This window comes from Ruditapes philippinarum, unplaced genomic scaffold, assembly GCF_026571515.1.
Source record: "Ruditapes philippinarum isolate M1 unplaced genomic scaffold, ASM2657151v2 ctg98_1_1_1_1, whole genome shotgun sequence".
NCBI lineage: Eukaryota > Metazoa > Mollusca > Bivalvia > Venerida > Veneridae > Ruditapes > Ruditapes philippinarum.
Window position 1 is genome coordinate 1 of NW_026857110.1, and position 72,089 is coordinate 72,089.

The 72,089-nt window shown below is 31.8% G+C and overlaps 2 protein-coding genes across 2 annotated transcripts; both read left to right on the forward strand.

Annotated features, from left to right (window-relative positions):
• The first annotated feature begins 148 nt into the window (after window positions 1-148).
• LOC132748798 (uncharacterized) lies at window positions 149-27,255 on the forward strand. Its single transcript, XM_060738433.1, has 25 exons — window positions 149-241; window positions 3,219-3,439; window positions 5,400-5,607; window positions 6,538-6,631; window positions 7,128-7,258; window positions 9,092-9,352; window positions 10,629-10,802; window positions 11,455-11,676; window positions 12,091-12,262; window positions 14,624-16,161; window positions 16,416-16,723; window positions 17,283-17,405; window positions 17,927-18,080; window positions 18,623-18,717; window positions 19,007-19,088; window positions 19,315-19,391; window positions 20,269-20,490; window positions 20,745-20,960; window positions 21,314-21,389; window positions 21,722-21,942; window positions 22,386-22,599; window positions 23,172-23,369; window positions 23,981-24,126; window positions 24,997-25,165; window positions 25,696-27,255. Exons 1-25 carry the CDS (start codon window positions 208-210, stop codon window positions 25,992-25,994), a joined length of 5,655 nt encoding a protein of 1,884 aa, XP_060594416.1. The 5' UTR covers window positions 149-207; the 3' UTR covers window positions 25,995-27,255.
• A 32,275-nt stretch (window positions 27,256-59,530) lies between these two features.
• On the forward strand, window positions 59,531-66,689 carry LOC132748806 (metal cation symporter ZIP8-like). The gene is made up of 8 exons (XM_060738446.1): window positions 59,531-59,797; window positions 62,815-62,989; window positions 63,202-63,371; window positions 64,069-64,197; window positions 64,457-64,645; window positions 65,091-65,298; window positions 65,651-65,838; window positions 66,348-66,689. The coding sequence occupies exons 1-8, from the start codon at window positions 59,531-59,533 to the stop codon at window positions 66,513-66,515; spliced, it is 1,494 nt and encodes a 497-aa protein (XP_060594429.1). The 3' UTR covers window positions 66,516-66,689.
• The last annotated feature ends 5,400 nt before the right edge of the window (window positions 66,690-72,089 follow it).

The window sequence follows — 72,089 nt, forward strand, 5'->3', positions numbered from 1 at the left end:
TTTTTTATTTAAAGTGTGCAGCCGTAAACATATTGCATAAAACATCATTGACTTTTAACCGGAAGTTATTATCTTGAACACACAACACTTTTCTTCTTAAAGATACGGACAAAACACATTCTCATAATCGATATTCATTTCTTTACAGTGTATTAAAGAAAAGGAAATTTACAATAATAACCAAAGCGTTCCTCTAATGTATCGAGTATGGGAGCAGGAGCAGGAAAACCATCTGAAAAAGGTATGTGCATTTACTTATAATTGCCATACAGCTTAATTTAAATGATAACACCAAAATTAATTAGGCATGTCATGTTTGACTTACATATTTTGTAACTAGAAGAGAGATAAATGGTTGGTAGCATAGCATTAAGTGTGCAAATTTGCTTATGACATCATGCCTGCCTTCTTGAAAACTGCATGAAGTTGGCGAAATTGCGCTTAAACATTTATTTGTATGCTTTTTATACAGTGTCACATACACTATTTTAATCATAGTAAATGGCTATCTAGCAGCTATTGAATAATCTGAATATCAATACAAAACGGTGTAATTGATATAATACTATAAAAAGAAGTATGCACCTAACAATCACTCGGAGCACACCGACGTTATACGACGTCAAACAACATGCTCAACGTCCAGACAACAGTTCACCTGCTCAAAGAAGACGCCACGTAATACATTTATGATATCAATGAATCCATTTGTTAAAGATGTAAATGTACCATGCATTATCATAAACAGCCAAAACATTCTATGCAAGTTTCGAATCTATATGATAGCCTTGAAGAAAGTGCTTTACCTAGAGGCCGTTCCCCCCTTTTTATTGTCTTTGTAAGACGTTCAACTCATTCCTTAATCTGTCATGCCATTTGCACACACAGGTTTATACACATTTTGATAAAGTTTTGGATTATTTTTTATTTTTTTTTATTCAAGTAAATTCAAGAAGGTCATAGACCTATGAGGACCATACTTACAAATAATTTACATGTTAACATTAAACGCATACATGTATAAAGAAGTTTTGTACGTTGTAGATTTTTAACATTGTTATTATTCATCTGAAGTAATTGTTAGCGAAAGATTTATGATAAAATAAATTTACTAAATGTGCATCAGTTGTTTAAGTTTTTAAACCAATGTTACTAATAAAGATACCTGGACATAATTATAAATTTAAATCATAACTTTGATGTTTGAATACATGTTAAATGAGAATCAAAATGAAATCAAAGTTTTATGTTATTTGTGACTTTGATATGGTTTTTATCAAAATACATAAATATCCAACAGGTAACACATCCGCTCTTAAAGGTTTTCGACCATCGTCGAGAGATCTTTTTTACTAAGATAAAAAAAACCAAACTGTTAACCACTATAATTCAAGACCTAATATTGCGCGTTTTTAAATGAGTATATAAAAGTACAGTTTATAACTTTACATGTCATAAGATGACTTAATATATTGATAAATGCATAAGGGAAGTTGTTGCAAATATGATAACAGAGATCAACACGGAAAGGCGACGTTCACAGAACGCAGCCCCGTTACATTTTCAGTTTTGAGGTTTCTTAGATATCTTCATTTGCACAACACCTGCAAAATTGCAATTTTCCCGAATTGTTAGGATTTAAACAACAGCGTGAAATTGAAAAAAATAAAAGTTGTACTAATTTCTTGTAATTTGTACGAGGTATAATCAAAAAGTTCCTGCCCCGATATACTTCTAGCCACTAAACTGACATTTACACACAATCCATCGATACCGATATCTTATTGAAGATTACTGACCGAGTAACTCGCAATTTTACACAGATTAAGTAACATAAAATACACTTTGATCGGTAGAGGGGTGTGTCATTTAGACCAAATGGAGAAAGTTGAAATCAGAGCCTTCATTAAGTACCTCTGTAAGAAAGGAATGTCTCCCAAGGAAATCCATGAAGACTTCATTTAAACACTTGGGAAGGAGTCCCCTTCCTATAGCACTGTGAAAAATGGGCTGTTGAATTTAAGAGGGACAGGAAGAGCATTGGAGATGATGGGAGGCATGGTCGGCCAAAAGAGGCAACCAACGTTAAAATGCCGAAGCCGTGCACAGTACGGTCATGTGCGACAGTAGGCGAGACCTGCATTGCTAGGGAAGTAGGTATAAGCTTTGGCTCAGTTCAGGCATGATGTCAATGGCATGTAAAAGGTTTCCGTTAGATGGGTCCCAAGACAGTTGACTGACGACCAGAAACGGACCAGGCTTGACATTTCAAAAAAGCCTTTGTCTCAATACGAGGATGAACCAGATTTGATCTACCGGATCGTAAATCAGGTCGAAATATGGGTTCAACACTTCGATCCTGAATAAAAAAAAACACAACAGAAAATGCAGTGAAAGCACCCTGGCTCACCCTTCCGAAGAAATTAATGAGGGTGCCATCGGCAGGGAAGATTATGGCTTCAATTTTTGGAATAGTCAGGGGATAATTATGATTGATTATCTTGGACAAGATCATTCCATAAACGGTACGTAATATACAGACGAAGTGAGACGTCTGCGTTAAGAAATCGCGCATAAAAGGAGGAGCAAACTGACTCAAGGCATTTTGCTCTTGTACCTCAATGCGCCAACTCACACATCCCAAGTTGCGATGGCTGCTGTAACTGACTGCGGCTTTGAAATACTTACCCATCCCCAATATACTCCGGACTTGGCCCCCTCTAACTTCTACCTGTTTCCGAAACTGAAAACCAAGCTTCGTTGTCATGGAAGTGGTCAATGACAACTTTGAGGACCAAAAATGAGAGTCCTTTTTTTAAAGGGTTAAACAAGTTGGAGCACAGGTGGGCAAAGTGCATTGATGTAGTTGTATAGAAAAATAAAACCATTAGTTGGGTTCTCCGACTACCGGAAGTACACCGGGTCGAGAACGTTTTGATCAATCCTCGTACATTGAATTGTGTAAAAATGTGTTATTTATATCAAATGTATAATGGTGCTTTAAACTGGTACTTTAGTTTTCTAACATTTGTATATATTCTTACACTTAGAGTGCTTCATGTGCATTTTAGTCTTTAACCCGAAAATCTACTAGATCACACAACATTCAAATGACAAGAAATAAATGACAACAAGATACCTTTAGTCTAAAAATAATTCGGAAAATGAAATGGATGAATTATTATACATAAACATTTGCGCAAGTCCTTCTATTTCAGTTGACCTAGAATGTGATCCATCAGACACAAGGATAAGTGTACTTGGAAACTCGGCAAATAAAACAAGTAACGAGTTTACAGTACCTACAAACACGTTGGTATCTGGGAGCAGAATTATATTCACGAAAAAGACGAAGATTAAGATAAAATTTAAAGGAGGCGGCGTTTTACGTATCGGGTTAACCAGTATTAATCCGTCAGACAACGAAAACATTCTTGAGGTTCGTAAAGTTTATTCTAAAAGTAGCTCAAAATTCATTTTATATGAATATAATTCTGCAATTTGTACATGAATTCTAATTATAATTTTGAAAATTTCATCGCATATTTTATTCAACGTTTAAGTGTTCCGCCATTAGTTAAAGAAATACATAAGAGGTATTCTTTAAATATTGTTGCGGTACAAGAACATGGCTGTATAACTTTTAATTGGGCTGAACGTAACTGCTGTTAATCCAATTGATGGATCCTTACTCTGACCTTTCATTTGAATAACAATAAATTTATCCACACACATGTGCTCTTTTGTTAACAAATATGTTGTGGTTAAATTCTTATTGTATCCACTAATCTGATGATTAGAATTGGACAGGTCAGGGATCTATGCATATGCCATCGAGTAGGGTGAGGCCCCTACATGTGGTTTGAACAAATGTTTATGTCTCTTTTATGAAGTAGTATATGGTGTAGTTTATATGTATTGATCTTGAATAATGGAAATCACTAAAATGGTATGTAATAATACTTTTTTAATATGTCAACAAATAAAACATAAACGTTTTCCTATAGTACAACACTCAGCACAACAGTTACTACAATGTATGTCCTGCGTAAGGAATTTCAGGTATTTTTTGGTAGCAACTGTCTCACCTTTCTACAACACAGTCACCTATGCCAAGTTCTACTTCTCTTGCGTACTCTAACCTCTCCCCCCCAATTATCTCGGATCTTGCCATGCCCCAGATTAACGTGACTGCATAGAATCTTCTGTATAAAGTCTTACGGGCACATGTATTTCTTTGGTTAGGTGATTGATTCTGTGCAAATATGAAGTTTCAAGGAAGTATTGCAGAAATATTTTAATATAATGATCAAGGTTAAAGTTTTTGGACACACATAATGATACAAAGACAAAAGCAATATACCCCAGGATCATTTGGTGTTTGTAGCCATAGAATGAGTTTTGCAGCTAGAACCACAATTTAATGAAATTGAAAAAAACCTAAATACTACATATAATCCGCATTTTATATCACAAATTACGAAGAAAATGTGCATAATTCAGGCAATTCTTGCACAATATGAATCAGGCGAGTGCATAAATATCTTTAAAATAATGTATGTTTCAATTTGATATTCTCAACAATTTTACAACATGTATATTTATATATTTATGAAGGTTAGGAATCAATTTTCATTTTGATGTTAGCAAGCATATAAAATTATATTTGTTACTGTTAAAAGTTTAAGAGGTAATATTGTCATGTATATAGTTATCATTAGACTAGATAACCTTTAAAGATCTTCATAGCTGATAATCTTAGAAATTTACTTTTGCACGAAGTAATTAACATCCCCATTTTGCATAATTTATCCGGTGCTTGATTGATTGTGGTATTTTTAGCTATATCACCAAAGCGTCAAAATCATCATTACCATAAGGGGAAATCGATTGCAAATAATATTTTATCAAAAGTATTTCGGTAAGTTATTATCATGGGCAATTAACACGGCAAAATAGCTTAGTGGTAAAGGGTAGCATTCACACACAGAAAGCTGTGTAGTTCGAGTCCACTTAGTTTATATTTCTTTGTTTAATCTTGCAATGCCTTTCTACTATTTTCGCTTCAAAATGGCTGTAAATCTTTTCATGGGTGCACTGTCACGGCTAGTAAAACCGAACTAACAAGCCAACAAAAATAAATAGATTAAACAGCAAGGATATTCAAGACTTAATATAGTACGTTCAATTTCTGGACAATGTATGCAAAATGAGCTGGTTAATATTTTCAGACCATAAAAGATGACCTAACGTAATTCATACCTGAAATTGATCAACACATATAAGATGGTGTATAACGGCTACTTTTTGTAACAATTTTTCAAGAATTCATAAGAGGTTATTGTATATCATTCTCCCTTTTTTATAACAAAAATAACGGTATTGCTTTTTATATTCAGGGTTCTGTATTTGAGAAGGAGGAAGGCTTTAGCTCAGGGAAACAGGAAGCAGTTCGCATCTTGTACAAAACTGAATATTCTTCGTTTCGCTATGGACCAGAGGGCGATGAAATTGAGAATGACTGTGAAAATATCGCGGCAAACCTTTGGTTGTATGTAATCCATGTCTATGGGACTCCAGATGTAGAAGCAGATCTAATAGAGGAAGGTAATCATGACATTATTTATATACAAGCGTAAATAAATTGTTTTGTACAGAAATCTCTTTAACCCTCAAACACATTAAAATGGATTCATAGTGGCTAACTGTCATAAACTGGCGCCCTATTTTGCATTTGTATGCCCTTTATGGAAAGGCCTGTGGACACATGTAAATATACACTGAACAAAAGTTCTAACCTATCACCCTGAGTTTTCGCTTATACATGAAAACGAATAATACTAATAGATCCGACTTTAATTTTATTTCGAAGAGAATAACCACATTGAGAATAATAAAATTATAACATTTTCTATTTAAATAATACTTTATCGATATTTTTAATGAAATATTTTTCTGACCAGCCACTCACCTCTTTGATTGAGGCTCCAGCATTCAACATTCCAACTGCTACGGCACGATCCTGCATCGACATTCGTGCCATGTTTTATGTTTTTTCACTTATAAAGTTAACAAGGATTTATGCAATGTAAAATTTAATACTCACCACGCTCTGCACGAACATTTCGTGCCAAAATGTGTAAACCGCGCCCTGTCTCCCGCGCGAGTACATGAAACCGTATTAAATTATTTTTCTTTCCACAAATCGGTAGAAAATGACACAAAAATCACCTCTGCAAAATTTTATAAGGATCTATTGACCCGTTATAAAATAATCAAAATTTAAAAAGTGATCGGTTAGAACTTTTGTTAAGTGTATATTAAACATTGATCAGTTGAATAAATGAAATGCTTACTCATATTACAAATCATGATTTTTTGTTGTTACCATTATTACTAGATACATTAGAATTATGATGGTCCAAAAAACTATAATGTTGAGATGCGACGGTGTAACGCTGCTTTCATTTTGTCTAGGGTTTTAATTTGATCAGAACCATGGCAAAGAATTTTAATTAGTATGTGTTTTATTAACAGAGGACAGATATGAAAAGATATTACTGTGTTCTGCCAGAAGTGGCCATGGAAGTAGTGCATCAATAGCATCAAATACAGCAAGATGCAGATTCAGGTAATGAATCGTTGTTAAACAATGTTTTGATCTTTCTTCATCTCTGGTGATATAATATATCTAGAATTCATAATTAAAAGAATTCTTATTAAGCCAAAATTATATAAGCTTATTCACATATACATGAAATAGTTAATGTTATATTATTGTTTCTATGCCGGTACAATAAAAAGCATCAACTAACATTTATTTATATGATAATTTTGTAGTTTCATTTGTATACCACGGTATATAAACGCAATCACCTAGATGATGATGTATCATGTTAAATTTATCTTACCATAATGTGTTTCTTTTATACATGACACTCATGAATCAAACTTGAGTATTCAGTTTTTTCCCCTTAAAACAAGCGTGCCTTTCGTGCATTTTTACGGGCACCTAAGTAGTACAGACTAAATTAGTGTTTACTTTAACATTCTTGCAAACAGTGAACGAAATGTTATTGCAAGATCTGAGGAAAGAAGTGAAAAAAATGGTTCTGTTCCTTTTTCAGTAAACCTGTTGTACCTGGTGATGTCTACCATTGCCACTGGGATATGAAACTGTTAAACGAAAATATAGCAGAGAAGCCACCATCTCATGGTTTTATGAGCCTGAAACTTGTATCGAGAAATATAAATAAAGGTCACTTGTTTGTCTGTTTGTTATTTTGGTTGGTATGATTTTTGGAGATATATTGGTATAAGGTCCACCTAACAGGTTTACCTGGATAACTTTCCAGCAATTGTCAAATCTTCCGCAAGTGACCGACTACTCATCCCTTACAATTGTCACAATGGAATCTTTGTTGGTCATGTATTTGGAGGAATAAGTACCGAGTATGTAAGAAAGAATTAGACCAACATATCTGAGATATCTTGTATGCCAGTCACAACGACTACATATCGAATTATGAGGTTTTTGTCAATAAGATTTAAAATAAGAGAATTTTCATCATAGGGTTAGATAGTCGAAAACTCAGAATTTTCTCAGAGCAAGAATCAATAGCACTTGCATAAGTTTTCACTTTTCAGCATTCATCAAGAGCAGTTTTAAATTAAACAAATGATGGTTAATTCTGTATTTTATCATTTCATAATTTATTGACTTTTGAAAGATTTGCATATGTTAATGTTGATTTATATTGTAGACTACGGAAGCGTATCAGGGCCTACAGTTGGTGAGATGTTTTGCGCTAAGTCGACTTATTTTTATTTGCATTGATAAGATGTTTTTGCATTTCTCAATAAAATTTACTGACAAAGATGAGAAGCTTTTAGGCATTGCAACTGAATTTTCTCGATATGCTTAAAGCTTTTGTCTCTTCGACAAAAATCCTGTTGAAACTTCTTGATTTCACGACTTTGCTGAAATATTTAGTAAGACGTAAAGACGTTACTCGCATTGACAAATAGCTCACGTAATTCAACAAAGTTTTTTTGCAATGATTAAAAACTTCTACGTATTACGTATTAATCATTACGTCTTCATGGAATGTTTTATGTATTACGTATTAATCATAACGTCTTCATGAAGTGTTATTGGTCAAAACGAGAAGAAACAAGTTGACATGACGTAAAACTTTAAGATAAGTGGAGGCCCTGATAAGCTTCCGTAGTAGACATATATTCTTTTCAATAAATAGCTTAATGCTGGACAAAACGATTTACTTGAGAAGCTTAAATAGTTACATAATTTATGTTATTAATCTTAAAGCGACAAAATTTTTAATATGCCAATGCAAACACTAGTATGTGTATAAATATTTTTAATGAAAAAAAAAAAACTTTTATAGACCTACACGTTTGCATTATTTGTAGAATATCAGATATTAAATATTTCATAAAATTCAGCTCTTAATTTTCCAGTAAATTGATATAACCATTTTTTATCCCCCGCCGAAAAAGCGGCGGGGGATATAGAAATAGTCTTCGTACGTGCGTCCGTCCTTCCGTCCGACATTTTTGTTCGGAGCATATCTCGAAAAGTATTTGAGGTATCAACTTAAAACTTCATCGGTGGATGGAAACTTCTTAGGTGGATAGACCTCATTGAGGAGGAGTGCAGTGCATAAGAATGATAACTCTACCCTGCATAATTTTTGAGTTATTGCCCTTGGTTATTTTTCAAAATTAATTATTTTCCAGAGCATAACTCAAAAAGCCTTTGAGATATCAGCATAAAACTTCATAGGTGCATAGATCTCACTCAGAAGGTGTGCAGTGCACAAGAATGATAACTCTACCTTTCATAATTTTTGAGTTATTGCCCTTTGTTATTTTTCATACTTAATTTTTACCTGAGTGGAGCATAACTCAAATGTGTTTGAGGTGTCAACATGAATTGTCATAGGTGGATGGATCTCATTGAGGAGGAGTGCAGTGCACAGTGCATTCGGCGGGGGATGGCCATGTTGACATGGCTCTTGTTTTTATTTTGACCATCAACCCAACTATCAATTCTCCTGGTCTTTTTAAGGTTCACCTGATGAGGAAGATGTAATATGGGAGCGGAGCAGCGCCGTCCAAGAATATCCGTTCAGTTCAGTGATCGCCTTCCGGTTAAGTTTGCACGAGCGACAAGTATCACATAATTTGTTTGTTAGTTCTGTTGGAAACACGACAAAAGATGTCTTCTCGGTTGAAGGAAAACTTGATCCAGACATATTGTATTTTGAAATTGAATTTAGCAGCGGTGAAATTCAGGTTACACATGGGAGAAGATTGATAATAGCGCAAGGTACATTTTTATGCTATAATTAGTATTTTTGTGTCGTGTCTTTGAAATATAACGTTTTTTTTATTTTAGGTTTTAAACCGTACGTTAGGCTTCAATGCGAAGATAATATAAATCGATACCTTTGATCAACAACTGATTAACTCCTATTAGATTTAGAAAGACTGAACCCGTTACTGCATCTCAGAAAGGTCACGACAGTTTACAACCGTTTATAAATTTTTTTGCCCATATGTCCTTAGAAAACTTACAGCACGAATTAAAGATGTTTTACAATATCTTTCTTTAACGAAAATTAAAATTTATTTCACAAAAATTCAGAACCTATATATAACGAACTTATAAATGTCATTATTATCATATTAAAGTCCCTGTTATTAATGTATAGCATTAATCATGGCTAAATTCTAACACTCCTCGTGATTTTGTCACTATAGACAAAGAAGAAAAAAACAGTGTTAAACTGCCTATAAACACTGGTAAGGGAATACTTGTATATGCGGCTGTTATGTTTTCTCCCTCGATTATATAGTTTACAGAGCCTTTTAAAGCAACAATAAAAATCATTTTTATTTATATTGTCAGTTCTCATAATGTTTTCCTTGGAAACAATACTGAAATAATATCTCACATACACTAACGCCACATATTTGATACATATACAAAACGGCACCAATCCATATGGAACGTAATGACGTCATCTTAAGTACACAACTCATTTATAAACGCTCTAGAATGACGTCATTTCAAACATGCAAGAATGATTAAACAAACACTGATGTAAACACTATACAATCCAGTCTAAGACATAAGTTTTTATTGTTGAAAATTTGATAAAATAACATTTTTTTCCTATAATTTCCTTTGTTTAATAATTTCTATATATTAGAAACAGTACGGTGCAAAATCGAACAGCGTTATAAGAAAATCGGCACCCCGGAAGTAATCTCCGCTTGAAAAATTACATCAGTGATCTTCCTAATTTTATTTTGTTAGAATTAAAATAATATCCGTCTGAGCGGTGTTTATCGGCTATCTAACACCGGTTTTGTCGCTTTGACAACGCCTTCGTGGTCAATTCCTACGCATCAAAACTCCAAACCGGTGTTAAATAGCCGATGAACACCGCTTAGACCGATATTATTTCGTTATTAGATCAGGATTCCTGTAATGCCTTATGATCATACCAATTGAAATATGAACGATTTTGAGGTTTTGTGATACATTTAATTTCTAATAAAAAGAGAATTATCATCATGAATTGTTTTATTTTTTAAAGAACTAGGAAGCACTATTCTAATAAGTGGTTATCAATTTGACGACGAAGAGGCAACCATAGATGAAGCGATTACTGAAATCAGATCAAAAATAGATTTCAAACCTAGGCGGCTTCAGTATGGAAACAGTCCATCAAGTTTCGTCCTGGAATTCAATGAAAAAATAACAGATCAAAGTAATTGCAACTTATAGTCTAATAAAATACAGAAATAAAGATTTTGCAAATATTTAAAACTCTAATGTATTTTTAAATTGCTTAAATGTTTTTGTATTCACATTAGTTTAACTCTTTAAGCGTTTTCTTTATTTGTATAAAAAATCAAGGTTTTACCGGATTTTCATGATAATACTTTAATATATTTAGGAAATAGTGCACTATTGCATATGGTTCATGCGGCGCAGTAATTTAATGACGAAAGCTGCAGGTTTAAGTGATTAAATCACATTTTAATTCTAAGACATGACCACAGAAATATTATTGTACTACAGTCACAATTTTCTGAAAAAAAATATTGTTCATAAATAGAGCGGTATTTTATCGGAAAAAAGACGAAAAATAATAACTATTAACAAGTGTCAAACGATATATGTTTGACGCATGTATACAGTGATAGAACTATCAGATATGTTCCTTGGAAATGTGCTATGTTCAGCAACGAAACTGCGTATTTAACGGGGGTGGAGGAAGCAATAAGAACGTCGAGTGCATTGTTGTGAAATAACACAAGCTTAAGACTGTCTTTATTTATAATGTTTCTATAGGAAAATCCCGAATAGTGTTTGTTAGAAGATGCAATCTGAAATTATCTATTTTAATGAACTTTCAGGTCTAAAAGATATTCAAATTAATTTGAGGTGTAAAGTTCAGAGAATATATGAAACAAAAAGTGTCCAAGTCCTTTTAAATGGCGCCGACAATAAAAACGATGTGAAATATTTCTTAGAAGCTCATTTTACCAGGCCAAAAGCTGGTGGTGGATCTATTAAAAGTATAGAGTTTGAAAAAAACATTCCGGGTTGTTGGGTGATCAATTTCGAAAAGAGTGAAAGTAAGTATTGTAAAACATTTAATGCCTTTGCTTACAGAATATCATAAAATATTGTTTAGTTATTAATTCGGTTTTAATCGAAGCTTACTATCAAGATCTCTTAACATAATAACTGATCAAAGGACAGGATTTCCATTTCTGAAGGCACTTGGAAATGAATTAATTGTGCTATGTCAAAACATGTTTCACAATTTACATGATTTAGTGTTGTTTTTTCAAAGTCCTTCAGGTTTGATGAAAAACATAATTATATAAAAAAATATTTACCTCTGTTCAATTATTAACATAATTTTAATTAAATGCTAAAGGGTCTCAATACTCTTTCTTTACTTTAAGCTTTATTGGTTTACAAATTAACATAAGGTTATATGGTTACTTATAGACATCCTATTAAATGAAATTTCAAATGATTAGTTGCACGGAACTTTTGGATGAAGAACAAATACAGAATAAACATTGATGAACAATACGTCAAAGCTCTTGTCCAACCAATGTACAAAGAACTTGGGTTATCGGTAAATGGTGGTAAAAAACCAACTCAAGACCTGACGCCTTTGGTTGTTGATGTAGACAAAAACAAACTCAGGTAGGATATATGGATATTTAAAACATTTAAAGCTTCTTGATTATTGATGCACTAGAATATATATAAGAAGAAATAATGATGGTCCGAACCAATGAATTTTGATGATATCAAATTTCGATTAAGGTACTGAAGTATGGATTGTCATCATCAAGCAAACAAGTATGCAATTGTCTATACGCAAAGAAAAATAGTTTTATGCTTCTTAAAGTAGAAAATAAACCTTCAAATATATGATGACGTTAGTTATTTACGTCATGCAACAGCATAATGTACCGCGCTCAAGTATTAATATTGTCTTACTCCGAAATTATTTATTTAATAATTATACCTCAACACATAGGTGTATAAGGTGCATAAGTACACATGCTGTACAACATTCTTATAAACTTTCAGGCCTACAAGTCAAATACTTTTTGAGCTATGCATGAACAAGTTGAAAATTGCAAACTTATACTACTGTAAGTCAAGGGCAATAACTCTAACAAAACTGAAAGAAATCCACATGCAAAGTCGCAGGTGCATAGCTTCACAGTGTTGTTGATCATTATTCCTGTGATTTAGCGATGTTGATCGTTATTCCTGTAAAGTTGGTTGATTCTAACTCAAGGAACAAATAACACAACATAATGAAACGGTTTTTACTACGTCAAGGGAGATAACTCTACAAATACTGAATAAATCCACAAGCGAAACTTAAGGTGCACAACTACATATGCTGAGCAACCTTCCCGTAAGGTTAAATGACTCTATGTCAAATCCTTTTTGAGTTACATGCAACACAAGTTTTGAAAATTGCAAAATTTTACGAAGTCAAGGGCAATATCTCTAAAAATACTATATAAATCCACACGAAAATACCCAGATACACAACTACATATGCTGATCAACAGTCCTGTAAAGTTTCATGACTCTATGTCAAATCGTTTTTGAGTTACATGCGACACAAGTTGAAAATTGCAAAATTTTACTAAGTCAAGGGCAATAACTCTACAAATACGAAATAAATCCACACGAAAATACCCAAGTGCACAACTACATATGCTGATCAACATTCCTGTAAAGTTTCATGACCCTAGGTCAAATACTTTTTGAGTTACGTGCGACACAAGTTGAAAATTTCAAATTTTTACTAAGTCAAGGGCAATATCTCTAACAATACTAACAATACTTTTTGAGTTACGTGCGACACAAAAGAGAACGGAAGGACGGACTGACACGGGTAAATCTAAATGCTCGCCACTAAAGTGGGGGCACAATAATGTTGATTTCCTCTCTTTAAATCATCAACCCGTTCGCGGCATTTTCTTCGAACTTAATTGTTTATCTCAATACGATAATGTGCCGAACCATACCGAAGACGTGTCATCTGAATGTCAAACTTTAGCTTGGAGGTTCAAAACTATACAACTGCTGTGTCGGCTCAGATTTATATCACGCATAAAGTTCAAAAGCTGTGCCCGCCCTAAAACTACCTTTTGGAAATTTCTTAATAAATTTGATTAAAATGTTAAACTCAACTTGGCGATATACAGAACCTATGCTGCGACAGCACTGGCTCAATGGCAAGGTTACCTTCGACGGCCAAATGTCAGACAAATTTATTTCAAAATTATTAGTTCAAATATTCAGCTCATGTGCACCTCCAGGTCGCTGTGTCAGCTCACCTGAAGGCCCATTGAGTCATTGGATATTTTCATGACAACACTTGATTTCCTTACTTTTTGATCGACTTACTTCAAATAAAGCTGAAATCTTCACCTTCAAAAGCAATGCTAGTTTTAGATGGGCTTTCATTAAATCTGGAATCAGTCACATGCATCGATGCAATGTATTAATGACTGCCTACTTTATTGAATGGTTATCATGTTTATTACTTTTTATTACATGCTTTTCGGTGGTTTATAGAAATATATCAGTGATATAAAACTGGTAATTTCACTGTTAGAAACAGTGAAATTACCACTTTGATAATTTCACTGTTTTGAATTTAAGCCCCTTATGTTGTTTCAGTGAAATACCAGCGTGCACAGTACTGGGTACCAACTTAATGACGTGACGTCGTAAATGACGTCACGTTCTATTATTATTTGGCGCGCTTTTCATTCAGTATTAGGTATAATGTCTTTTTAAAACGTTTCAATGCATATAATAAAAAGAAAATTTGTTTAGTTTAGTGTAAGATCGAAATATATTTCACCTTGTGAACACCAAAAGTTCATATTTCACTCGTGGCTGCGCCACTCGTGAAATATACCTTTTGGTGCTCACTCGGTGAAATATATTTCGATCTTACACTGAACTAAACAAATATCCTCTATATAAATAACCAAGAAAAAGATGAAGGTTTTTTTTATTAATCAGGTTTATCAAGTCAAGAAATGCAGAAAAGAAGTCATTTGTTGGTACTTTAAATAAAAATATCAAAGTTGACGTGTGTTGGGAAGAACAAGAACACACTGACGAATTCGAGGGAGAAGATCAACAAAATCCAGTCGCTAAGGAGACTTCAATAACTTTTAAGTATAGTGGATCCAAGTCGGATTGGAAAGAGACAGCAAATTGGAAAGATATAACAAAGAGAGTGGTGTCAAATTATTTTAAGACGGCTATATATGAATTAACATTTAATTGTGATGACGACATAACCGATCAATTAAATGATCTCAGGGGACAATATGAATTTGAATATGAGGAAGATCTAGATAACAATGACATTACTCTATACGGGTCAAATGAAAGTACACTAAAAGAAGTTGCTAAAAAGTCTGTAACGAAAGTGCTATTTCCAGAGCTTGTCGACAAACCTTTAGAAATCACGGTACCAAAATACTTAGCGTTAGACGCGGAAGGTATACTGAACAACGTGAAAACTGATTGTCGTTTTACATCTTTCAAAGTAAATACAGAAACAGGAAAAATCACTCTAACGGGTCCAAAAGATGAAGTGCAAAATGCTCGGCTTTGTATACTACAGTTTGCTTTACAACTTAAATCTGTTGAACTGCTTATAGAAGAAGAACATGTTATGTTTTTGCAAAAAGGAGGTCTAGAACAACTGAAGGAACAATTCCGTAAAGAAAACTTGAACCATAACCTCACTTTATCTGAAAAGAGAAACGCAATTATTGTTTTGACTTACATAGAAAATGAAGACATTGAAAAGAAGAAAAACAAGATGTTAGATGTCATTGGAAACTTTATAAAAACAATTGAAATTTGTGTTGACAAAGAAGAGCCCTTGAATAATTTTGCAACAGCACAATGGAAACAGTATAAGGGAGAGATTATTGAGAAAGCAAATGGTCTCGTTGTTATTTTTGAACCAGCACACAACAGTACTATAAAGATTATTGGTACAGACGAAACAGTCAAAGTTGCAAAAGTAGACGTAGATAATTATTTGAAAGGCCACAAACTTGGAACAGTAATGATGCGCGTGCCAGTAGAAATTGCAATGTATCTAGACGAGTTTAAGGGTGACAATATTCGGGATGATATCGAATGTGGAAAAGACAGCAATGGTTTGTACACTGGGAAACTTTCTCTTAAATGTTCATCCGACGATATAAGCCGTTTGCATAAATCTATAGAAAAAAACATCCAAGAAATAAAGCAACATTGGTTCGTAATGAAAGAGAAATGGATAGCAAGTGTTATCCAGGACCTTGTAGACCTTAAGACCTTATCACATAATGAACGATTTTTATTGGATGCATATATTGGACACAGTCTTGCAGCATATGGAATTACGGGAATTTCTGTGTTTTCTAAAATCGGAACAATCATCCAAGTCAAGCGAGGTGACATCACCTTTGAGACAACAGCAGCGATAGTTCATAGTACAAATGGGCATGTTAAAGCATTTGAGAAAGGAATAGGCAAATGCCTGCAAAATATTGGTAAACATACGATCTATTTATTTTGTATAGATTACATTGCAGGGCTCTAGGATTATTCTTTGCCATATTTATGATACTTAGTACCTTAAGTGTTTGTTTCTTGCTATGAACAAAAAAAAACAAAACAAAATATAAACATAGGCAACTTTTGGTTACATGTATAGCCAACTTTTTTTAAGAACACAACTGAACAAGTCATATGAATAAATAATATTGTTCAGAAAGTTTGATTTTTATTTTATATTACAAATAAGGTGGGACTGAAATCAGAGATGAACTTTTACGAGCTATTGAAGAAAGAAGATCAAAAATTGGCGATATTTTGATTGGGCACATCAATGCCGATACGCATGAAGAAAAGGTCATTCAAGGTCAAGACAATGAAGTACAAGAAAGAAATAATAAACCTTCCAATAGCGGCTTTAAAAATGGTGATCTTGTATTGACGGAGTCTGGTCAACTTCGCTGTTTAAAAGTCATTCATGTTTTTCCTCCAAGATGGATAGATGGTAAACAATCAGAAGAAAAGGAGATGAAGACATTAGTTCGAAAGATATTACAGGTATCAAAACAACTCACTTAAACTTAACTTTAGTTTTTACAATATACATATATGTATGACTTTATAAATTTTAAAGATAAATACGTATGCACAAATAACCAAAGTATTTGACCAACGAGTTTCTTTATCTAAGTCGTTGCAACAACACAATAACTTAGTTTTAACTGAAAGGTTCAATACAGTGTGTACATCTAACATATCCTACTTAATATTACTATTTCCATCCTGGCTGTTCATACAACATTTCTAAAAAATTGGTGCTGTAAATTTTAGCATGGATATTGTACATGTATAAACAAAATGAAAAATGTCATATGATATATACCAAATACACCATCTACTTATAGCGTAAATGTCGTACAGTCACATATGTCTGCTTTGGGAAACAGGCGTATCTTGCAGACTTTTCTGTCAAGGTAAAAGAAAAAGTAAAGGGACAGTTAGGTTCTGAATTTGTATGAATAATAAAGATTTTCCTTCTACGATAAACATTACTATATCTCAATTTAAGAATCACTCAAATTATCTTTTTTTATCACGAAATGCATTTATTCTGCAGACATGTCAGGACAATAAACTTGCATCAGTGTCTCTATCGGCGATTGGATGTGGCGCTGGAAAGTATCCTCACGATAAAGCAACGTCATATATTGTAGAAGCTGTTGCGGATTATGTTGAAAATGTGAGCAGTATTCTTATTATCGTTAACGTAATATTATATTAATTTAATTTCATTCTTTAACTTTATGATAAAAAAGTGTATTTGGATATAATGATCAAAGTTATAAGCATTAATGCTTTACACTTGTTTTGTAATGCGTTTAGTAACTTTTGAGGTGACATATTAAACAGAAGATAACACCGCACGGACAAACAAATATTTCAAACAACTTGTTGGTCTTACACCGTCACAAAAGTTGAAATGTTGCTAATTGCCAACATCAACGATCAGCTGTAAAGTAAAGTATAACTTGACATAGCATAACTAGACAAGTTATGGTTGTGCGTAAAAATAGTGCCCGGTTAATTCCTTTATGTATCAAATTCATAGATTCCTTCGACTTTTAAAAATTGATTTTTAAATTTGTTTTTTTAACAAATTTTCCGTGTAATTAAATGACCTTTTTATTTATTTATCCTGATCAACAGTCAATATTGCCATCATTTAACAGATGCTTTGATAAAAGAATCGACTTATTTCAGAATAAAGAAACGGTAATCAAGGAAATAGTGCTTTGCGATAGTTCAGAAACTGCAGTGAAGAAGTTTACAGAAGCTCTTGGAAAACTCAAAAGCTCTCACTGGGTTTTCTTTGAACATGGGAAGCCTTTACAAGTGGATGATTTCCTGACGTCATGTAAGCTTGTTTTCTATATTGCATGAGCCTTGTATCTTTTATAAGTTTTTTAGGATTTTCATGCTCGTTACAACAGGTGTCAGTAATGTTATAAAGTCGTCACGATTTTAATCTTACTTTTGTTCTTTTATTGATTAGTTTTAGTACTTATGTATTGCTTTAATACCTTCGACAAACGAAGTTTAGGGATTATAAAGGCGTCTGCCTGTCTGTCGGTAAAGTTACACAGATGAAACATCATAAATTATAGGTCGTGTTAAAATGTTTCTTTAGAAAACTTATTTTTCTGGAAATCTAAAGGTGGCGGGTGTAGATATTAATTACCTTTTAGTGCTAGCGCTAGTTTGGAGTTGATATCATTTTAGCCCTCGCTTCTGTTATGAAGAGTGTTGCATTGTTTGTAAGTTTCAAAAATTGCAGGCATTCAAGTTTAGTCAGCAGTGTTTTTGTGTTTTTTTGCATCAGTTACTCTCTGGGATTTTTAGAACATAGAAGTAATTAAAAGTTGTTTAGAGACGGTTTGTATGCTTCTTATGTTACAGCAATCAGGAAAGCCGAAAATAAGTTAGTGATCCGACCAAGCTCAGGTCGTGCACAACTAGAGCGTCCAAGAACTGGCTTAAAATGGAGAAGAGAGGTAATGTTAGGACACAATTGTTTTAATAGAAATCTAATAGACATTTTCTATATAGGCATACAGTTTTTCATATCACAGAAGAACGCCGTTGAAACCAAAGCTTTCAGACAACTTTAAAGTTTTTTTTATATCTATCAAATATTTGACCGTTTTAGTCATTAATCGACCATTACACGTAAGATGTAGTAAAATATATATAAATAAAATGTTCTAAGTGTATATTTTACAATATATATTAGCAAAAGTCTGTTCTTGACTTAATTTTGTAACTTTCTTTTTCAAATGCAAGAATGCTTATGGTTTCAAGCGTGTAAAACAACATGACATAAATAGATCTACATCTAATGAAGAAATGAATGATTTATTTAAAGGTAAGGATGAACAATAACGTAATTAAAAACCAATAAAATTGAAATAGAATATATCTCCTTGCTATAATAAGTTTGCACAAGCTCACTGCAGGATTCTGATTAAAATGATCAAAACAAGAACTTCTTTACGATGTTATAAATTAAGTTTGCTTTTAGACTTGGATTTTTTCCAAGATTTGCTATGAGATATATAGATTTATCAACAGCAAGTTTGGATATTTTTCAGATGGACTTCCATACAAAATCCCTATATCAGACAACATGAATCTACATGTTGTGAGAGCTGATTTGACCAAACAAAAGGTTAAGTAGTTACATTATGTTTATAGAAATCTGGAAAATGGATTATCCCTATGAAGCGGCGAAACAATAATATTATATGAATCTTATACAGTCGGTTGGTTGTGTCTTTTAATTAAGAAATAATATATCCCAAACAGTGATTTTATCGCTCAATAACATCACTGTTTGGAGTTCGGATGAAAGGAATTATAACACGAGGGCGTTGACCGAGTGATATAATGATGCGCATCCGAACGACAAACAGTGATGTTATCAAGAGATACAATCACCGATTTGGATATGTTATTTCGATTCTAACACGACATTAACAATAAATGTTGCTTACCTGATAATAAGATAAATTGCACCTGATTTGTTTCGGCACCTATTTTCAGCGCGTCGCATTTTTATAGGTTACGTCACATGTATAAAATGATTTCGTCACAAGTCTAAATATAGAACGTCAACAGTGATTTTGTTGCATAATAACACACACTTTCGGTTCTTCTTTGTTCAATAGGGAAAAATGCGGGTCGTGTTAGAATGAAATATAGTGTATAGTGCAATTTAAGTCATACATTCATCTTATGTCTTTTTTTTTTTTTTAGAAATCAACAGTTATTTATACTTAATTTACTTGATTGCAATTTTTGCAGTGAACCCTGTTAACATTAACAAAGGTAAGAACGTGTGAAAAAGATTCTCCTTTCTTTGTATTTTGAATATTAGGTTTAAAGTTAAAGGGATGTCAGTATCAAAATACAAAAAAATGAGCTGCAAAAGTATATTTATAGTTTGGTGGCAAAGGCTATTGACTTCGCTTTTACCAACATTCAAAAGATAAAATATCATTTGCATTCCTCATTTATAAGACTATTTATTTTTTGATTAACTACAGGTAGACGCCATTGTAAACACAACGTCAGAGTTCCCCAATTTAACGGGTGAAATATCGAAAGCGATATTAAATGCTGGCGGAAATACAATTAGGCAAGAATGCCAAAACTTGGATACGATTTCAGAGGGTGAAGTCAAATCTACTGGAGCCGGTCTGTTGAAATGCAAAAAACTCATCCATGCTAAGATTCCGATGAGGTGGGATTCACAAAACGGAGAAAAGGTAAGATATGTCTGTTCATATAACTGTTTTTGAACATTTCTGTAGCTTATGCATCTTCTTTTGTTTTGACGATTACTTATGTAGAGGGGAGTTATTTGAATGTGATATGTTTACGGAAGAATTAATTCATTTGTTTCGAAAAAATGAAGCCGACAAAATCAATCAGAAAATGAACTGCATTTTCTGATTGGAAAGAATAAAATCATGACAAAGCGCAAGTTTGTAAAACAAGCGTCAATGTTTTCTTCTTCCAGTTTGTAAGTGATCTGATATCAAGATGTCTTGCTGAAGCAATTAGTCATGGCTATTCTTCAATTGCCTTTCCTACAATAGGAACGGGACATTCAGGATTTCCTGCTGACAAAGTGGCAAATGCTATGGTGAAGTCAATATGTGAAATTGAAAATGACAAATGCCCGCTTAAAGATATTTTCATTGTCGTTTATTCGTTGGACGATGGCATATGTAAGGTAAACTCATTCATATCAAATGCAAACCACCAGTTAACCAGTCAATCATGAAACGCTCCATACCTACTTGTATTGTTTCTGTGCATAAAAGAATTCAAATTCTATAGCGCGATTCAAACAAAATGTTAAAACAGCAAATGTTGGATATGGCAACAAATGACCTTACATGTTTAAATTTAAAAAAAAATATTATGTAATATAAATCAAAAATATATACGTGCAGACACATTAACGAATACATGTACATAATGAACTTCTTTAAAGATGATAAAATGTTGAAGATGTTATTATTTATCCTTATGAAAATGAGTATTAATTGCCCTACAAAATGATTTTCCCTATCTTTTACGAAGATATTTGAAGATGTTGTTCCGCACTGTTTCAACAGCGTCGCAAGTCACGGTACGGGGATGACCATAAGCAAGAAAGGTAATAAAACAGTATTCAGACCTTAATATCTACATTTAGTGTTTTGTGCTTATTAGAATGCCCGTATTTATTTGCACCTGATTGATTGATGATATCGTTCATCACGTGTTGGAGACAAACAGTTAAACAACTGACACCTATGACGAATTTCTGAGGAACATTTCATATTTGAATGTAAAATAGAGTCAAACCACTGAAGAAAGCCCAACATAGAAAACTTGAAAATGTTGCAGGGTCGGTTTGATTGTATTGTTAAGCGTTTCGAGAATGTTTTACAGACTTAGATTGTTTGGTGGCAAAATCTGTTCTATCTTAATTATTTTGAATTAAAGGTTCAAAGATGACGCCGAAACATAAAACTGTCAGATATGTTTCACCACCGTCGTTTGACAAACATTCGGAGATAGATGACGTCGTCGTTTTTAAAATAGTATCAAAAACAAGCGGAGAAAAGATTCAAAAGAAAATTCAGGACATAGTTAAACACCAACTGAAAGAAGAGACGTTGAATTTCCAGGAACTATCAAACGAAAAGACGCTTACAGAAGTTGAGGTTGTTTTTCATCTTATGTATGGATGTCATAAATAAAAAGATATCAAATTAAATACCATGCACACAAGATTAGTTTACGGATATATCGGTCATTGTCATGTCAAAAGTAAGACATAGATGCTAAATGCCTAAGACACAATCTATATTATTTAAGCACACATTGCCGCGCATCCTCATAAAGTGACACTCTTTTAAACAGTAAGATCATACGCATCGTATGGTTAAGATAAAGTTAAAAAATTGAAACTTGCAATAAATGGAGAGTCGCTATTTTTATATATATGCTAATAAAAAATAAATACAGACTATATTTTAAAAGAAATGTTGAAAACAATAAGTCAGCCGGAATAAATTATACGATGCCAATTTGATAGTGAATAATAACCTGCAAAATACGAGTATATGTACAAAAAAATTAAAAGTACATCAATCTTTTTTTATAGGAGCGTACATTGAAAACCTTGGAAATGAGTTATGGCGTCAACATTGAGATTGATAAAAAATCAAAACTAGTAAAGATTTCGGGACTCTCGGATCGTGTGAGTGAATGCCATTTTAAAGCAGTTGAATTGCTAAGGGACACATTTCCAAAGATGCGCTTGAAGTCAAGGAATATTAAAACAATCGCTGAGACAGTGCAGTGGTATTACGGAGATGGTACATACTACTATTCCTATGATAATATATAAATTTGCAATATCGTTTTACTTTTATGTTTATTTCATGTTGTCGCAGTATATAGAACAGTATACACTAATAACACAAGGGTTACAACCCTTTAAAATAGCATATTAATGTAACATATCTGATTTTTTTACACACCATTAGTTTATGTGATAGTAGCCACCATGTTGCTGACTTTAAATCACTTGCCTATCATCGCTGAGTTTAATCCTGTCAGCGACTATGATTTTTTTTAATGCGAGGAAGCCATTTAGTCAGTGGTTGTACTCAAGTCCCCTTTTATGTCTGAAATAATGTATTTAAGGGGATCTGAGGTCTTGAAAGTCGCAATAAAATCTTAACAGTGACGATGTAACTTTAAAATAAAACAACCCCCCCCCCACACAACAACAACAACAACAGATGTTGATCATGTTCATTTTTACTTATTACTTACATTACTTTACTGTGTGTCACACATGACAAAATGCATGGTTTTAAACCTTGAGCTATAAACAAATTTATTTGTTTCTTTAAATACATTCATTTTCATATTTCAAATGCAGCTGATGGAAATTCTCTCCCTGTTGATGTCATGGATAATTATGAGATACACATGCAATATCTGCATGGCAACGATTTCACTTATGAGAACCAATCAGAGAATAAAACGTACAAAGTGCTTATCAATGACTTAATGGAACACCCAATAGATGACCCGAGAAAGAAAAGGCGTCTTTATCTTAGAACAAAAGTGGATGAAAGTAAGTTCAAACAAAGAGAAAGAAGACACAAGTTTATTTATAAATCCAAATATCAAAACAGTAGTTCAGAATAGGATAACTGGACATTTACTTGACAAAATAAGTGGCTTTACATAAAATGCATGTAATAAAGGTTTAACAGACTTAATCAAATCGAGTCTGCAATTTTCATGTACTTTTGCTGCATCAAATGCTTCCGAGGGATCACCTTTTTCCAGACTATTACCTGTATAGAAAATAAGCAAAAGAAACTTGCTCTACTATCGAAGGTTAGTGGTAATTAGAAATAAATAAAATATAACATACCAAATAACACTTCAGGCAATAAAGTCAATACAAAATATCTTTACAATTGTTACATATCAGTAATGTTTTTCAGTGTTTTCAGTGTTTGCACAGTAAATGGACATCTTAATTCCCTACTGGTGATTTGCTTGTAGTCAAATTCCATTCATTGTTTTTGCTTAGTGAAACATAGTGCAAAATGAAAACATAACAATTAACTTAAAGGTATATCATGTACAAAAATCGTCCGTCCTAAGGATTACAATATTACAACTTGTACATTAGTTAGTGAGTACTTTTGATATATTATATACATGTATTTCCAGATATTCCCCTGCCTGACAATTGGACGATTGCACTCGACGAAAATAAAAAAATGGATCAAATTAAACTAAAAGAGAGTGATGCTGAATTCAATGACGTAAAAGACAAATTTATCAGGGGAGGATGTAAACCGAAAAAGATCGAAAGTGTAAGCTGTTGTTATTTGCTGTGTCGACATATATGTATATATCTCAGAAAAATGGATGGAAAATTACGGGTTGAATTAGACATTGAACTACATTGTATATTATACACAAAACACCATATAAATTAAAAATATGTCAAATTTAACTCAGATCACCATGACTTCAAGTTAAGAATATCATTTATTTTCAAATTAGCTGTTTACTTGTATACACTTAAATAAAAAATTTCAAACTAAAGATACGCATCAATTTGTTTACGCAATACTAAACGTAGTTAATATCTACTTATTTTAAAGAAAAACGATTAATAATGTATTGAGTCTGCATTGGGTTTTATAAATGGACAAACATTTTGTTAATTTGCCTATATGAGATCACATTGTTTCATTTAGAAATGTATTGCTATAACAATCTTACATCGGCTACCGGTACAGACCAGAATATTTAGCTCGAGGGTAACTGTGTACGGTGGTAACGAGGTTTTGCCGAGTTTCCGCTTAACAGTTACCCGGGAGCTAGATATTCCCTTCTTTGACGACAGCCGGTGAATATTTTGGAAAGACATTGAGAAAACTAATATTTTCATGAAGCACTTTGTTCTTATATATAGTAGCGTTTGAATTTACAACTGTATCCATAACGGAAACACCATCCTATAGACGCAATTCATTTATAAAAGGCACGCGGGAATGACGTCAGTTAAAGCATGCAGCTTATTTTACATGGGGGTGTAAGGCAGGTTTTTTTTAGCACCGGTGCAAACAGTTAATAATCCAATCCTGTCTGTGGACAAGAAAGAAATATCTTCAACTATGTTGTTTTATTGAGATACGTTACCCGTTGTTACAAATTCTTTTTTAATCTATGTTTAGATATCCAGGTTAGAGAATAAATTTTTGTGGCAACAATACCAAACTAAAAAGAAACAAATTGAGTCTCAAAATCCTAAAATACAAAATGAAAGACAGCTCTGGCACGGAACAGACGTTGATACTGTTCCAAAAATTGTCAAACATGGATACAACCGTAGCTTCACTACAGGTAATACGTTTGTGTTCTTCTTTTTGATTTTTCCTTTTTCTTGTTCAACCCTGTTTTATATGATGCTTTAATATGTACATGCTTAGCTTTTAAGATACTTTTCTTTTTTCTTTATGAAACGTTACATATATAGTCATTTTTTGCACACAGGTGAGGCTACTTGAAAGGATGGTTTTTAGAATATTTTTAGGATATGCTACGGAGCGGACGTATAATATCTTTACCTTTCTTTCGACTCGGGAAAGAGGCAAAACAATTTCTTCTGTGGAATCTTTTTAGATAATCAGCCAAAGCACATGTTACTGCATGAAATGATTACAAAATTGAACACATTATCAGCGCAAAACTTGAAATTGTTAGATACCTTATCTTACAATAAAGCGGACAAAAATATACAAACGAGCCCTCACACCAAAAAAGAGATCATAGCCTTGACATGGCTTTACTGTTTTTGTTGATAATGGATCTTTTTACTGAACTTTAAAAACATTTATTCAGTCTTTAAAACATGTAATTACTCATATTTTTAGTTTGTGCGTATGGACTGGGAGCATACTTTGCTGTTCAATCAGCATATTCAGACAGCGACAGATATGCTAAACCGGATGTGAATGGTGTCAAACGTATGTTTTTAAACAGAGTCCTGGTTGGTGTTTCATGTCTAGGAAATTCATCGATGGCAGTACTCCCTCAGAGACCAGGAGTTACCTTCAATAACTTTCCTGTATGTTACGATAGTGCGGCTGACAGTAATGGCAAAACACCAGGCATATATGTGATCTTTCATGATACCCAAGCATACCCTGAGTACTTGATTGAATATTCTTGATCTCTTATTTTTTTACAGAAAAAATAGATGTTTCTTTTTTTATTTTGCCATCCGTCCCTGTTTTCACATTACACTTTATATGAAACATCATGTTTATCTTATCATGAGTTTTAAGACGTATACCTCTACGCAATCATAGCACTATTTCACTTTTTTCGTGCATTAGCACCTACAAAAAATAAGATCTTTACTGCGTCCTCGTGCTTCACGTATGTTTAAATGAATTGGAACATATTTTCAAACATATATATTGTGCTACTTACAGATAGGTTTGACGTTTTCATTTTAGTTTTAAATCTAAAAAGAAGATTGTAACACATTATTAATAACATTTTATACAGATGTTTTTCAAAGTTCATGATTAGCCTTTAAAAATATGGACATTTTTATGTCCTAGAAGCGAAAACTACTTGACCAAATCTGTCTTTATTATATTCTTTTAGAATCGAAATCATGGTACACTAAATGGTTGTGTACGCAATATAATTTACATTTTTGTTGCAATTTATCTTAGCTTCCATTAATTATTTCAAAGCCGCTCTTTTTCCTAAGTATTTCACAGGAAGGAAGACTATGCAGAATCAAAAACTTACTGTATTATTTACAACTTTATCCTGAACCATTTTTTCCTGCATGTACAATAATTTTCTAAAAAATCATTATTGAAAGATAAACTAACAATAAACAGTCACTGTATACTGTCGCTTAGGTTTCATTTTGTAAGTTGCCCCTAGCCTATTGGGTCATATCATTTATGAAATACGGTTTTAGCTGGAAGATTAAGCAATTAATAACCGACCCAAAGGTTTTTGTCTGTCATGTATACAATAACAGCCTCAGAACAGTTCTCTAATCAATTGATCTGTTTAATGCTTTCTGTTCATATTATTTTCTTTATCCGTATTTTATCAATCAGTTTGTCTCCATTTTGTTATTGCAGATATGGGCACTAGACTTGCTTAACATGTCAAATATTTATGCAGTGTACATAATGTCAAAACTGTGTTTACGAAAATCTCTGTCTAAAAAACCCTGCAAATAAAGGCCAATTTCGATTACTCTTTTTTGATGAAATGGAATAAAGTATTTTCACAAATTTTACTTATATTCCTTTATGAACACTAATAATGGCTTTGTAAATGATAACATTTTGATGTTTTAACATTTGTTTCTATAAGTTCAATTTCGATTCTTATCAATATGTTAAACTACTTATTTCTATGTTATTTATTTGAGTAAATATTTCTCTCACTGTCGTGCATTCCTGCTCTAGTAATAATTTTTTTATCTGTTAAAAACGTGTTTTATATGTCTCAATTTTCAGCTACAATATAATAGATAACTTTTGTGTCTAACCGCAATTTGTTATGTTTAAATTGATAATACTGGTCAACAATATCAAATAATATTGTAACACAATGATAGATTTTATTCCCCAGCAGTATACGATAAAATGGCATATATACATCAATATCGTCAAAAATACATTTACTTAAAGAGTAGATGGAACCGGAATTATTTTGTACTTATTAAGTTGACAGATAATATCCGTTGCCTTCAGCTATTTTTAGGAAACGTAATTTGCTTATTTGCAAATCCGTCGGTGCATATGTATTCCGTACTACGTTAGAAACTCTTAAAGACCAATTCAATACGCCAATCCAAACCGCGACCATGACATGCGGGGCTCTCGCGGCCATGACCTTTAAGTAATAGCTTTGGACCTTATATTACTATAATATGAACCTCTAAACGAATTTCCAACGAACTCAGACAAATATCGTAACAATTGGCTCAAAAAATGATTAATTTACTAAAAGTCTTACACGTTATGTATAGAAAGGAAATATCGCCGATTAAAGAAGCGACCATGTCACGCGGGCCTTTCACAGCCATTTTTATTTGGTTTGAGGTGTGGTCTTCAAAATGATTATATTGCTTTTCGGTACGAATTTAAACAAAAAGAAAAAATCCATAGCCGACCGTTACGACACCATTTGCTTGATGCCCTTGCGCATTAGCAAGTGCATGGTTTGAAGGTTCTTCCTAACATCCATATAATACCCAAAACTCTTACTCATGGATAATGGCAGCGAGATGTCCGGTCGCTTTTTGGATTGTTTATGTTGTCTTTCTGTATATAATGTCTAAGAATTTTCGTACAAAAACATCATTTTGTGGAGCTTATTGTTTCGACATTATTTGGTGATTTCGTTGCAGCTTAGCCGTTAGATTAGCATTTGCATCTTTTTTTTTTATAGCAATATAAGCACAAAGCTGTAATTAAAGAGACACTTTCTTAAAACGCAGCATTGTCTAGGACCAACCTTTACGTCACAATTTGACTGATTCCAGTGCGGAAAAGCCATTGCATTTGCGTTTGGAGGTTATTCTTTATAGCGATTTAATGCCCAATACTGTAATGCAAGGGAAAATGCCCCATGAGGCCCATGTGGCATGTCGACCATTTTCTCTTTCTGTATATAAAGGTTTAAATTACTTTTTTCATGAGCCAACCGCTATTTTTCTAATGCCGTTGCAGATAAGCTTGTTTTCGTTTTTAGTATCGGCGTTCTTTATATGACGCTTTCGGAATTTTTGTAAAATAAAAACCCATTTACTTGAGCCAACCGTTATGATTTGTCTGATTACGTTTCAAATAATCGTTGCATTAGTTTTTTCTCTACAGCAATATTAATTCAAATGCTTTAATCTATGAATAATGGCCACGAGAGGTCTGCGTGGTATGTCGATATTTTCTATCTACAATATTTCTATCTATATATAAATTCTAAAAATCTTCGTAAAAGATCCATTTATTGAAGCCATCCTATATTATATCATGCGCCTAATTCCGTTGCGGATCAAATAATTTAATAACTTTAAGGTTTTTTATTTTAGAAATATTTTACCTAAAACTCTAAACGAAGAAGAATCGTCAATCGTTTCAATACAATTTGTTTGTTTGCGTTGCGGATATGTCATTGTACAAGTTTAGAAGTTCTTCATTACAGCAAAATAAAACACAAAACCATAATGCAAGGCAAATGACCGAGATAGGACCGCGCGGCACATTTGCGTTTTCAGATTTGCGATTTTTTCTTTCTGTACGAAAAAGCACCATTTACAGGAGCCAACCGTTACGGGCTATACCTCAAATATAAGGCCACTAGTGGTAGCCTAGGAGGCTTATAGAGGTGTAAGACAAATGGCCATTTGACTCAATGTCACGGAAATCAATCGTCACTGAGTAATTGCCCTTCGCCCGTTCTTCAAAACAAGCGTGTTATCTAGTTTCTAATGGTAAGCAAATTGATAGATTGAAAAATCGGTAAAACCTGATGGAATCTGAAAATGCAAGCCACTTTTGCACATTGATATATATTCAAAGAAGATAACAGTATAAAAGTGCAAGCCGTTTTTGCACCCAAAGTGATTAAATATAGGACAACAATCCGATTTTTAAGAATCAATAATAAAGACAATAAAAAAAATACTGGTTTTGTTGGAAAATCTACACTTTTTACTTTGAGTCAGTTAATTTAACGTTCAAGTATTGTTCTTTTTAAGTTTGATTTCAGTACCATTAATTTTTACTTTGGCTTTTGTGCAACTGCATTTCCATAACAACATCATTACTTATTAAAGCTTTGACTGTTGTACAAACATCTATATTATATTCGGTAACAAAGACTTAATTAAGTTATTGCACTTTACAATGGTTTCTAATAAATTTCGCGCAATGTCTTCGATAATCTTTTTATGTACCCTTACTGTAATATCAAAATAATAACATCATGTCCTGTCAATGCAAAAGTTCAACCAAAGGCTACTTCACCACATGGATTTTGGGTACTTATAATTAATTTGTCAAATTTGTACAGATTATTTCCTGTAATTTCATGCAAAGAATATTTTGTCGCACAATGGGTTTTCGTTTTAATCTCAGTTGTCTGCAGCAGCTACCGACAAAAACATGACTGATTTGTGAAGACTATAGGCATTAATATTTTGTATAATCAACGCAAATATATATAACAAGAAGAAAAAGCTGTTTACTAGACATTTCTTACAAGGAGGTCGCACGCTCTTCCTGGTCTCTTGATGGGGGCGCAGCTAAAAAAGATACCGACATGATTAAAATGTCGAACTTTGCTTAGACTGTTTCCACGGATACTCCGGGATATGTTCTACTCCTAATATCTTTGGTTGGGCGGAGCTACAGCTGATGCTGACATGATTGACGTATGAATATACAGTAGATCAATTGAAAAACATACAGATATGTTTTCATTATGAATGTCAAATAAAAAATCGTTTTTTGTTTGACACAAATTTAGATTTCTTACCTCACCATCACCCTCCTGAAATTATTACATGTACGTATATAGCTTCACTAGCCAGCACACCTTTGCATTCTAACCAGGTTTGACACTGTTGCATCTTCATCCTGATATAAACAGATTACTGGAAGCTGGAAAAGATTCGTTTTAGAAATCAGGTTATGGTTAAAAACACCCCAAAAACCCACATAATGTTACAACGCTAGGGACGTGGACGGTAGTTTGCACTTGACAGTACCGTCCATGAACAGGCTCAATCAAACCGAGCCTGCAACATTTTCAATTTTGCCATGTTGGGCTTTCACTAGGGATTCTTATTTCTCTCTAATTTGCTCCTCAGATGTATGTCTATGTTATTTCATACTGTTTTGGTGACACTTTTGTTTGTGCCCCTTGTTGTTTTCTCGTCTACGGTAAGTATCTTCACCTTTGCCCCTAGTTTTTATTCTTTGATTTACCCCCCTTTCCCAGGTCTTCTGGGCCATTCCCCTGTGCCCTTTGACTTTGTGGGCCTATAATTCAATCATTAATTTGTTTTCTTTGAATTCCTTATCAGTTACAATTATTTGTTATTTTAGTGATTAATCTGTCCGTGTTCTGTCTTGTGCCCTGTCCTGTTTTTGTTTGGGGTCCGCCTTTGCCATTTGCCGCTGGATCTTGTTGCTTGGTCGCGTGGGGGTTGCGTTCATTGAACGCCGCCTTTCCTTGTTGATCTTGTTTGTCATATTTTATGTCAATAACAACAGCATCATTCATTTTAGATTTAAATTTTATGCATCTGTATGTCTGTAACAACAACATTACTTTTTTTAAGCTTTTACTTTTGTACAACTGTATGTTTATGGAAACATTTGTCATTTTAGATTTGAATTTTGTACAACTGTATGTCTATGACAATGGTTTCATCCATTATTTGTAAATAATTTGGGATTGTATTCGTACATACCACATCTGTAATAATTTGTAAGTGAAGTAGAAAGAATATGTTCATCCTTTGAAAATGAGAAATATATTTTAGTGGTAGGGATACACTGGATGACAGGGAAAAGGAGACATTAACATTTTGTCTAGTGTACTGTCTGATAAAAATCTGGAAGCATTAATCACAACAAAATAACATGAAAATTGCTGACTCGTTTTGATTGAGTCTGGACATGAGTGATAATGATTAAGTGCAACACCCCCACGCCCCTAGCACCTGCTTGAGCGTAACTCAGTTCTGAACACTTAATAGTGCTGGCATCAATGATCCTGAAGGAGCAGAAAAAATATAACAACACTGAAGTGAAGTACGGGGCAACTTTTTACAGCTGCCACATAGCACTTGAAACCTGCTGTTGTGAAGTATAAAAATCTGGAAACAAAGTGATTCCTCGGAATCATTAATCACAACAAAATTACATGAAAATTGCAGACTCGGTTTGATTGAGTCTTAACATGAGGGATAATGATTAAGTGCAACATCCCTCACGCCCCGTAGCACCGGCTTGAGCTGTACTCAATTTTCAACACTTAATAGTGCTGGCATCAATGACCCCGAAGGACAAGGAAAATAATAAAGTTCTTTATTCCTTCAGCATAGTTGAACTAGAATAGCGCATGCTTCCAGGTTTGAAAATTGTGTTTTGCAAGGATAGCTGCTGTATGGTGATTAACATAGCTAATTTTAAACTAGATTTCTTGAAAGGTCACGTGACGATAATAAACATTTTCCATGTCAGTTAAAATTGAAGAAATTTTCTAAGCCTCCTTAAGATATTATGGTTTTCACACTAACGAGCTATATAAGAATGGCAAAAGAATAATAATTTATAACCATATTTCCTTTTAGGTGTTTTGCTTTCGGATTTTTTCAAAGCGAAAATCATGTGCTATCAAGTTATGATGATAGATGTATTTCTCTTCATTGATAGAAACATTGACAAGCTTTTGTTTTTTCTTTTCTATCTGTAAATGTTGAAAATTTAACATATTTTTTCCATAAAATGTGATACACGACCTTTCTGTTGGCCACATCTATAACAAACCGAAACAAGATTTCCAAATTTCAAGTAGTGTATGCATCAACTTTATCCATAGCAGTATCTTAAATTGTTTTAAAAGTTTCTTTTTCTTTTTATTGAACATATCTTTACCCACATACTTTTTATCACAACAAATAAAACAGTTTTGTCCCCCGTCAGTATGTTATTATTAGCTTGTAGCTTGTTTCCTTGGAAACGGATTCGTAACGTATGCTATATATTATTTAGTTTCAAAGCAATTTAGCATTATAATAGATAATTTGAAAGGACAGACAGGAAGGACAACACTCGAAGCATGTCTTTGACAGAAGTGAGCGCACTATCTAAGGTATAATTAATTAACATTTTATTTTGTTATTTTATATAAATTAAATGTTCTTTACATATATTTCTTAAACATTTGAAGAAAGTACACGAGATAAAGTGTACATATGACATCATGATAAACATAAAATATAATTATTTTGTGTTAAGTTGCGATTTAATGTTTAAATAATAAAACCGCCAATAAAATGTTAAAACTAGTTAAATTTGGCAATCCTGGTTTTTATGTTGCTTTAATGTCTATATTACTTCTGAAATTTTTATAATAAATTAAGGGTTAAACACACATTTTGCCTAGAAGTGAAATGCTTTTATTTTTTCAAAAACTTTTTATTTTGGTGTCTTGTTATAGCTTCCAAAAAGGCCAAGTTAGTTTAACAAGCTTTTGCTCCTGTTGCTTTTTTGCAATCAGATTTTCTAAGTCTTTTGCATAGAAGTCAAATAATATTTGTTTACATTTTGTTACTTTAATGAAAAATATCTAATTCCATAAAACCATAATTTAAACGTTATCAAACTCATAACTCATATGTGCCCTATCCAAAGAAAGAAAAAATATTCGTTTCTAAGGAATTGTCTACATGTTGTTTTAAAGTCAGATAGTCTGGGACATTTTACTCCCGTTGGTCTTAGCTCATAAATTTTAAATAACTTTTAAAGGAGAATAGCGACTTTTGTGTCTACAATGATTTGATTTTTTATATAAAACTTTGTGATTGTTTTTGTAATGTTGCTCTCTCACTGGATAATCGTGACGTTTATATATTAAAAAACAACAAACAACAAAACATGACATTTTCCTGTTTAATAAATTCGTGTTGCTGCTCGGGCTTCCTAAACTTACAACCGTTTATACTTTGCCTTATAATCTGTCAAAATATGAATCTGAACGTGTTTACAATGATTTTGGTTGACTGAACGATGCAACACAATTATTTCATCTGACGTAGCTATTATCAATCAAATTCAGCTGAAAAAAAATGCCAAGAAGAATTTCAAGCCCCTAAGGTGACATTTTGCACACTTTTTCCCCCGGAACTAAATTCGTTTTTACGAAATAATTATTCGTTTTTAAATATTTCGTAGTTAAAAAGTAGTATTTTGTAATTACGCAATATTAATTCGTTTTTACGAAATATTTATTCGTTATAACGAAAAAATAATTCGTTTTTACGAAATATTATTTCGTTTTTAAAAAATATTTATTCGTTTTAACGAAATATTAATTCGCAATTACGAAATATTAATTCGTGATTACGAAATATTATTTCGTAATTACAAAATATTATTTCTTAAAAACGAAACATTATTTCGTAAATACGAAATTATATTTTGTTAAAAAGAATTTTTTTTTCAAGGGTTTAAAAGAGTTTTGGTGATATTTATAAAGAAGGCCCCGAAACAAAGTTGTTGACTAAATATAAGGCATGTAAATGCAGTATAAATAGTGATTTTTTTCTCCCTAAGTTATTACACAACCACATTGTAAATAAATTTAAATAATCGCCTGATAATAGCGTTGCCGCCACAGCATTGATAGTACACGCGCTAGGTAAATTTTGTTAAAATGGGGGTCCTGTGCTGCAATCCAAACACGGACAATTTTTATGATCGCAAGCTGCCCATACATAAATTGTAAGGAAGTATACTTTTTTATAAATTGATTAGATTAGTGAAAATCTGGAGCCCCCATCCCCACCCCTTTAGTTTTACTAATGAATATATTAAAAGAAAAATAATAATATAAACATGTCAGAAAAGATTAATTGCCTCAAAAATTAAAACATTGCTGATAGTTACATGTATTTGACAATGGGGAAAAAGAGGATATTTTGGATAGAGAATGACTTCTCACTCAGAAACCCTGTTCACTTAAATATATTATCTTGAGAACCATTCGGCTTATAATCGCAAGATTGATCCAGGCTTGTAAATGACCCTTTTGTGAGATTAGTAGGTTTTTTGTCAAGCTCACAATGACCTTAAGATTTCGTAAAAACGAACTAATATTTCGTAATTACGAATTTATATTTCGTAATTACGAATTAATATTTCGTAAAAACTAATTAATATTTCGTAAGAATTAATTTCCGGGAAAAAAGTGTCGAAAATGTCACCTTAGGGGCTCCGTATATTTACTTGGTACACGCAAAATTCTTATTTAACAATTACAAGTTTCCAAAAGTTGTTAAATTTTAAACGCATTTTGCTTAAAATGCGCATTATGCAGGCTAGCACTGTTCATGTTACACGACTGTTAAATTGCATTTAACAAAAGAAAAGACGTAATTAAATTGACTCCAATAATGTTTCGGCCAAACCCTTTTGTATGTCAAACCCTTTTTCATTTTTACCACATGCATATCGTTTCTAGATAATGAATATCATATTATATTAAAAACATCAATTTAGCAATATGTATTGATATTAAATGAAATGAAAATAAAAATCAAAAATGAACAGGAGGTATATAAATAGGCTTAATCATAGTAATCTGGAACGCCAACGGAAATACCAAAAGACATTTTTAATCCGAAATATTCCAAATAACCTACATTCTTTTTAAATACTTTTGATAAAATTGCCATTGCATTTAACGTTTAGATCTTGGAATCTTTGTCAGATATGTTTCTAGATTAAACTGTAATATTTCTTTAAACCTTTACCTTGCACTGACATTTTCATATACACAAACACATTGATATGTGATTCATTAATGTGCAAAGATATATGTAACTTATGTAATTTATATACTTTGAATACATCAATAATCATATAGTATCATGAACACTGAACTGTGTGTGTCGGTAAAGTTTTGGTTTGCTTTATTTAGTGTCTTTCGGTATTTCAACAGTTATTGGTGTTATTAATAAGCGTAATTGGTGGTTTCGTTATTTTGGACAAAACATTTAATAATGCTATTTGCGACTCTTTCTTATGTTAAAATAAGGTATGCACTCAGGAATAGAATTGTTTTTAAAGCAGTGTTTAATCTGAAGTACTTTTCATAGATGTAAAATATCCCAGAAGAAATATAACAAGAAAGGTTGTTTCTAATACTCCTTTCGATTATTTAGGAATTTAGACGCCAAAGCAATGCAGAAAGATCCTTTTAATATGTTAATTTACTTATCTTAGAACGGCCAATGATTTTCTTTGATTTTGTTATGTTATTTTAAAATAAGCAATGAAAATCCTACTTAAACTTAGTTTTTCTCTGTATATTTTACAGAAAGTTAGACTTTCTCAGACGGACTTCGTCCAAAAAAAATTATGATGATCATTTATTATTTATATCAAACTATTGAAGAAAAAGAAACAAATTACTCTAAAGTTGTCAGAGAAAAAATTTTTCTTAAATTGTTATTGTAATTTATTCCAGTTGTTAAAATGTGACGCTACAAGGCCATAGATATGGAAATAAGTCAAGAAAATACAACAAATCTTCATCTTTTCAATGACACAGGAGCCTATAAGCCAGAACATGACCATGCATTTACAGATATATCGTTGGGAGTTGGCGGCTGCATCACCATAATAAATATCATTACAATAAGCTTACTGTTGAGACATAGAAAATGTTTCTCTGAACACGGATTCTGGCAGCAACTTCTGTTTTTATGTTTTACAGATATTTTATCTGGAATTGCAATAGCAGTTATTCCTCTATTTCACCTCATTGTTCATGGGAATATATATTATTCCTTCTGTATCATTGGTATTGTTCTTTTTCCAATATCAGTTACATTGTCAGCCGGTAACTGTTTTATTATCAGTATTCAAAGGTACATGGTTATACGATCAATAGACACACCAATAACACACGAGCACAGACGTGTTACATATTTAATGATTTTGGGCAATATTCTTTTAAGTTTTATAACTTTCAGCGCGTCAGTACTTGTTGTGTTTGCCAACTTTGGTTTCAAGTACAAGGAATTCTGCAATAATGTTAACAAGACTGGACAGAATGAGTACAAATCCATATATATAGCGGGTACGGGTAATAATATTAGCTATATTTTTGTTAGCCACAAATATCTCCACCGTTCTAAGCATTGTTAAGATAAGACGACAAGGTGAACTTCAGCTTTGCAGAATCCTATCACCCAGCCCCTCTACAACCGCTACAACTGCTCTCGAAATCATGAAAAGAAATCGCTATGCGACCGTTACATTCATTGCAATTGTCTTTGTATTGAATATTACAACAGTTCCGTCATTGATTTTTTTGTTTGTATCCATGAATTACAAGATGGAAATCGCGGCTGAGACAACGGAGATAATCAGCCGGTTGATGTCCATAAACTCTTTTATCAACCCGTTCATTTATTCAGCAAGAACGACCGACTTTCGCTCAGCTGTCTGGAAAGACATGAAAGCAATTATGTCACGAATAAGGTGTACTTCAGATACTCTGCAAAACTAAATTTGATGAAGTTATCAAATTTGTGGTGAACATTTTAAAGGTTTGGTTTTAAGGAAGACATTTGTTTCGCGACAATACGAACCCCTAGTGAATTTAATTGTTTTACTATCTTTGCATCAAAATGTTATTAGATTCGAAAAGATAGTAACGATTAAGTGAAATTTCAATCATTTTGAGTGATGTTGATAAAAAAATATAAAAGAATAGTATTACATAATACATTATAACGAAATTCTCAATAGAAACACTAAAAATACGCTTGAAACTTTCACAAGTAATACAAGTTATTGCATTAATAAAGTTTAAGTTATTACGCCCCTCAAGAGTTTAGAGGCTTTATAGTCACGGCCGTCCCGTCTTGCTTGTTTCGTCCTTTAGTCAATAGGCATATCTCTGGTGAATTTGGTTAAAGATTTAAGAAATGTTCTTAAATTTACATCAATATATAAATAACTTTGACCCGATATATTTACAGGTTTAACAACTATTTTTACATAAATACGTACTACATTTAACCAAACCAATCTGTTTGTAATGTAGTGTGCGTTTTTAAACAGACGCCTTACATAGAACAAAAATAACTGTTATATATAAAAACCGAGGTCCAATTTGAATTTCTTATACATATGTAACTTTGACACTCACAATAGAAAGATATGCGAGAGATATTTGATGTAGAAATTGTAATTCCTTATATTTGTGTTTCCCACGCATGTATTTATTCAGATTATTATTATTTGTTGTTAAAAATGTAAACTTGACAAAAATATACGAATGTTATAGAATATTGTATTGTAGAACTTCAATGCACTTGTAAAAGCATTTTATTTTCATTTACGATCATGATATTTTTTCGACTTGATAACTTAATATATTTACAGCTATTACAATTTAAAGCATTTACATTTATAAACTTCTAGTTCATAGACTTGTTCATGTATTATAAATATATTAATAGTATTACACATTAAAATTAATGTTTAATATGTATATTTGAAAAAAAATTGTTAAATGTAGTTGCATTGCCATCATGTACTTATAGCCTGAATGATTAAATCAATTAAATCAATTAAAATTAAAATGTTCAAATTGAATGGATGAATATTATCTTTGTTTAGAAATGTTTGTTAGTCTGTCTGTGAATATTTGCACCTAAGATTACTGGCCATTTATAAAAAATTCGAAATGTAAGAGAACCATTGCTTTTCAAAACATATTCATTTGAACCCTTTATCTGCTGGAACCTAAAGTGATTAGCCTTTGCCACCATGAAAGAGCCAAGCCAGCCTGTAAATCCTTGTAATCAGACAATGCTCTACAATTTGAGTTGACAAACACATTAGTTTAGTTTTGAATGTATAAAGCACAAGAAATATGTATGCAGAATCATTCAGATTGTCCAATGTCTTTGAAACTGATAATATGTCTTTTTATAAAAACACTGATGGAAAAATGAAAGAAAGAACAACAGAAAAGAAATAAAACAGATGTAAAGTAAAGGAGCTTACAGAATAGCAAACTCTTTGTAAAATGAAAAGTGTAACCACTCGAATCATGTGGTATAGATAGTTAATAATTACATTGATTTTGTTTTATATTAATTGTTTATGTTCCTAGTAAAATTGAGTAAGTCTTAATATTGTGTAAGGGTTTTTTAAGGGATATAATTACTGTTAAAATATTTACCTTTTTTGAAATTATTAATTGCGCTATATTTGTTTGTTGTACTAAATAAACGTATTCTCGTTGTGAAAAAAAATTTACGATTACTTTCGTAGTTTTATATAATAATTATGCTTAATACTGTAATTAGAATAACATATTAAAATTAGGGTAGCGATTTTCTTGGAACGAACTTTTTTATATAATTTATTCAATGGCATTACATGTACATTCTTTTAACGAAACAATTAGCAGCTGTCTCTTAGCTTAATATTGTAAACTGTCTATGTGTAAGATAAAATGTTATCTGTTTTTATGCATACTTTTTTTTTCATTTTATTCTCTTGCAATTCTATATAGAGTGGTCAAATACGTTTTTGTGATATGATATATGTTGTATATTATAGTTTAAAATTTTCTTAACTTTTTAGCAGCTTCTTTTTTGAAAAAAAATAATAAAATAAATGTCATTTTATCGGCTTTCTTATTACAAACAGTAATAGTTATTAAATCCTTCTTCTTTATATTATCATAAATGTTATATATAGATTTGATTTTCATAATTATCAGAACATCTTGCTAATATAGTTTAGATTTTACTTATATAAACACAGAGAGCAAAGCCTGTCTGTAGAAACTGGCAGATACAAAAGATGAGTACGATTTATTGGCTGATGTCGTTCTAGATAATAGGTTAATGACAAGAATAGAAAACATATTAATTACAAATGATCAGAAACAGATCAGCTTTATAAATTATGTTCAAACAAAATGTCAAATGTTAAACTGAGTATTCAATTATCCAAATTTGTTACAGAAGCTAATATTAAAAGAAAAACTTCGCTAAATATTCTGTTTTTTTTTTAAAAATTATTCTCCGTATTTATTTATCACAATATGTATATGTTTACCATAATATGTTACTTTTTATGGTATACTAATTTTATCAAAATGATCCCAATGCTTCTTCACACACCGTGGCTCTGTTAATGATATATAACATTAAAAGCAACGTGAAATCAGATGTTTAGTTATGTAATAGTTTTAAATTGTGAGTAGACATGGGCCAAGGTGAGATAATTTTGAGAAGTTTATTTTCCTTCTCCTAAGATGATATTGAACCATTTTTGAAGAATAAAGCGAAGATAATTGTTTGACTATAAATTATATTTTATTGATTTTGTAACTGTTGGTATTCATTTTGTAACCTTTCGCTGGTCATATGGTCATTTAAAGTAATGTACATGTACTAGATATTGTCAACATAATGTTGTTTAAATTAAACGCTTATTGTAAGAAATGGAGCTTAGATGTAAAGTGTTATTAAAGCCTGAATTTTAGAATTGTTAAATTGTTTACATGAGAACAAAAGTGCATGTATCTGTCATGTTGTGCTTATCTAGCGATTGAATTCTACATTTTTATGTATATAACCATGTTAAATTGTCTAAATGGAAAATAAATTACATGCCTATGTCATGTTCTAGTTATCAGGCTATTGGCTTCTACATTGTTTTATGTATATGACGATGTTAAATTGTTTAAGTGGGACATAGAGTACATGTTTATGTCATGTTGTAGTTAACAAGCGATTGACTTCTACATTGTTTTATGTATATGACGATGAAAAATTGTTTAAGTGGGACATAGAGTACACTTTTATGTCATGTTGTAGTTAACAAGCGATTGACTTCTACATTGTTTTATGTATATGACGATGTTAAATTGTTTAAGTGGGACATAGAGTACATGTTTATGTCATGTTGTAGTTAACAAGCGATTGACTTCTACATTGTTTTATGTATATGACGATGAAAAATTGTTTAAGTGGGACATAGAGTACATGTTTATGTCATGTTGTAGTTAACAAGCGATTGACTTCTACATTGTTTTATGTATATGATAAGAGAGATGTTGTACTTATTAAGCGATTGGAGTCTACATTGTGTTATGTAAATAACCATTTTAAATTGTCTAAGTGGGAAATGAAGTTCATGTTTATGTCATGCTGTAGTTATAAAGCTTTTGGCTTTTACATTGTTTATGTATATGACGATGTTAAATTGTCTAAGTGGGCTGTTGTACTTATCAAACGATTGGATTCTACATTGTTTTATGTATATAACCATTTTAAGGTAGACCATGAGTAATGCAGTACATCCACTTTGAAGAGTTATCAAATAGGCTAGAATTACTAGCCAACTATATTGAAATTGAGGGGCGTGGGTTCAAACCCCAGAAGGGGCAACTTTTTTTCTTTCTTTTTTCTTTTTAACATTATTTATGTATCTCTCTGATCCCTTATGGAAGAAAAAATGGTTTGATTTAAATTATATTATTATTGTAGGTATTTATTTGCTAAATAATGCCAAAATTTATAGCAAATATGATACCAGATATTTTCAAAATATAATAAAATAAAAACTACACGGTAAAAGTATTTTATATTTTGCATGATCAACCAATATACCTTTAAGAAAATTTGGGCAAACTTTAAAAACAGTCCCTCATTATGGTAAATTTTAGGGATATTTTGAATAAGGCATTTTAGATAAGAAAATGGTAAAATTAGTGTTTAATGTGGGTGGGGTAGGGTAACATTTTTATACATATTGAGAACATTTTGTTTAGAAACAAACAGTTTGCTTGTGTAATTTGTTACCTGAATGTTATTATTTGTTTCTTAACAATGAGCAATAGAAAAACATTTTTTATAATAATGATATTACTGATTATTTACAGTTTCCTTATTTCTGAAAATAAGCCATTCTAAAGGCAAAGTCTTAGTTCTGAAATATATCCATAACTCATAAACCACACGGTAAATTTTATTTAAATTTTGCATACAGGTGACCTGAAATACATTTAACTGTCCTATGTTGTCAATTTTACAGTTTCTTATGGTGCCCATTACCCATGGTCTACCTTAAATTGTCGAAGTGGGAAATGAATTACATGTTTATTCATATTGTAGTTATCAAGCGATTGGCTTCTTCATTGTTTATGTATATGAAGATGTTAAATTGTTTAAGTGGGAAATAAAGTACATGTATATGTCATGTTGTACTTATCAAGCGATTGGCTTCTATATATGCTCTGATTTTCATTGGCAAAAATATATTATACGAAAACTGTAAAAGACGTGATCACATCTTAAGTTAATATTAAATAGCTCATATAGTACATTTTTGCATCATTAAAAAATGGAAAAATAAACCATATTTATAATACATGTATAAATTTCACTAAGCAAAATATGATTGAACAAACACACTGTTTAGCTCACATGAGATGGCTCAGGGTGAGCTTTTAGGATCTTTGAATGTCCTTCGTCCGTCAACACTTGTTCGTTAACACTCTAGTGGTCACATTTTTGCCTCAATCATCATCAAACTTTGTCAGGATGCTTGTCTAGTTGATAGCTCGGATGAGTTCGAACATGGGTTATCTCGGATGAAAAACTAGGTCACCTGAGCTAAAAATAGAAAAATCTTATCAACACTTACATACACTACTGTTTTGATCCAAATATCCTGTAAGTTTGTCTGAAAGTTTGTTTTGATGATTTCTAGGTCAAGTTTGAACATGGGTTATCTCGGATAAAAAAAACTAGGTCACAGCGCCCAAATATGGGCGATCACAGGAGCTTAAAATAGAAAAACCTTGTTAACACTATAGTGGTCACATTTTTGACTCAATTGTCATCAAACTTGATCAGGATGCTTGTCTAGGTAATTGCTCGGATGAGTTCGAATATGGGTCATCTCGAATGAAAAACTAGGTCACAGGAACTAGAAAAATCTTGTTAACACACTAGTGGCTACTGTTTTGATCCAAATATCTTGTAAATTGGTCTGAAAGTTTGTTTTGATGATTTCGAGGTCAAGTTCGAATAAGGGTCACCTGGGGTCAAAAACTAGGTCACACTGCCCAAATATGGAAAAACCTTGTAAACATTCTAGTGGTCACATTTATGACTCAATTATCAGGACGCTTGGTCAGGACGCTTGTCAAGGTCATTGCTCGGATGAGTTCGAACATGGGTTATCTCGGATGAAAAACTAAGTCACACCGCCCAAATATGGAAAAACATTGTTTACACTCTAGTGGTCACATGTTTGACTCAATTACCATCAAACTTAGTCAGGATGCTTGTCTAGGTAATTTCTCGGATGAGTTCGAACATGGGTCATCTCGGATGAAAAACTAGGTCACCGGAGCTAAAAATAGAAAAATCTTGTTAACACTCTAGTGGCTACTGTTTTGATCCAAGTATCCTGGAATTTTTTTTGATGATATCTAGGTCAAGTTCGAATATTGGTCACCGGGGTAAAAAACTAGGTCACACTGCTCTAATATGGATATTCCTTGTTAACACTCTAGTGGTCACATTTTTGACTCACCTGTCAAAAAACTTGGTCAGAATGTTTGTCTAGGTAATTGTTCAGGTGAGCGATCTAGGCCCATCATGGCCTTCTTGTTTATACAAAATGTTCCTTTTAAGGATTAAGCAATATCATATGGTATCTTGTATTTTTAGTTATCTTATTACCTTCAGGTAAAAGTTATACAAAATCAAACATTTTCAGCCATGATAACATATCCTAAAACAGTTATGGATAAGCAAAACGTTAATAGAAATGATATATAAATCAATTAAAATTTAATTTCAACATTTAATGCTATGTGTGCAAAACTACAACTGTAATAGCCATTACATATATACTGCCATTCTAAACGAAATAGTTTAACCCTTAAAGTGCTGGAACCGAAAGCGTTAAACCTTTGTTACCAGTAAAGAGTCAGGCCAGCCTGCACATCCATGTACAATGTAGTTTGACCAGGCTCTATACTGTTGCCTAACAAAATTTGAATACTCAATTTGATATCCCAAAATTTATAATTAACAGTCCTAAAATGGAAGTGGGGCAAGTCCATTTGAAATATTCGGCATGTTAAGGGTTAAGAGACAATTTTAACAGTTGCTAATGTATATCAGGCATAAGGGAAAACAAAATAAACAAACAAACAAAAACAACAGTTAACAAATACACCTGACTTGCTAATCTCACATAGTTTAGTTACGAATAAAGAAGTTTAAAAAGTATAAACCATTGTCGAATAAGAATAGTCTAAATTCATAGTAGATTAAAAAACTAGAGCAATTAAGAAAAATAAGTAGATTGATTTGCTATAACACACAGGAATTAAGATATACTATCCATGTTCATTATTTTCGAAGTAGAAATTACGTTTGTTTACAATGCCATAGCATACTTTTCAATAATAATAATAATAATAATAATAATAATAATAATACAATAAATACTTTATTAAACCCTCACGCATATTGGTGTAGTAATACTCTTTTTAATGCTTTATCAAATAGAATTTGTCTACGGTGATAGTACGGTCAAACTATATTCAAACAGTCAAACAGTACATGAGGATTATTTCTGATCATATCACAAATAGGGACACCCACTGTTTTATATTAATTACCAGTCTTTACAAGAAAAATAACTCAGCACCACATCTAAATATGAGTCGCCCAATGATGTGGTGTCAAAATTAATTCACAATACTTTTCGACACCTTTTTGTTATTTGTACAATTTTAGTTATTTTATTGTTACACTTGGCGGGGGTAAGTACTGGACTGTTTAAACATGCATACCAATCAACAGGCCCTTAGATACATTGTAAATTAAATTAAACAAATAAAGATTTATGTAAAGAATTCTCAGTATGACAATCATAATCAATACATAAATAACACCACTACAAATTAAAAGTTTGTTTTGCAAAATCGCAATACTTAAAATAATGATTTGCTATCACAGTCAAAATTTAACCTGACCAGTATGTGTCAATAATTTTCCGTTGCCATATTGAGGGTCCCCATCCCTTGTTACAGCTTATATTAAGGTTTATTTTCCAGCACGGTCATCGTACGGTCAAACTATATTCAAACCGTACATCAGGATCATTTCAATAATAGGGACACCCCCTGTTCTATATTAATTACCAGTCTTAACAAGTAAAATAACTCAGCACCACATCTTAATTTGAGTCGCCCAATGATGTGGTGTCAAAATTAATTCACAAAACTTGTCGACACCTTTTTGTTATTTGTACAATTTTAGTTATTTTATTATTGACGGGGGTAAGTACTGGACTGTTTAAACATGCAAACCAATCAACAGGCCCTTAGATACATTGATTTAATTAAACAAATAAAGATTTATGTCAGGAATTCTCAGTATGACATTCTTAATCAATAAATAAATAAATAACATCACTACAAAATAAAAGTATGTTTTACAATATCGCAATACTTATAATAATGAATTGCTATCACAGTCAAAATTTAACCTGACCAGTATGTGTCAATAATTTTCCGTTGCCATATCGAGGGTCCCCATCCCTTGTTACAGCTTATATAATGTTTTATTTCCAGCACAAAAACACCAAAACGCACGGTTCTATTGAATATACGAGCGAATATTATTGATAAAAAAATACAAATATATTTCTTTGCTCTCCAAATTGCAGAACCACCTCAATTCATTGGCTGCACTATAAAATATATACTGTAAAGGTGTTACAAAAAACTCTGACAAAAAATTAATATTTTGCTTTTACCAATTCAGAATTACGACTTAAATTTCAGTGACAGTCTGAAAAGTTCTATTCATATCATGATAAATATTCAACAATAGCCCATTATTTATATATTTTTCAACTATTTTCAAACGTTTTTTGGCCAGCAGATAACATTCAGTCACGCGTTGTGAAAAAATGTAATATAAATTCCATTACATTTATTGCTGATAGCTTTAATATTGAAATTATTTCGAAATTGTATGATCCACGAACGTGTAAAGTAACATCAGGAATAAGAAATGCAGCAGTATGCAAAATGCTATGATGGTAGAACGTTCAGTTAACAAGACTAACAAGAGTTCAAATGAGGATATCATCGTGTACTATGAAACATAGTTTGTAACAAATTAGCTGAAGCTGTTTTATTTAAACAGTATAATTAATAAAAAATAATCCAAACTAGCTAAAGCTAAAATACTACTGTCACATTATTGTCAATCTAGAATAAAGATTTAATCCCCCATGTTCTTACGGCTCGTTACCAACAAAATAAAACACATAGCACCGATCAATGGTTCTCTACATTTTTGAAACTTTTCACACAATCCGACGTCCTGCGTTTTGGATTTAAACGAAAAAGACATACCACTACATACATTCCATTTTCTAATGACTTTACATCAACAGCATCTTTGACACAACAGGATTAAAACAATGATTAGATATAATTATTTTATTGCGATATGCATATGTTTTATATGCTTTTAAATTGATTACATTATGTGGTTGGTAATTTGCACGAATGTTTCTGAAGCAATTTTGAGCGCGTTTAAATATTTTTGAAACGATAGCACACAATTATGTATTCGCATTTTAGAATTAACATCTTTTTCAAGTGTAATAACAAATAAAAACTGAATTATCTTTTGGTACCATAAATTTTGTCTCGTGGAAGTATCGCAAGCTATGCCTTATAGCTTACAATATGAGCTTAGTGTCATAACAATTTCATTAGAAATAGAAAATCATATTTAAGCCAATTCTTCATGATTTTGTCAATAGTTGTTACTAAGAAACATGTTCACAAAGGATTATTGATCAAGAGCAAACCTATTTCAAACATAATTTACCGGCCTTCTGGTTAAATATTTAAACATCTTTTGTTGAATAAAATAAATGGACTAATAAAATACAAGTATATAAAAAGTCTTTTTAAATCAACTAATGAGTTGATTTCCAAATTTATTTGATTTCAGCGTTTAAATACATTTTGAATATGTACATGTACTAATAGAATGAAGTATTCAAATTAAGATTCATGCAGGAATAAAGCGCAATTGAGTTCATGTTAGTGTATCTTTGTGAATACGATGCCAGATGCGTGGTTGATTAATCACCACCACTTGCCGTGAACCATGTCCCACCACATGCCGTTACCCATGTCCCACCACATGCCGTGCCATGTATCACCACGTGCTGTAAACACGATTCCTTAATCAACTGGTATTCATTTTTGTTGTATTTTCCATTACAGTGACAATTAATTATTTTTTTCGATGTTTGATATACTCAAGTTAAACACTTCACTGTGTAATAGTGTGATATTGATTACTTTTGGACTTCGAAATGTGAAATGCCATATAAATGTACTATTTGTTTTTATAATTTTCTTGCTACCAGTGCCAAAGTATTCTAAAGGCTTTGTAGGCAGTGACCTATACTTTTCACCAATCGCAACTTTTCGTTCCTACCCGTCAGTCTTCGGACACAATAGTAAGAATGCTAAGAGTTTCTGAATTAATTTTTCCCCAATATAACTAGTAGAAGTCCGCCTGAACGATATCGGTGGACATTTTTAAATTGATTATTATTGTCAGACATATTTTCAATTGAATTTATTTTTCTTTGGATGTCAAATGTAAACATTCGTTACACATTATCCAAGAATACACCCTCTGTTTTTGTTCACATCTAAACCTACGTAGTAAAACTACTTTCAATCCGTATGTAGTCCGAGGTTATTATGAATAAAAGCCACGGATAATAGTAGGGTACATTTCTCTACAAACATTAAAAAATCATTTACGTGTTTACCCGAAATGTCTTGTAATGCACTGAACATATTTATTTTTCATAAAACATAATATACGCCAAAAGCATTTGAAAAAATATTTACGGGGCATGCCCCAAAATTCTACAAAATAATATGTGCTACACATAAATTGAAACCATGCTTCACATTCGGCTATATCTGTTTATTTGAAAGTAAATAATTAAGTTGAAGAATACTATTTTGATGCTCTAATTCAGCGCACACTGTGTTCTCTAAGTACACTTAAAATAAAGGTGTGTCGCATTTTTCTCAACATATATGAGATATTTACTTGCTTTGCAATTAAAATAACCATAACTTATTGTTCAGTTTGTTGTAGATTATAGCCCTAACATCGTGAATTCACGACCCGTTGATTGTAATTTAATTTCAAATATAATAATTTTGAATTGTTTCATAACATGATTTTTTTTCCATATCCTTGCCAATGATATTCGTTTCCCTTTGCATATTTTGGTCTCTTGTTAAATTAAATATTTTCTACAAACATGTCACTATCCTAAAAAGCCACATACCAACAGAATTCAATGGAAAAATTCACTTTAAACTTAAATAAAACCCATATCATTTCAGCAACTCATATCACACTTTGCCATCACATTTAGGTTCAGTCATTACCGTTTAATCCCACTTCTCATCTTTATTTTTCAATTTAATTTTTAGTTTTGCTCTTTAACCCAAAAGATCTTGTTTCGAAGTCATGTCCACTTCATGCATGAAGTGGGAGGGAAGTTCGTGAACCACATTTAAACCATTTAAATTTTAAATCATTTGAGGTGCTTTTACTACGAAGTATGATCAAAACGTTTTCGGCCAGATATTTTTCTAGCCACTACACTGACATTTACACACGATATGTCGATACCGATATCTTATTGAAAATAACTGACCCAGTTACGCTCGGTTATACACATATAAAGTAACATAACACACTTTGATTAGTAAAGGGGTGTGTCATTTAGACCAAATGGAGAAAATTGAAATCAGAGCCGTCATTAAGTACCTCTGTAATAAAGGGATGTCCCCCAAGGAAATCCATGAAGATTTCATGAATACACTTGGGATGGAGATCCCTTCCTGTAGAACTGTGAAAAAATGGGCTTTTGAATTTAATTGGGGCAGGAAGAGCATTGGAGATGATGAGCGGCCTGAGCTGCCAAAATAGGCCACCAACGATGAAACTGTCGAAACTGTGCATGGTCATGTGCGACAGAAGGCGAGAACTGCGAAGCATTGCTAGGAAAGTGGGTATAAGCTTTGGTTCAGCACAGGCAATTCTGACTGAAGTTTATGGCATATCAAAGGTTTCCGCTATGTGGGTCCCCAGAATGACGACCAGAAACGGACCAGGCTTGACATTTCTTTTGTCTCGCTACGAGAATGAACCTGATTTTATCTACCGGATTGTTACTCAGGATGAAACATGGGTCCATCACTTCGATCCAGAATAAAAAAGGAGGATACATTGGAAGCACCCTTGTTTACCCCTCCGTAGAATTTCAAGAGGGTGCCATCAACAGGAAAGGTGATGCTTTCAATTGTTTGGGATAGTCAGGGGATAATCATGATTGACTATCTTGAGCAATGCCGTACCATATACGGTACGTACTATGCAGACGAATTGAGACGTCTGCATCAAGAAATCGGGGGTAAAAGGAGGAGCAAACTGGCTCAAGGCGTTCTGCTCCTGCACGACAATGCGCCAGCTCACACATCCCAAGTTGCGATGGCTGCTGCAACTGGTTGAGGCTTTGAAATTCTTCCCTATCCCCCATATTGTCCGGACTTGGCCCTCTCTGACTTCTCTGTTTCCGAAACTGAAAACCAAGCTTCGTGGTAGACATTTTGGAAGCAATGAAGATTTCATGGAGGCAGTCAATAAGTTTTTGAGACCAAAAATGGAGTTCTATTTTGAAGGGTAAAACAAGTTGGAGCATAGGTTGGCAAACTGCATTCATGTAAAGGGCGATAATATTGAAAGTAAGACCATGAGTTGGGTTCTCTGACTACCGGAAGTACATCGGGCCGAGAACTTTTTGATCAATCTTCTTACACTAATAAATGTAAAAATGATCTGTGTTTATTATATAAACTTTTATTTCTTGCATGCAAACTATATTCTGCTGTGGGAATAAACAGTGAACATGTTCGAGATATATATGTAAACAAATGAATTCCGCTGAATGGAGATGGTGTATCAATATCAGAAGAGGACTTAAAACAGTTCTACAACCGACAGCTCCTAATTGAAGTTTAAAACGACAGTTTAAAAAAGTGTCTGCAAAAGATACCAGAAAAAAACCAGTTAGACCAATGAAACTTGTTTGACAGGAGAGGTATTGTTCCTAAAAAAATCCTTGAAATTATTGATGACCTTCAGGGAGATTTAGGTAATGAACATATCAAAAACCTTAAGCAAACTATATAGCCAAAATATCAAATAATGTACGGCATTGGTAGAAAATAGAACTTCTCTTGTAACTAGGTGACATTACTAAATTTACCAAATCGTCGCCCTAATTCCATAATGATGTAAGTCGTATTTTTACCATTTTCAGAAAATCGACTTCAAAGTTTTAACAGGCTATATCTTCACACTTACTCAACCAATTTTAATATAAAATATATCATAGTGTGCAGAATTATCTTAACTTTTACACTTTTAATTACGAAGAAGTTCCTGTAGATAGTTTTTTTAAAAATCAAAATAAAAAAAATGAAAAATCACTGAAAAATATATTTTATTGACAAAAATACAAGAACCAGAATGCTGTAATAAGTTACAGCAATGTGACCCTAAAAAATCATTACATTTAGGAGTTACAACAGTGTGAAATAATGACTATTTTACTGTTTTATACTGAAATAATATTAAATTTAGACGTAACTAGAAATTGAATGCTTTAACGAATAGTCTGGATCCACATTTATTTAGGCACCACAGAGCATGGAATGTGATCAGGATAAAAACAGTAAATAGATTTAGTCTTAAAAGTCAATAATAGAAATCCAGACAATGCGGTGAAGTGTGAATAGCCACGAACAGGCATTTTAAGGTTGAAATTGAACTCGGGCTTCATTATCTTATGACCATTTACATGAAATAGTGAGCCTTGCAAATGAACAAAAAAAATAAAATATTACTGATTTTGTAAATGTATCACATTGAGTTAAACAAAACGAAAACAAAATTTAGAAACAACATCGTCATTGTATTGATATTTACAACATTAAATAGCAAAACTTTTATCATATGATATGCTATTTTCACATTAACACTGTACACTATAAAATATTTGGAATTCAGATTTACTTTTGGTTTCGTTTATTATATCATTAATTCATTCCAAATTCAATTTTGAATACCTGTAGCTTGCAGACAAACAGCATGTTGAACACAATTTGACTTACAAAACACACAAAAAAGTTTGAAAGATGTAACTGCTTAAACTTTGAAAAACAACATCAACAATGAGTTCCTTTCTCTGTAATATTAAAAAGAATAAACCTATGTATTTTACTTTTCTAAGAACATCATTACTGAATGTTCTGTTTTTAAAAAAATGAAAATTATGAAACACAACTCAAAGCTCACAAATTTTCAAAGATGCTACGGATCTGGATATGGTGTTTCAATGAACTACTGTTCTTCAATTACTACATGTATTTATATATTAAGTGGCATACAACTTCTTTATATACAATAACAATAAAGTATACGTTTGCTTTTAATGTTTTTTTACTGAACTGTTTACATCAATAACTCATTCGTATAAAAGCAATGCTCAATATCTAAGAGTTTCAGTCAAATATTAATTCTATTTTACTTCAACAAACGTTTGATGAAACAAATATGACAATTTAAAGATTCCTTAATGTTTTTTTATGGTCTTAAGACTTTGTAACATTTCTTCACAAAATCATTTTTTCTACGAATGAAAAGATTTAACCAAGCATATTTTTTTTCTTTTTAAAAAATAGTTTTGGTAATTGATAATTTTCAGTTCAAAGGTTCAAATCACTTGATAATTACAGGTAGTATTACCTTACGAGTTGGAAGAAGATGTACAAGAATTATTTTTAACTTAGAAACTTAGATTGATTTTGCTTTGCATGTTCCAATTACATAATAAATTTTAGCATAAGATTGAAAATGATTATGTTGACAAAAAGGTATAGACTGACACCATGTTGATTTATGCAAAATAGCTGAGTATGTCAACAGGGTGGCATTCTGTTTAATAAGTATTTGTTGTGAAAATAACGTCTCTTATTCAACGCTAAATGGTGCATCTGAGACAACTCTCAGCTTTTAAACTTTTGTTATAGGGATATTGTCAACTTTAACCCACCATATAGTCTTTGACGTTTGGACGTACTGTTTTAAGAACACAAACGAGTGATGTAGGACTGAACACTTTTGCCATTTTAAAAGTGTTTTCTTTCTTTCTATATGACAGTGGGTATTGTTAACCACTCTGGATTGCATAATGCCTTGGACAGCAAAACTTCTGATATTTTTGTGATCGTTATAATAAATTGCAGAATTTTGAAATTATGAAAATTATGAAATTATGAATTATGAAATAAACATGAAGTAAACAGGACCTAATTTAACATCAGTTATGAGTGCTAAAGTTATATGTGTAAATTTTATTCGAATCACTTAGCACTAGTACGGTAATTTGTCTTATATAGTTAAATAAAAACATTGTACAAAATGTTACAATGGCAGTAGTATGTTTCCCATTTGATGAGTTTTGTTTGTAAGTTAAAAGTATAAACAATCTTATGCAAAACCTGATTGTACGTATTTAATCTGAATATGTACAAGGTAACATTGATCAATCAATCATATAATCAATCACATATCAAGTTATGAACAGCTGATACTTGTGAATATTGAAAGTTTGTATCAATTTATCCGATTTCCATGCTATCCGAATTTCATAACACTTTGAATTTAGCTCAAGGGTTAAGAGTAGTTATTATTTCTTTTTAAGGTTTGAAACAGTTCAATAAAATATTAATCTATAGATAATTAGGTAACATCTAAAGCAAAACACTTACATGTTATCAAGAAATATAAAACGTAAAATGTCATTCCTGATACCTTGAAAAATCTGCCATTTTGTCAAAACAGCATCACGTGACTAGAATCTTAACAAACTATTAGTTCAGAAGTTACGATATTATGGACTGTATTTTTATCACAATTTTTGGACTTACAGCACTCTGACCCATTCAATATATTGTTACAGGCAAGAACCAGAGTGATGTTGTTCTTACCATTAGGTAGAGCAAAAACATACGAACATTTTGATACCAAACACTCATTTCTTTCAAAATTGGAGTTACGACACTCTGGAATTAAGGCGACGAAATTACCTCAAACAATAAAATATGATAAGATATTTAATTTAACATTTTATAACTTGGTTCTTAAATATTTTTAAGCAATCTGTTATTCCTTATACCCGAGATATTTGAGTTATTTACACGAATTCTAAACCGACAATATTTATTATATATAAAAGACACTTTCATGTGATTTAATAATTACTCTTTAGGCGCAATAAAATGCTGCAGAACTGCAAGCTTTTAAATGTGAAAGCTTGATTATTAAGTATGTGTGTATGTATGCGCGCGTGTGTGTGCGTGCGTCTGTGCGTGCGTGTATGCGTGTGTTTGTGTGTGTGTTTTGTCGCAACACAACTAATTGCAAGATATACATGTACTCGAATGTTCATGAAACACGTCCACAAAGGCCTTGGGATATGAACGTTGGTACATAATTTAAACAGAATCTGATTTCTGTACAGTTATAAACATTTGAGTCTGTAGTTTATCACAATACAGGGACCTGGCAATCTAAAACATCGTAATGTGATAAAACTATTTTTTGCTTCTTTTTGTATTTATTTTCACGCAAAGATAGGCGTAGTTTTCTATAAGCTTTGTAGGCAGTGGCCTATACTTTTCTTCAGTTGCAACTTTTCGGCCCTTTCCGTCAGTCTTCGGATAAGGACCTCGAACACAAAAGTAAAAATGCTAATGTTGCTGATTTATTTTTCCCACAATGTATCGAGTCCGCCTGAATGAAGTTAACCTGTTGACATAAATCGGATTTGGTTATCAGTGGACATTTTTAAATTGAATATGATTGTCAGACATATTTTCAGTTATCATTATACCGAAATAGACTTCATTTTCCTTTGTGTATAAATTCGTTGCACATGATCAAAGATTACACCCTCTGTTTTTGTTTACATCTAATACTACGTGGTAGAACTACTTTCAATCCATATTAATTCCGAGGTAATGATGAATAAAAGCCGTGGGTGTTTGAATTGTATTTTCTCTACGAATACTTCAATTCATTTACGTGTCTACCCGATATGTCTATCAATTTACAGAACATATTTTTTTTTAAAAAACTTGACATACACTAAAAAGGACTTGAACAAATAATTTTATGGGGCATGCTCCAAACTCCTATAAATATGTGCTACACATAAATTGAAACAATGCTTCACATCCGGCTATATATATGTTTATTTGTAAGGAAATGATTAAGTTAAAGAATTTTATTTTGAAGCTCTAAAATAAATTTGCGTCGCATTTTTCTCAACATATTTAAAATATTAATGTGCTTGCAATTAAAAAAAACTTAACTTATTGTTCAGTTTGTTATGGATTATAGTCACAACATCGTGAATTCACGACCCGTCGATTGTAATTTAATTTCAAATTTAATTAAAATTGAATTGTTTTATAACATGAGATGTGATAAAAACACAAATAAGACGAAAAACAATGAAAACAACAACAACAACAACAAAAACAAACAATACATATAAAAATAAAACAAACAAACGAAGCCAGAAAAGTAAACAACCACAACACACGCGCATTCATTGTTGGACATTCTTATAAAAATTGCCTGGAAAAAAATGTTGATAAAATACTAAGTGATATTGATTGAAAATTTATATGATGATATTTATTCTGGAACATTTATTATGTTAGTTATAAATATTTTAGGCAGATTATATGGTTAAACTGTTGTTTGCATGTATAATTTGAGTCGCACGACGAGGTTTATATTGCAAACAATCGTTTATATTATTGTTATTTTGGTTTTGGAGTGATATATGTGGATATATTACCTGCCAATATTTTATATCGACCGAGCCTTTAGGCGAGGGTGATATTTTATCTTGGCAGGTAATATTATAATGTTAATAATTAAGTATGACAGTCTTCAGCCCATTAACAAGGCCATTATGAAAACACTTAATTATTGACAATTTTATTAATTAACTACACATAAACTTAAAAAAGTTAATTACTTAGTGAACAAAAAATAACTAATGTGAAATTCCGTTGTTGTGAGGTATTGCAAATGAGATTCATGTTTTGAGAATGTCTCGGAAACCTTCCTTGCAACAATTCAAAATGGCGAATTTTTTCAAAAAAGTATGGATGCTATTCTTTGCAAAAATCCTGCCTTTGAAACTTGACAATGCATACTTCGGTTCTACTTAACAGATTAGTAAAACATCTAATTGTCGATCCGAGAGTAACAAAAATGCACTGGTATTACGCGTTTTGATTATACCGATTTGACAAAATGGAAGCTATTAACATGCAACTTAGATAAACTGCAAACTGTATTTTAAAAATGTATAACTTCAAATTTGCGACATGTAGAAATGTAAACGATAGAACGTACACAACACGTTTATTGCTGTGCATCATGACGTTGAGAATGTCACTGCATCAGTTGACACTCTCAGGTTGACAACACCACACTTTCCTTTTACATTCTAACGCGATTAACATTTGTAAACGATTTTGCAACTTCCATATATGGAATTATCACGGAAATATGCGAAAATTAATAGGCGGATTTTCACGAAAGCAGAATATAAAGAGAGGTAACTCTTGCTGGTACAAACATATTTCAAATTATATAAAACTTTTATAAATTTCACATACATCAACTGCATTACAGTTGACTTTGATTATCCTCTGATTTTGTTAACACGCATTCTAGTACAGGATATTCAAGTAATGCAAAATCGGTTAAGATATAATGTAACAATGTAACAGTGTTTATACTGATAATGAGCATAATAATATGCAAAAACTAAAATTGGTGAATTAACATAAGAAAATGTTTCCTAACATAACGACACAAACCAGTTTTATATATAACGAAAAACGTTAAAACGGTAGTTTACAGACATATGTGTTTTACATTCAGCAAACAGTACAAGAATGCAATACATGAATGTCACTTTTGGCAACACGAATAAAGAGAACTTTAAGCCTGTGCCTACTTTCTTTAAAGGACTATATTGGCTTGTAAAAAACATTTTTTTACCAAATGTATAACCACGGAACTATTCAAAGTTTACTATCACTAATTCCGTAGTATAACCAAAAACTTGTGAATTTGTCCAATTTTAATGTTGAAATAAAATGTTGAAATAAATATTCAGTGTATCCTAGCATCTCTGTTTACCTCCATTGGGAGGTATTTTGAGTCATAGGATGTGATTTAGCCCTTTATTATTAAATATATGTAAGCTGACGTAGGTTAAGGTTTTCTTTTATGCATTGTACTGAATCAATAACAGCTCTAAACTCTTTGTATACATGCTGCCAAAAGTTGTTACCTAGACTTGTTGTCTATCTGATCAAAAGCAGAGAACTATTTACATGTACATGAAATACTACAAAGAAATGTTTATTAAGTTTTGTAAGTGATGGCTTTCTTAGAAATAAACAAGGTATACATAAATTGATAATCAACATACAAACCTTTAATTATTATTATTGAAAAAAATGTTAAAAATGGGAAAAATTATTATCTATGGTAAAAATAAAAAGTTATGTTCGAAAGGGTACATGCAACTTTGGTTTTTATTTTACTATTGTTAAAAGTTTGTTTTCTTGTCAAGGCATACGCTCGAATTAAGGTTACTTATGTAATAGTAAATGCTACTACTACTCGTAGAAAAAACAATAGCCAGAATTTAGTCTGTATTTGTATTTAGTCGTATCAAAATCTCTATCAGATGATGACTTGAAAATTTCAAAGCTTAGCTGTCAATGTTACTTATTCCTATGCAAACTAGAATCCTCTCAGTAAAATTTATTTGTCCTTGTAAATAGTTTTACCAATACTTTTTACTTCCTTAAAAATATTTAACCTCAGACAGTAAGTGACCTGGTGATTTTTTTCAGTTTCTTTTTCTAGGAAATCTTGTATCTACAACGTTTCAAACAATTATATGCCTATAATCATTTAAAGTCTGTTGATGTTGATTAAATAAAATCATAGAATAGAAATCATGCAAGTGAATTATGTTTGTTGAATAACTAAACACCTAAAAGGTGTGGTAAACGGATTTTTTTCTTGTTTTCATTTGTCGTTGAAGGTAAATACCGAAAATGAGGGGATAAATACGTTTATTTACGATGATGTAGTGGGCGGGAAAATGGGCGGAGTTTATTTTACTCCTATTGAAAAACGTCTAAAGCTGGATCCGAATCATGATGGTTTGACAATGTAAAGCTAAAAAAGTAACTTCTGTTTTGTCGGCGTATACACGAACAATGAGTATTTCGCATGTTACATGTATGATGAACACTTGGTATTGCTACCATCAGAAAAACAGTTAATATTTTATCGTTTAACAAAATGTATTTTCTTGAAATGCATGTTTACAATGTTAAATCGGCAAACTCAGTCCAATAATGCAACATTGGGGTTTACATACAAAGAAATACAATTGTATTTTGTCCGTTAACTAACTGTTCAACTCAGATCTCCAAGGCTTGATTTTTGGCAACGAATAGCCTCCATAAAAAAGCAGATTCAAAATGGCCGAGCTGGGGAGCCAATCAAAATTCTCAAATCTTCTAAGGTAGCGCACCACAGTAATGTAAGCCATAGCTTCGAATGGCCAGGGAGGATTTCTTGGATATAGTGAATATTCTGGATTTAAACGACTGGTTGTCTTGAAAATGCATTTTCAGCATGAAATTTGTTTTTGTGACATCTAATATGATCACTGGCAAATTCGAAAGCATGGCCAGAAATCACATGCTGTTGATTATATATGTGAAGGCCGCCATTTTTTGTAAACATTGCTTTTAAACAGCATGCACGGTAAAAAGAAGTCATTTTACAGGGGGGTACAAACTTTTAGCAGTAGCAAAAAATCTACAAGGTTGAGGACTAGTTTCTTTGTAATATTTTGCATGTATAGGGAGTTGCTAAAGCAGAAACGGTGTTCCTTTAGCCTGTATATTTGCTGATTTTTTTGCCAGAGGGACGAAATGTGTTGTTTTGGGTCTCGGGCCACTGTATATTTTGGGCTTCAACGGAATGAATTGCAACTTTTTTGACTGCCTGCCTATTGCAGATGGGATGATTTCTTTGTAGATTTGCAATCTTATGTCATATATATTCTCAACAAAAATGTGTTTTCTTTTTCCAGGTTGTGTAGTTTGGTATCAGAATTATTAGACGAATTGTTTGTAGGACATTGACGGCAGGAACTTGAAATTAACTGTGGAGTGCTACCTAATAACCGAGTTTTCTCATAATGGCCTTGTTTTATGTTCATAATGCCGTGCTGAACTTCATATTAGCCTTACATTTGAAATGAAAACGTGCTTAATATTGAAAAGTTAATAAATAAACCTCATATATCACTCTAAAACCAAAATAATAATGTTGTTACCCTTCCTCTGCCGAGTATGACGATTTTAAAATAAATCATTGCTGTTTCAAATGAAACGTCGAAATATGATTACCTTTTGGGTACCCCTTCACCACAACATGATACATGTATCAGATAAATACATGAAGTATTTGCTTTCGTACCTAACGAATGTAAACAAAAGAAAGGGAGTATTCTGTTGATGACACTTTTTTTAAATTAATATCAAGTTTTGACGATGTCATATTTGTTTTCAATACTGATGAGAAAATTTATCATTACTCTATTTTGATAATTATTTTTTTATTTGCAAGTTAAAAAGTGCTTGTATATCGGAATTTACACCGCGTAAAATCGAACCGTATGCGCATCGCCACACCGCATGTTATTAACAACGTGGGGTACCCAACGAGAAATTTAGTGTGGATATTACCCGTCTGGCTCGGTAATATCAATTTCCTTCGGCGGATCAATATCCAATCAAAAAAAAAGGGGGGGGATTTAGAAGGGTAATAAACGGCTGTATAACCTGTCAGGAATCTTTATAACGAATTCATAATGCTGCAAACTTCCTTTTTAGAGGTATAAATGCAATGTCTTTATAAATTGACAGAAGCTAAGCATATAAAGCTATAAAAAACGTCACGGTTAACGAATGAAAAACAACGTTACAAACGTACAATGTTATAATCAGTTATATGAATATGTATGTAATATCGGATCATGTATTTTACAGTTGCAAAAACCATTTAGATATAATTAGTTGATAGTTTGATGTAATGTCTGATACTAAATACCTTCATCATACTTATTAAGTTGTATAAGAGACCTTCAATTTTAGTCCAATTCACTTTAAACTTAATTAAAACCTATATCGATATGTAATATCGGATCATGTATTTTACAGTTGCAAAAACCATTTAAATATAATTGGTTGATAGTTTGATGTAATGTCTGATACTAAATACCTTCATCATACTTATTAAGTTGTATAAGAGACCTTCAATTTTAGTCCAATTCACTTTAAACTTAATTAAAACCTATATCATTTAAGGAAAATCAAATCACATTTTGCTATCACACTTCGGTTCAGTCATTACCGTTTTCTTTCATTTCTCAGCTTTATTTTTCAATATATTGTTTAGTCTTGCCCTTTAACCCAAAAGATCTCTTGTATCGAAATCATGTCAAGTTCATGCATGGAGTGGGAAGGAAGGTCGTGAACCACGTTTAAACAATTTGACTTTTAAATCATTTGAGGTGCTTTTACTACACTCATGTGAAACGTAACGTGAAAATGATCTGTGCTTATTATATAAATCTTTTATTTTTTGCATGCAAACTATATTCTGCTGTGGGAATAGATAGTGAACATGTTCGAGATATATATGTTAACAAATGGATTCAGCTGATAGGAGATGGTGAATCAATATCAGAAGAGGACTTGAGACAGTTCTACAAACGACAACTCCGGATTGAAGTTTCAGACGACAATTTAAAAGAGTGTCTACAAAAGATACCAGGAAATACCAGTGGGACCAATGAAACTTGTTTGACAGGAAAGGTATTGTTCTGAAAAAAAAATCCTTGAAAATTATTGATGATCTTAAGGGAGACTTATGTAATGAACGTATCTAAAACATTAAGCAATATAAATTATCAAAATATCAAATTATGCACAGTATTGGTAGAAAATAGTTATATTTGAATGGAGCATCTCTTGTAATTAGGTGACACAACTTACTTTACCTAATGACATCACGCAATAAAATATGATAAAACACCATATTAACATTTTGAAACTTTAATATTTATGTAAGGCTTAATTAAGTTTTTAAATTCATAACATAAAATGTTTAAATGTTTAATTTATAAAAATATATTACTAATCTACATAGATTTAATGGAAATGAAAGCAAAGTTGTTTATTTGTGATTTCAAAAAAGAAAATCAGATGAAATTCACAAGCAAATGCACACACAAGGTCACGCACATGAGCACACAGATGAAGCCAATATAACAATCATGACCTGTATGTAAACTTTAAAATCATACAAATTGACAGACAAGGATTTTGAACATCTAGTTTAAACAGCGGTCTCATTTTATTGAGGCAAATAGAAACACTTAACAGATTCAACCAGGCATAACTTGCTTATACATGAAAAAAGGCATCCCGAAAGGTCACTGGATATCTTATTGTTAGATTCTTAAATTGGTCGGGTTTATTATTTTCATTTGAGGTCAATGAAGGGTTACTAGGGAAACTGTTTACAGTATTTTCGATACACAAGTACCACGTGTGTTTTGGAGTCAATATGCAATGTCAGTTAATAACTGTATAATGCATTAATAAATGCAAGTAATTTTATTCTTATTAGCACAATAAATCTTATCATCTTTTCAACTGATTGAGAATTTAGATAGATTTAAAATATATTTTAAAAATCTCTATTGAAAAGAAAAGGACCGAACGTTTGTGTTAATTAGGAAATAGATATATCAATTTTGAATGCATTGTTGTAGAATGATGGACGGCTCGAGTTAAAATGCACAGGAATATAATCACGAAGGTCGATATGACTGAACGCTTAAAGATCCTGTATGTTTTGTGATTGATATTGTTACTGTCTGTATACCACACTTGCAAACAATTATATATGTATATAATTGTGCAAACAAAACAATTTTCAAGCATCAAAGGATATGTAAAATGTGTACTGCAACTATTTGTGCACATTATATTCAATCAATAAATTACATGCATTCATTTCTTATTGGAAAATTTGACTTAGAATTTATAGAAAATAAATTTCTAATTACCTCCCTTTATTTACATGAAATGTTAAATTGGGTAATTTCTTTAAAAATAATGCTTATTTGAACTTACACTATTGACAAATCTTAATTTGAGCATCATATTTATGAAATAAAACCACGAACAAAATGTATTTCAGGATCTTTAATTACAAAGCATTTGAACAATAAACCATGCATTAACATACTATTAAGCAAGAAAAATTAAAATCTATTTCCATTCTAACATATTTATCAAAATAAGAATTAATAAAAATATGTTAAACTACTTTGACCGTAGAATTAATTAAACTAACCATTCTTACTTGAATTATTGAAAAATACGGCTTTAAATTCCGGACAATAACTTTTTCTATATTCCAACAATTATCAAAAAATACATGATAATACATAATACTCATACAAATTCAAAATTAATTTAACATAAGACACCCACTTTTTCCACCCATTATTGATATCACTAGTACCAAGTATAAAATTAACTATTTTTAATAATATTGTCTGAGTTTACAAGTGTTTAACCTAAATTATTTTTACATATCTATGAACATTAAAGTATAATTAATATTTTTCACATTCTTCATATACAATAGTCTAACACGTATATATCTAATATTCTTCAACCTTTTACACATTTTTTAATGTATTCTTTCAAAGAAAAACAATATGTTTCATCTTATTCGATGTGAAATTTACACCTTATTTTCATAGCGAAATACCGTTTTGCGGTTTTGCCACTCATGATTGAAAGTGAATTTTGCTTAAGTTTATGATAATTGTACTATGTCTTTAAACAAAGTAACATACATATACCAATAAATAATAAATATGAAAGTATCTATTGCCTGTCAACAGTACTCTTTCAGAGGTATTACTTGAACACTTTTAATTTGTGCAATCTTGATATCAATAAAGAGACTGTCGATGCGCCTCAAATTCCGTACCGTCCAGCAGGGAGCTGTAGAGCATTACAGTTTAAACGAACACGGTAGCGAGGTACATCGGGTCTAAGACTTTTTATTTTAATTTTTACATTACTGTTTCGTTAAAAGTACAAGAAAGAAGTTTTTAAATTGTTATGATATGCTGCTAGACAAGCCTAGGCTTAAACACCGAAAGTCTTGAAAACATTTTCTTTTTTGTGAAGGAAGTCATGTTTCTTTTTAACAATTCATTTGATTCACTGATCGTACGGAGTAGCCACATTAAGTTATTCCATGGATTATTTAGAATAAAAAATGTGTATGCTACAGTTTTTATATAACCCTTACAGCAATAAGCCATAACCCTTACAGCAATAAGCCCATTTTGAAGTGTCTTCTTATAGACGAAAGATATATACTTTTTAAAAGGTTGGTCGTATTAGTTTTAAAAACAGAATGAATTACTGTATCAATATTGAAGCTCAAACTATGATGAAAATGTATAAATGTTTGCTTTATACATCTGCGGTATTATAATTCTTTATATAAACATATCTTGTTAAAACAGGAATAGCTTAACATGAAGAAATAAATGCAATACATGATTGTACTTATTTATGATATTTTTTTATCAAAAGATATTTACAATCAAATATAATCTGATATATTTATTTTAGATATAAATCGACATTTGATCTTAATCGTTACATAGTATTAAAAATACATCATTTTTATTTCGTCGTAAAAATTATTACAAAACATATAACAAAAAGTTATCTTTTCAATGAAAAATGATAACAATTGTCAGCTAAAAATATATTTTGTTAAACATTTATTTCAGTGTTTATCACCGGATCATGTTTACTCTTTGTCTGGTTTGTCAAATGCTACCACAGCTATCGAGGTATCAACTCTTTCCATGATGGTATTACATACAGTACAGAATAACAAATGTAAAAGGAAAATACTACCGCACTCTGATCCACACCGTTTTGAATCAGTTACTAAAGGTCAAAGTAAGTTCAATTTTAAAGTAATAAAACAAACTGTATCATGGTCCAATACATCAAGATTTTTGCGATTAAAAGAACCAGTTATATCTATGGTACACACAAAACCTTTTTAATAAAATAGATAACGACATTATCTTTCTAATCCTTTGTCATTAAGAATAAGATAGAAAAATAATAAAAAACTTCCATTACTAAGTATGTTAATTTTATTTCAGTATGGGGTTATGGCATTCTTAGTTGTACCATTATAGTATTGACAGCTCTTTTGGGATTCCTTGCTCTGCCATTTATTCGTGGTGTGAACTTTAAGAGAACACTTATTTTTATGGTAGGACTTGCTGTTGGGACATTAGCTGGAAGCAGCCTGTTATTCCTTATACCTGAGGTATTTGAATTATTTACACGAATTCTAAACCATCAATATATCCATTTATTCAATTTTCATCTTTTTTCACCTGATTCAATGATAACTCTATAGGTACAGTTAAGTTATGCAAAACTGCAGACCTTTAAATATGAAAGCTTGTGTGTGTGTGTGTGTGTGTGTTTGTGTGTGTGTGTGCGTGTGCGCGCGTGTGTGTGTGTGCGTGCGTGCGTGTTGGCGTGTGCTTGTGTGAGAGTTTTTTGTCCAGGAATTGTTGTCGCAGCACAACCTTTCCAACCTATCGCAAGATATACCTATACTCGTATGTTCATAAAACACGCCCACCAACGCTGTGAGACACAAAACGTTGGTACATAATCATATATTCGTCAGTTAATCAGAATTTGATTTCAGTACTGTAATAAACATTTCAGTCTTAAATTCATCACCCCGTCATCTAAAACATATTCATGTGAATAAAGTATTTTGTTTCTTTATGTATATATTTTAACGAAAAGAAGCAAACATTTTCTTATGTAATCATCACTTGACTAGGCTCAATCATACCGAGTCTGGAGCATTTTTAATTTTGCTGTTTTGGATTTCGGGTATTTCTTTCTCTCTATGGTTTCTCTATTGCTTGCAAGGTACAAATGGGGTTTTACAGACACTTAAGGCATTACGTGTAATAGTTTTGTTACTACTTTATATTTTTCAGGCATTAGAACTTACGGAACAGGAACTAAACAAACATAGCTATTTATGGAAATGTTTGGTTATGATCAGCGCTCTTTATTTCTTCTTTATAATTGAAAGACTATTGAAACATTTCTCGGAACTGAAAGAGGTAAAGGCATTGAAATGTATCAACACATTTATTTGCTTATATTGTTCTTGATTCAATAATTAACCTTACTTCTATTTTGGCTAGGAGTATATAAGTATTCAAAGCTCATTTATAATATAAAACTTAACTTGAACATAACTTGAGTAGTTTTGACTTTATTCATGATGTAAAGTTATTCTAATTGAATAATTCTTAAGGAAATTAAAAAATGTTTAACAATAGGCAAAAAGAGATAGTTAAAGTATTTCGTTATTCACAGATAAACAAAAAGGAAAAAGAACTCCGTCGTGAGATTCGAAGCGGTCGATTAGGATCATTAACTCCGGAGACAAAGTTTAGAGAACTCAGGCGTGTATCTATACAAAAACTGGGAGAAACATCAACATCTTCGTTGAATAAACTGACTGATTTCCAGGATCTTTCGACAATTTCTGAATCTTCTGAAAAGGTATTGTTTTAAAATTGTTTGCATAATACTATAAACGGGATATTTTGTAAGTTGTAATTTGTGCAATTTAAGTGAAAACTGTACGTCTCAGATGAAATAAGAAATAAACATACTATGATCTTGCTAATTGGTAAACATTTGCCCAATAAGCCTAATAAAGACACAGAAAAGGCAGAAAATGGCTAGAATAATCTACGTGTTATCGTAAAATGAATGTATTTGCATCTTTAAACGTACTAATATTTACAGTACATGACATAGCTTTATCGTCAAACTATGAAAATCTTGTCTAATTTGATCATTTTCTCCTCTACTTCACTCGTGCACACTTACCTTTAGATTATGCTTTGATAATTATTAAGCTCAGGTTAATAGTAAAGTGTTTAACTATCTTTTTCCATAACTTAAATAGATTATATTGTCTACTATGTAATTTATATTTTAGAACCAGCCAGATGATATCTCTGTCATTAAAGAAGAAGGAACAAAGGATCCGAAACGAGTTGCCCCAGTTGCATGGATGATCATATTTGGAGATGCATTACATAACTTTGTAGACGGTGTGTCTATCGGTGCGGCATTTACTGAAAGCATTCTCGGCGGATTATCTATATCCGTAGCAATATTGTGCGAGGAATTGCCCCATGAACTAGGTAATGTTATAAAACTCTTAACTGTAAAATCTATTATTTTTTGTTCTTTGATATTTTTACCTAAAATGTAATTTTTTGCTTGTGTTTTAAGCAGTTAATCAGTGATTGTTCTTAGGAATAAATTTATATACTTACATGTGGTAAAAAAGATCAATGTATTCTCGTTTATAAAATATATACATTTTAGAATGCAAATATTTCTCGTTTATATCTTTCTTTATGAAAGAAGGACAAAGGAGTACGTTTCGTTTAATGTCTTTCCTTATTGCAGCAAATTAATATATATCATAGTCATGATAGTATGAAAATATATTATAATATGCAGATGAAGCATGATCTTACTTTTCTACAGGAGATTTTGCAGTACTCCTACATGGAGGGATGTCAAAGAAAAAAGCAATTTTCTACAATTTTCTCTCAGCCTGTTCTATTTATGTGGGCTTGGTCATTGGAATAATTCTTGGTGAAAATGCAGAGACACATACATGGGTGTTCGCATTTGCTGGTGGCATGTTTCTATATATAGCACTTGCTGATATGGTGAATATTTCTAATACAATCTTTCAATCGTCATTTTATATCAAAAAATTATATCCAGAAAATGTTTAAAATAATTTTACCTCTTACATTAATATCATTCAAAATTTATAAGATACAGAAAATCTTTTGAGTTATACCATTCTGTCCAATGTTATATGCATGTTTCTTAACGTGTTTGTCCAATTGAAGGAACATATGAAAGAAACGTGGATGAAGACCCAACATGCCTCTTAATGATAAGTTCAGGCACGAGAAGGGTCATATGTAGAACCATCGGCTTTCTGTAAGCTAACTTGATAGCTTCCTCACAAGAATGAATCCAAAGTCCCTCACGGGAATCGAACCATCAACACTGAGGGCCAGCATCATAAATCAAATGTTATGTTAGCAAACATGTCGCATACATAATTAGGTTTATCAATTATATACACCTTGGTTTGTTAGCTGAATACATCATTGTCTCACACCCCGTGAAAATATAAAATCTGAATGATTTACTCTCTATTAAGATGCCGGAGATGTGCGCAGCTGGGGAACAAGAGGAAAACCAGGAGCTTATCGGGACTTGGATGATTTTCGTTTTGCAGAACCTAGGAATGGTAATGGGCTTTGGCATCATGCTTTTATTAGCTATATATGGCGGAAAGCTTGAGGACACGATCACAGGACACGGTTGACAAGACTGTTGAGAGGAGATTGATATAACTCTGTACATACAAACTAAATACAACATTTTAACGGGGATATTACTTCAATATCTTCTTTAATGTTTGAAATGCGTTGGATCCACTCTGCACCTTAACTGCTTTCCGACTGAAGGATTGTGTATATATGGTGACAGAATGAGAAATATGTATGTCATTAAAGGTTTGACTATATAGTGGTTATTTGAATTTATTTTAACAGTTTATTTCATAAGCAACTTGGTACTCTAGTTCATATTAAATAATTGTACATGTTGCAAAAGAGACTCCTGAATATTCATCCCATACAGTAAGAATATGTATTGCTGATGGAACCGGGGACACATGATAAAGTCATATCGTGACACTTAATCAAAAGGTTAACTGTTTTCAAGAAAATCCAATCTTTAAGTCACTGTATTCAATGCAGTTGATTTTGCACTTGTTTACAAAAGAATACAACAACAAACTCCAATTCAAATACAAAATACTACAGATGACCACCATACAACAACTCTACACTACGCCATGGTTTAAGCTTAAAAAAATGGCTCCGAACTGGTTATATCTATTAAGCAAATGCACTTGTATACTTAGAAAACCCAAGTCATTGTTGGAAACCTTATATTACGTGTAGAATTAACCGCTAGTACGACGTCATGGATTTTCAGCTAAGAAAATCAAGTTCCATATGAACTTCTCTTCTTAATACTGGATAAAAAAGGGTGTCACAATTCTGAAAAATCGCCACTCTTGATAGTAAAAAAACCAATGTCAAGTCTAATATTAAAATCTGTGGCAGTTGAATGGGAAAATTAGAAAAAAAAAACATTTAAAATTTAAAAACGAGATAAAATAGTAAAATGACCTTCAGAGGTATTTGCTCTGTAGATACAAATTTTAGTTTTGATAGTGAAAAAAGTGTTAATATCTTTGATAGTTTTTTTATCAATTAATTTTCATAATAATATATAAATTGTTCACTAGGGCAAATTAATCGTAGTAAAAGGGACATAACTATGCATATCTTTGATAAGTATATTTTAAAGATTATCTACTCTTGTGATATGGCGTTATGTACATTTTAATAAATAACAAGTAAACTTAATATAAAGAGAATACTTTTTTTATAGTTTTTAAGAAATAAGACCGTGGCATATTACCAGTGACCTTGACCTTTGACTTATGTGACCTTAAAATATGAATAAAGAGTAGATCTCTTCAATGTGTATCAACATATCAAGTTTTAATATTTTAGCGTAGTCAGTATTGAAGTTAATTAGCATAAAACAAAACTTAACAAAAAAGGTTAACCATCACCAACGACAACAAGCTGGTTTATTGAATACTACCTACTTCACCCGGTGCTAGGGGGCGTGAACAGTACAGTCAAATACCACTGCCGTCTTTGAACAGACTCAATCAAAGCCTTCAGCATTTCCAACTGCGACGTGTTAGGCTTTATTTAAGGATTCTATTTCAATTATCGATTACACTGAAATAGGAACGAACGGGTATAACTTAAGTTTTATCATAGTATATATCCTTTACCAATAATAGATCTTCCTCCCTTTTTCTTGGTGAATACATGTTTGAATTTATCTAACTTAAAGTTAGATGAAAATCATAAAGGTAACATTCATCTACAAGTTAAATGAAGCAAACATTTGCTTGGTGCAACTTATTGAATTTAGTTTAGTATATGCAAACATATTTAAAAGAATAAATGAAAAACATTGTATCTTCGTTTACATTGTTTGTTTCTATAACTATTTCATTTAATATGTAATTATGCTGTGCATCTTTTATGTTATCCTATTAATGACTTTTTCCATTTAAATAAATCATCATTACTTAACTTGTTTTACCTTTAAATAAACTACTTAAGATACACTTCAATATAACCAGCGAACGACAAAGAAACACATCACTTGGTGCGAAACAAGATTATGTTGTCAGCTAATTATTTTCATTTTTTGCTTTAGCCACATAAACAATACATAATCTTTGTTATAGTTTATATTGAATAGATTATTGTTTGAAACAACCATACACATGTTTTATATAAGTTAACTTTAAAGGAACTCCAGTGAAGTCTCTAAACCTTAAAACGTGGCATTTGAATGTCTCACCTATATCAAAAAGGGCACATAAAACGAGAAGATATGCACAAAAGGATAAATACTCAGAAGTAAATTTAAACCGTATTTAATGCGTTCCAGAATAGAAAAGGAAATTCCAGATGTCCTTTTTCCGGGGGTCGACCTACAGGCATTTTTTTCAGCAACAAATGTACATGCAAAGAGAGAGAGAGAGATAGAGAGAGTGTTGTCTGACATAGGGGAACAATTCCCCTATCTTATAAACCTCAGACGAAACGCATTGTACCTGTCCGTCTTGCGGATAATAGTCCTCTATCTTTTTATATGGGTTTATTTTCTAAAGATAATGATGAAAATTGTTGTTCGGAGTTATTTGATGAATACATAGAAGAATTTATTTCTTATACTTTTAAATGGGTAAGTAATGCTGTCATTTTGCAGTTTATTCTCCGGAAACAGTAAAAGTGTCTTCAAATTGTCAAATACTGTTCAATAAAATGAATATACAGGAAACGTTTTTCTCCATATTCCTCATGCGTTAGTATGGTCTGTGCTTTTAATTGTTATTTCATATGTAGTAGAAAATACTTTCATGATATATGGTTTACACCTGTTTCAATGAAGAAGATATGATCAATGACTAAATGGAGTGTAGTAAAATAACGCAAACATTTGGTTTTATGGGACAATTCGTTTCTTTATTTAGAATTTGCCATCATACATCATATTGTTATAATGAAAAAATATAGTAAATAGACAACAGAAATAAGAAGAAAAAAAACAGTTAAAAGCTATCTAAAACTGATATTAATATTTTATAATTTTTAATCTAGTAGTATCATATTATTGTCAATTAACTTCTTATTTATACAAAATACTTATTCTTTTAACTACAATGTAATCATTATTTACATTAATTATCACCTTTTTTAGAAAAATTAAACTAGTGTAAAAATATAATTTTTATTGTGATAAATGAAATAAAAAGTAACACCAATAAACAAATACTAATAATGATAATAATAATAATAATAATAATAATAATAATAATAATAATAATAATAATAATAATAATAATAATAAGAAGAAGAAGAAGAAGAAGAAGAAGAAAAGAATAAAACTTCACAGTTCATACTGACATCAAATCATTTTTTTTTCATTAAAAAAAAAACAAAACATTATGTTAATTTGCCCGGATGTTATTAAACTGAGAAAAAATAATTTCATGTCAGTTATTTTTAGTATAAAATTATACTTAAAGATAACTGATATTCACTTTTTTCTCATTTTAATACTATGCTTAGAAATCTTAACGAAAATATCAGATAACATTCTGCGCTTTAACAATATAACTGTTATATTTACCGGGATGTGTTTCCAAATTACCCATTACTTCAGTATGGGCAAGGAAAGGTTGTTTGAAGTGGGAAATAGGTGAAAGATAATCATCTTTGCTTTCTTTAAAAAAAATGAACATGTAATTTACACGTAAAATACATGTATAGCATTTAATTTAGCATATTATGATAGGAAGATTTATGATAACAATTGTTATTTATAGTTTATATACTGTTCAAAAAAACGGCTATTGCGATGATATTTGATTATGAGATATTACAATCTTTTGTGTATTAATGAATTTAGCTATGTAAGATGATGGACATATTATGTCTTATTTCTGAATAAAATATATATATATTGCATGTTAATTATTATATGTACATCAAACAATATCACAAAAGAGCGTCCTACATGAATAGTTGGCATTCTAAATATTAAGCGGTTGGTACTGTTTAAAACGATAAGATCCATAAATTGTGGAGAAAGAAACATATTTATTATAGTTATCTCTTGATTTGAAAGTTTCGTAAGCTTTAATATTTAAGACTGATTTATCTTATGTGTATATAGCTATAATCTTATAACATACATGCATCTTTTATAATATTTATACAAGTTCCAAAAGGCTTGTGATTTGTTTTCGCAAATCACTCTCTGATGGATTACTAAAAATGCGTTAATCGAGGCCATATCTCGTTTTGCTATTATTAAGCCATTTTGACCATTATTTGACACTAGTTTATACCGTACAGTCTACTCTTTATACTATCACTGCTTTCAAGCATATGTTAACGTAAATGTATAGTCACATTAAAAGCAAAAGCTTTTTTGTTCATAAAGATATAGATATTTCTATTTATTAATGTCGTTTTTTATTTCAAAGTTACAAAATATTTGTGAATTATTATTAATACCTTAACTAATCATAAACTTTCAACAACAAAGTATTTTATCTTCCAGACTAATTGACGCGTTTGGCTAAATACAGTAGCTTTAGACGGCAAAATATAGCGTTACGTTAATTTTATACATTTAACATTATAGGTATTGTGAACATATATAACAACATGTAATACTTACAGTTACATTTATCTAATATTAACTTTTGCTTTAATTTAACAAATTAACTAATTTGGATTTAATTTAAATAACTTTGGTATAATGTCCGACCCTGCACAATCGGTTGTCAAACGTCAGTAGGCATAAAGTAAAAATCACTTGATCATGCAAAATAAAATTCGATGCTACATAATGTAATTTATAGGTACGTATGATATTTTAATTAATTAATTTTACATGCATTTTCAATTTTCCCAAATAAAGATTGTGTGAGCATTTTGTTTTATATTATTCGTCTTAGAAACACTGTTCAAAACAGCTCTTACCGCGGTGATATAATTGGTGTTGTTCTATTTCGTGTCTTGATATCAGTTTAAGCCAGTTTCATTTCTACTTATATGAATATGGTATATTTAGAGTATCTTATAATCTTGAACACTTTTGAATTGAACCATAAAGTATATGTAAAATTGTATAATTTCATCTTGATAGATCGAAATGAAATGTTGCATCTAAATTCAAGGAAAAAAGCCTAATAAAACGTAATTGCGAATACGGTATATTTTTGGTATCGGAAAGTCCTCATAGATTTTTCAAATTATGATGCTGTACCAACATTGATACAAATACATGTCACAATACAGGATGTCACTTGATCAAGGTAAAGGGCAACTTGTTACTAAAATATGTTCCCGTGCGCGTACAACAAAATTGTTAACTTGAGTTCTACTCCCACCATGTTCCTTACCAGGTATTTCGCCAATATATTATTCTTTTTAAATTGATAAATATTCAAGATAAAGAAGAGAATCAAAGTTAGGCATAATAGAAACATTTTATTACTTTGTAAGTTGTTTGTGTAAACATCAAATGGCACGCGTTTATGCTTCACACCATGAATTCCCATTTTCAGGAAGTTGGAAATCACTTATTTAGTGCCCAGTCTGAGTGAGAGACTTATACATAGCACCTCGCTTAATATAGATTGGACAGCGGAATAAACTCTGTCTTTATTGATACGTTTATTCTTGGGAAGTCTGGTGTCACGCACCTTTATACATGTTTG

Coding starts and splice junctions, on each gene's coding strand:
- LOC132748806 (XM_060738446.1), top strand. CDS start 59,531: ATGATCTGTGCTTATTATATAAATCTTTTATTTTTTGCATGCAAACTA. Junction 64,198..64,456: donor ATTTCTCGGAACTGAAAGAG/GTAAAGGCATTG, acceptor CGTTATTCACAG/ATAAACAAAAAGGAAAAAGA. Junction 65,839..66,347: donor ATATAGCACTTGCTGATATG/GTGAATATTTCT, acceptor CTCTCTATTAAG/ATGCCGGAGATGTGCGCAGC.
- LOC132748798 (XM_060738433.1), top strand. CDS start 208: ATGGGAGCAGGAGCAGGAAAACCATCTGAAAAAG. Junction 12,263..14,623: donor GTAGACAAAAACAAACTCAG/GTAGGATATATG, acceptor TTTATTAATCAG/GTTTATCAAGTCAAGAAATG. Junction 21,390..21,721: donor GATGACCATAAGCAAGAAAG/GTAATAAAACAG, acceptor TTTGAATTAAAG/GTTCAAAGATGACGCCGAAA.